Raw genomic sequence first — 60948 nt, 5'->3', positions numbered from 1 at the left:
TTCTTTGAGGACTTGCTTTTTTGCTCAGCACTGGGAGATTCGTCCATCTTGGCTCACATGCATGTGGCCCATTCATTTTCATGGGTACACAGTAAGCATTCCATTGTAAGAATATAATGCAGTTGATCTATTTTACTGTTGTGGACATTGGGCTGTGTCCGGTTTTTTTATTTTACAAACAATGCTTCTAAAACCAATTTGGTCTATGTCTCTTGATGCACAGATAGGAGTTTTTCTTGGGTGCACACTGAGGAGTAGAATTGCTGGGTCAGAAGACATGCATTTGTTCCATTTTCCTGGGTAATACCAAATTGTTTTCCAAAGTGGTCGCACCAATTTACACTCCGTGAACAGGGAATTTAAGTTCCTTTTGATGTGTTTCCTTGCCAACACTCTGTATTATCAGGCTTTTAAATTTCTGCCAGTCTGATCTGCACTGTTATCATGGCCAGATAGTATCTGTTTGCACATAGGCCCGTGTTCAGGCTCTATTTTATTCAATCGATCTTTCTGTCATCTGTTCCATTCTATATGTCATGATCACAAACCCTTTGCACTCTAAGTATCATTTCCTAATGGACAAACACTCTCTGAGAGAAAGTCACAGGATGTAAACTTTTGAGAATTTCCAGACATTCACCTGATCGATAGTTTTGCTGGGTACAGAATTCTAGGTGGGAATGATTTTTTCCTTCTGGGATGCTGAAGGCATTTTGTAGCCCCTTGCGACAGATAATATTTCCCCAAAATAGCCAGAGCAATATGTCTAGTCCCACATGCACTTCTAGAACCTGGCAACTGTCTATCAGGATACAGACACCATTTCTTACCCCCTGAGCCTGGGAGACTGCGTAGCTGCCTTGACAAATCTGGCCGGAGTAAGCCTGTATGATTTTCCAGGTTCCATCATAAAAGATGATAGGGTTTCTTCCTGGCTCTCTTTTCAGGATGCTCAGCCCTGGAAACCAACGCCCATGTGCTGAGGAAGTCCTGGCCACATGGAGAAGGCATGTGTGGGTGTCCAGGCTGGTAGCCAGCTAAGACTTCAGCTAAGACTTCAGCCAAGAATTTGCATCAATTCCCAGCAATATGACGAGTAATCTTTCAGATCATTTCAGCCCCCAGACTTTGAATCACCCCAGCTGATGCCAAGTGGAGCAGAAGTATACTATCCCCACCAAGGCCTACTCAAATTGAAGATTTCTGAGCAAAATAAATGTGGTCATTGTTTTAAGCCACTAAGTTTTGGGGTATTTGTTATGTATCCAATGCAACCAGAATTCCTTTCTGTATGCCAGCTCCTGGCTAAGCAGGCCCTGGGGATGTGAAGGTGAGCAGGCTATTCCCTGCACCTAAGGAGATCATAATACAGTCAATTCAATTTAAAAAGTTTTAAAGTTCATGGAAGAGAGAGTGAGTAACCCACACAACCCCCAGTGCTTTGACATTTGTTCCTGTTTACAGCAGTGTACTCAGACTCGGCAGCACATTGCCCTACCAAAGAGTAGAAGGCCCAGGGGTAAGTCTGCTTCTCTGAGGAAGTTGGACCAGATTTTGCTAGTGACGAGGAGGTGACAAGAAGTTGGAGAGCAATGTGCTGCAACACTGTTGCCCGTGCTGGCCCCCCTGCAGTGCGGCGGCCCAGTACGTGCCTCCCTCCGTCCACTCCAAGTCTGGCACCCCGGGGGGGCCATAAGCAAGCAGAGCTCTTCCCTCCTAAGCGTGGACTGGAGCAGGAATTTAGGAAAGGTCTGTTGAACTGGGCTAGAGAGCCACGCTCCTAAGACTTCAGGAGGCAGGGTTCCGACATGGGCAGCAGGCAGAGATTCTGGGCTCTGGAACCAGGGCAGCTTAGCAACAGCCAGAAAGGCCATCATTCCCCACAGTCACTCCTGCCACAGATGAAGCAGAAGGGGGAGGTCCCCTTAGGGAAGAGTGTGGCTGCTGTGAAAGGAGCCCTGGTGAAGCCAGAACGGGGCATACGGGCACAGGAAACCCCCCGCCGTCCGGGAGCACGCAGGCATGAGCTGCTGACAGCCGGGGCCTTCTCTGCCCTGGTTGTAGGCGGTGGGTTGGAGCCAGGCAGGTGCTGGTGCTTGGGCTGAGGGTTGAGATGAGGCCTTGGAATGACCCCTGGGGGTGGCCCCAGACTGAGTAGTGCGACATTATTCCTTCAATCATTCAAGAAAAACTTACTGAGCATTCATCACCGCCAGGCACGATGGGAACACAGCAAAGAACAAAAGAAGCGAAAATCCCTCCCCTCAAAGAGCTAACCTTCTCATGGAGAAAGAGAGACAATGCATAAGCAGCCCAACAGGCAGCCGGCCACAAGGAGAAGAGACAATGGCGAGGAAAAACCCTGGTGAGGGGACTGGGGAGGGCTGGTGGAGGTGGGGATTTGTTACTTTGTACCGAGTGGTCCTCGGGGGGCCTTCCAGGAAAGGGGACTTTGGCACAGCGACCTGGAGACGGTGCTGGCATGAGTCAACCTGTTCCTGGGAGACCTGAGTCCAGGAGAGGGCCAGTGTGGGCAAACCCTGAGGGGGAGCAGGATGGAGGAGTGGATGGAGGACGGGCAGTGCTTAGGGTGCAGAGCAAGCAAGGGGGATGGTGGCGGCAGGGCCTTGCAGCTCATTGCCTGGGCTTTCACCTCCCTAGGTGAAGTGGGAAGCCGTTGGTGGGCTCTGGACAGAGGAAGATGTGTGCTGACTCATGCTTTAGGAGAGTCCTTGTGGCTGCTGCATTGGGAAGAGATAGAGGGGTAGGGTCCTGGATACACTGTGAGCACGTTGCTGGATGCTGGTCATGAGACAGAGAAGCCAGGGAGGACCTGATTTTGGCCTGAGCACCTGGTGAGTGACCTCTGGGTGATGGAGGAGTTCTCACTCCCCACCTGGGCTGGCCCGGCACTCAGCCGCACTGCAGCTCGTCCCTGCATTCCCCCCCTGAGCTCATATTTACTGCTTTCAGCAGTGCGGGAGAGAAAGCTGACTCAGATGGGAATCATTTGTTCAGTCATTTATTCTCTCAGCAAACATTTATTGAGCTCTTGCTATGTGCCGGACACATGGTAGGAGCTGGAAGTCTGTAGTGGTCTCTGTCACCATGGAGCGCACGGCCCCTCAGAGCAGAGAGATGTGGATCAGGTGAAGATGGGTGCAGGGAGTAAGCAAAGGGCTTCGTGGGACAGGAGAAGCACCAGAGGGAGGCCCCTCCACTCCACCGGGAGGCAGGCCAGTGCGAGCTGGAGAGGATGAGGCTGGGAGGAGGAGGGCAGAGACGTGACAGGGATGACACACCGGGAGGATCAGAGGAGCAGGGACGGGGACACCCGGGAGCTTACACGGAGGGCAGGACAGTCCAAGCACCCTTCTTACAGAACAGTTGTTTAAGACCAAGTTGAAAGGCCGAGAAGGAGCCCAGGTGGCAGGTCAGGGTGAAGCAAGACCCAGAGGGGCAGTGGCCCATGTGAGAGACTAGAGAGACCAGGGTGAAGCAAGACCCAAGCCTGACCAAGTGGCCCGTGTGAGAGGTCAGGAAGGCCCTGGGGAGCTCCAGGAACTACCCTGAAGTGTCAGTCAGCTTTTGCTCTGTAACAAACCACCCTAAAATGTAGTACTTAAAACCACAGCCTCTGATTTTGCTGGTGATTCTGTGGATCAGCAGCTTGGGCTGGGCTCTGCTGAGTGGTCCTCCACCTGCACTTGGCTGGGCTCACTCCTGTGTCTGAGGTCAGTGGGCAGGTTGTTGGAGCCGGGGGCCTCGGGGGCCCTGGGTGAGAGAGGGCTCTCCACTGCTCCCCTGTGGGCTAGCTTGGGCCTGTCCCATGGCAGCTGGGCAGGGGTGTGAGTGCAAACTGCAAGGCCTAGGACGCCCAGGCTCAGAGCAGCACAACCTCACTGCTGCCACTTTCTGTGGAACAGGGTGAGTAGCAGCCCAGCCCAGACTCGAAGGATAAAGAAGCACTCCATGTCCGACAGGAGGACCTGGAGGGATGTCGTTGTACCTGCTGTGGTCGGTGGGCTGGACTCGAGAGCGAGGAAGGGTGTGGGGTGGCTGCAGGGGGCAGAGTCTGTGTTGTGCAAGGGGAAACCGCTTAACTAGGGACTTACTCTCATGCACATCTTTCCAAAGTGGGGATGGATTGGAGCAGACAAGAGTAGATGTGGGAAGAGGCCTTGTGGATGAGAGGCAGGTGGTATGGACAAAGCCCCAGGGGCTGGGGATGGAGAGGCAGAAAGAGAATCTACAGGACTAAGTAATGGTCAGCCGTGGGGCCAGGAAGAGGGTGTTGGGGGTGACCTTTCAGGATCTGGACCCCAGAGTTCCCTGCCCAGATGACTTGGAGCCTGCTCCCAGGCCCGACCCTCCCAAAGGGACACTGCATCACAGGCCCGGTAGGCCTAGGAGGGGAAGGGTGCTGTTTGTGGAGGCGGGCGTGGGTGTGGACAGAGCTTGGGCCCCGGTGTCCATGCATGCATGAGCGCGCTAGACCCTGAGACTCGGGATGGAGCCAGGAAGGGAGGAGAAGCAGGTGGATGGTGCCTCCATTTCCCTCTCACCCCGAGTTCCACAAATACTGGGGGTGAGCCTGCTGGGGTCAGGGAGAGGAATAACCGAGGGCTGGTGGTGTCTCAGAGACACTCACGTGGAGATGCAGACAGGTGACTGGATTCAAAGACTGGAATTCAGGGGAGAGATCCCAGCAGGAGATAGAAATTTGAAAGTCACTGGCAAAAAGATGGAATACAAGCCACACACACAGATGGAGTCACCGGGAAAAGGCCGATCCCAGGGCATAGTATGATTCTGAAGGTTTGTTGAATTTTGATGAGAGGGAAAGAAAAAAGTTCCTCCCCTCAGAATAAATAGGCTGCTTGACACAGGAGTATAAGAAAATGGCTGACTTCATTGCTGATGAGATCAAGAAGGCCTCAAATCCATGGCCCGTGGGCAAGGAGGATGAAAAGAAAAGAAAAATCTACACAACCAAGCCGTAATACTGGAACAGCGATGGGATCTGTGGACATGGGAGAGTACTTGACAAGCCTCCAGAAGGCAGGAGTCAGAAGCTTGGCGACCCGTGCACGAACAGCAGAGCTCCTCTTCAGGGCAAGACACATAGCTGTGATGCACAAGGCAACGGCCTGGAGCAGAGGAAGAAGCAAGGCAGGACGGAAGCCCATGCGGATTAGAGTCTACCCACTAATAAACTAAACTAGACGAACCTGAAAACTCAGCGGCCACATACAGCCGGGACATGTGTATGTAATTGCAGAACCATGCCAAGCCCCCAGGAGCTTCCCGGCTGAAAATAGAAATTACTTAAAAGACTTATGAGCTTCAAAATGTACTCCTGAGAAACAGTCCCGAGTGACAGAAACCCTCCAGGGGGAAGAATTAGACAAAAGGGTTTTATGACCAGCTTGAGCCGCCTCCCAACAGGGAGCTTCTGTGGCCTGCAGCTGTGGTTCTGTCTCAGCCCGCTGCCCCTGGGCCAAGAGGGCTTCTCTTGGCGATGGCGTTTTCCTTCTCTATTTCACAGGTGAGGAAACTGAGGCCCAGACAGGGCCAGACATGTGAAGGCCACACAACTGGCAGGTCTGTGTGTCTGGGGCCTCGCCCCCTACATCGTTCTGCCTTCCGCAGTTGTCAGTATCCCCTAGACGCCCTTAATGCAGGCCCCACTGTGTGACCCAGCATCCTTCTGGTGACCACTGCTCTTGGCTCCTGTCTGTCAACGGCTCCTCCCAGGCCCTGGGAGCCAGGCTCCCCGTACCTCTGGTCCCCTGTCCAGCCCTGCCTGCCTGCTCTGGTGGGCAGCCGGTGCCACCCCCAGTGGATGACAACGCTTCCACCCCCTCATCGAGCCATGCTCTGTGCCAGGTAACTATCGTCACGGCTCCCATTCCTCACAAGGTGGGACGGCGATTCGGGGAAGTCGAGGGCCTTGCTTGTGTTTCCACCTCCAGTGAGGGTGCAGGTGGGACTGCCTGGGGTCAGACCCAAGCCTGACCTCTTGCCCATCTGCTGGCTCACCTCTCTGACAAGGGCTCAGTGTTCTATTTTCTTTACAAACATCTTCCTTCAGGGTGAGGGTTGTGACTTTTTTGTCCAAAACATGTGGCTCTTCGAGAGCCTGGGCTCTGGCTTCAGGTGACTTGAATTCAAATCTGGCCTCTGCCATCTTTGAGCTGTGTGACCTGGGGTGAGTTCCTCTACTTCTCTGTGCCTCGGTGTCCTTATCTATCCAACAGGACCGTGAGTGCTGCTGCTCTATAAGGCCATGTGAGCATTAAATGGATTAATACTGGCAAAGCACTTGGAACAGAGCCTGGCCCGGGCTAAGCTCTTGGTCCCACTGAGAGTCCTGCTGGCTTCACACCGTGGCTGGTGCTCGGCCTCAGACATCCTTATCCAGTTTACAGAAAGAGTCTCCAGGTGGTCTCCTGGCTTCTACCTCACCGAACCTCACCCCTCTCCTTTGACTCTCCCCGTGTTGCTGTGGCCACACTGGCCTCCTTGATTTCTCAACTACACCAGGCCAGCTGCCTCAGGACCTTGGCACTGTTTCCTCTTCCCTTCACCTTCGAGACTGCTGTCACTTTCTCAACAAGCCCTGGTCCTACTGGCCTGTTCCACATTGCAGCCTGCATCTCCGGCCTGAACACATCACTTGGCTCCACTTCTTATTTCTCCACAGTATATCTCTCTTCTGACCTTCTCTATCATTTTCTGTCTGAGTCTTTCTGCTGTCTGTTTTCTATCTTCCTCCAATAGACTACAAGCTCCTCGAGGACAGAAATCTTTGCCTATGTGTTTGCTGACACGGCTCAAATGCCCAGAGAGTAGCTGACACCCAGCAGGGATGAGTAATGCTGACGGAACTGGGGATGTTCTTGAGTGTCCTTGCATGGAAGGGGGAGGCCTGCACCTCAGACCCCACACTGCCTGACTGCCATGTGCCCAGACCACAATCTGAATCACACTTCTGTGGCCCTAGCTCTTCTCGCCCCTGAATTTTCCTGGCTACACGCACAGTGCTGTATGGGAAACATTTGCTTTTGCAAGAAGTGGCCAGAGGCATGGAAAAAAGCCCCAGCAAGGACCAGGACCAGCTAAAGACCCATTTTCAGGCAGCTGAAGAGGCCTTGATCCTGAGGATGGAGGATGGCCTGAGGTTGGGTGGGGGTAGGTGGGAGAAGAAGATGCCAGAAGATTCGGAGACTGGATGCCTTGGCAGAGGCCTCCAGTTACCCTAAATATAGAGGCCGGGCCCTGTAGGGGTGAGACAGTGATCCCCCCTCCCTGGCCCACAAGAGGAATGGGAGCTGGCAGGGCTGATGGTAGGCAAAAGGGTTAGGAGTCCGTTAACCCAATTCTGCCTTTCCCCCCCGCTTTTTTAAATTTAAGTAGGCTCCGTGGCCAGCACGGAGCCCAGCGTGGGGCTTGAACTCACGACCCTGAGATCAAGACCTGAGCCGAGATCAAGAGTCGGAGGTTTAACAGACCGAGCCATCCAGGAGCCCCTGCCTTTTTGATTCTCTTGTCAAAAGTCAATGAGATACCTTGCAGATATTAATCCAACTTTTAAAATGCAAATACCCTTGGGGCACCTGGGTGGCTCGGTTGGTTGAGTGTCCAACTGTTGATTTTGGCTCTGGTGGTGATCTCAGGGTCCTGGGATTGAGCCCTGTGTCGGGGTCCACACTCAGCAGGGAGTCTTGCTTGAGGATTCTCTCCCTCTGGCCCTCCCGCCTCATGCTCTTTCTCTCTCTAGAATAAATTAAAAAATCTTTTAAAAAAATACAAATACCCTTGACCTGACCCCCCTACTCCCCTTACCCTGCCCAGCCCATTATGCTACAGGAGGGGCTGACCGTGAATGGTGAGTCATATGCACAGTGGAACTGTCTGAGATGTCAGGGAATGTCCCCTGTGTCCATATGGAGCAGCCTCAGGGAGATTATTAAGGAGCATGTGTATGCGTGCACATGTGTGTGTGTGTGTTAGAATCCACGTTGTATATTAAAGATGGCCATCCTTTTCTGCTGAACGTACCCATAGAAATGGCCACAGGGTGGCCTCTGGGAAGGGTGCTGTGGGAGGGGGTGGCAGTAGGAGGGACTCTGGATCTTCACTGAACACCATTTTCTACCTTTGGCTTATTTGCTGTGAGCGTAAATTACATAGAAGAATCCGCTACACTGAAAACAAACATAGGTGGCTATGGTCCCAGCAGTGGGCACGCTGGGCACGCTCTCATCCACGGTACCAGACTTCCATTCCCTAGCGCTCTACTTGGGCCTCCGCTCAGGATGGGCACATGGTGCGTTCTGTTTTGAACCAGGGAGAGCCCACTCCTAAGTCACTGGGAAGCAGACTGAGAGAATGCAGCAGTCCTGGGCCAGGTGAGCCCAGGACCTTGGATCCAGGGCTGATGGCAGGATAGGAAGGGCCCTGCACAACTTCCCACTGCCCTCGGCTGGAAGCAAGTCTTTCCGGCTGGCCTGCTTACCTCCGCTTCACTACCTGTGCTCATCATGCTATGTACACACTGGCCTTCTCTCAGTCTGTCTCACCTCAGTGCCTTAGCACGTGCCGAGCTCTTGGCTAGCAATGCTCATGTGTGACTCTGAGCCTGGCTGGGTGCTTCCATGTAAATGCCCCAAAGGAAGCCTGTCTTGATATGGCAGTATCACTATACCTCCTGCTCCCCTTTTCTCCTGCCTCCGTCTACGGCTGATTTTCTTCATCCACATTACAAGGAGGCTCCCTTCCTGACAGGTATTTATGTAAGTGCCTGGAGCGTGAGCTACGTGGGTCTTGTCTGCTACCTTCTCCTCAGCACCCAGCACACAGCCTGCACTTGGTAGCTACCACGCACACCTTTTCTTTCCTTTCCCTTTTGATAGTATCCTTTTCTTTGGCTTTTGTTCTTAACAATGCTGATTACACCTTACTGAAAGGATCCCATGACCCGTGACTGGGTTCTAACTTGTAGCTGGACAGAGGGATAAAGATGCCTGCAAACGACTGTGGAGGGAAGATGTGCCATGCAGGCCTGCCTCTGTCCCTGCCCCTTCCCTCCCCTTCCCTGAGCACATGCCCCTTCCCTGAGCATATAATCGGAGATAATGGAATGTCACACATCTCCCTTCATCCCGCTGGGTTGAGTTGGACCCCCACCCCAAATGCCATCCCAGGCTGAGCTCTGCCGCCGTTGTTGTTTGCCTTCACCTTCAGAATATTCCAGCATGATCCCCCTTAACCGAAATGACACACCTAGGTGGTGACACACCCAGGGTGCCCTGGAATGGGTGGACCAGCAAGGAAAATATTTAACAGGGGGTGAGCTGCCCTGTCCCGACCCTCAGGGGTCCCCTGCTCCCAGCCATGCCTCTGCCCTGGGCTGCCAGTAACAGAGGGAAGCACCTCACACTGCCAGCTCTGCCTTGGCATTCTGACCAGTGGCGGCCTGCACCCTCCAGCGGGCAGATACTCTGAGTGTCCTCCCTGCCCTCAACGCCTGTGTTGAGCAGGGCTCAGCTCCAGGCCTTGTGCCTTGACATCTTCTCTCTCCACTCCACCCCACCCTGTTCCCTCCACCACAGTTTTTCATTTGTGTTTTTCCATGAGCCTTCAAAGAGGAAACAAAACCTTTTCCTTACCGGAGCCCAATCCAATCCCTGGCTAGTCCTGAGGTTCCACCACCCTTATTCCTAAAGCCATTTGCATTTCCTCTGCCACTACTTGGTCAGAGCCAGCACCATCTCCCGCCGGGCTCCTCCACTCCCATCTGTCTCTTCCTCAGTGGCCACTCTCCACTCGCCACCCCCTTCTCTGCCCTCTGCGGAGTCCTGGAGGCTGACCTTGCACCTCACCGGGGCGCCTGTGCGGTTCGGCCAATAGGAGGCGCTGCAGGCAATGGGAGGCGGGAGCAGAGAGGGGTAAGGAGCTTTCCCCGGCGCCAGGGTTCTGACCTGCTGCTGGCCCCTGTCTTCCCACTCCAGTCCTCCGGCTCCTTCTGGCCTCGGTGGGAGTCACTGTTTGCTGCACTGCCCCTCACCTGCCCCACCTCTGTCAAGAGCCCTATCATTGATTCAAGTATCACCCGTTTGAGTGCATTGTCTTGTCCCTCGGGGACACTGGTGGACTGATACGCCCCATACACTCCCTTTTGCATACAACAGCAGAACAGTCTTTTTAAAACCTAAATCTGGTCCAGTCTCTCTCTCCCCTGAGCACTTCAGTGGACTCCCATTGCTCTGAGAATACAAACACAAATCTTTATTACCATCGACAATAGTGTCTGTTAAATTGCCAGTTGTGGGCCCTTAGTGGGTCAGGAGGTTAATTGCATGGGTTGCATTTCTTTCCTTTCTTTTTTCTCCTCGGTTTAATGACATGAGGGCAGAGTAGACCGAGTACAAAACACCAGCGCTCACTGCAGGGAGCCCGGGTTAGGTGATGGTGTGAGACTTTTGTTTTGGTAACATGCAAGCTGGTTGAGCCAGAAGGTGATGTCTCTCTGTGGGTTGTGGTGCCAAATGTTGGAATCACCGGCCTTCCTTCACCTCCTCTCCACACCTTGGCCTCATCCCCACATCTCCCTGGCTCCCAGCCTCCGCTTCATGTCAGTGCCTCAAACCCACAGGCTCTTTCCCGCCAGGGGCCTTGGCATTTGCTGTTCCTTTGGCCAGGATTGCCCTTCCCTTAGTTCTTCCCAAGAATTCCTTCTCACACCAATGTCACCTCCTCAGAGAGGCCCTCTCAGGTTGGCCCACCTGAAGCAGCTTCCATCTGTCTGTCGCCATCCTGGGACATGGGTGCATTAGAATCTCCATGAGGACATAAAAAGCTGTTGGGTGAGGTTTATTAACTGTTCCCAGCACTTATTCTCATGAGTAGGTATGAGGTCCATTCCTTGTCTCCTTGCTTATCCCCACTAGAAGAGAAGCTCCCAGAAGGTAGGCCCTTGCCTCTTGCTAACTGCTGTATCCCCAGCCCAGTGCAAGGCACTCAGTAAGTGCTCAATAAATGCCTGCCAAGTGAATGAGTGGATGAACTGCTTCTGTAGCTGAGAACAGGGAGGTTTCAGGGAAGCGTATCCCAGGATGCCTTGCATGTTTGACCACACTGGGTGGTGGCTGGGCCTCAGAGGAGTGGGTGCAGGTGAGGATGGCTGCGGGCCCTTGAGCCTTGGACCTCCGGCCCCTTGCCTGCCCTGGGCCATGCGCATGTCAGTGCTGACAGCCTGGAGGGTCTAACACCGCCCTGATCTAACAGCTGGAGTGCCCTACAGGTCCCTGCTCCAGGGGACAGGTCCCTTCATGTGGCAGAAAGCTCGAGGACATGCACCAGGAGAGCCTCCGTCCTGCCTCTGCCATTTGCAGGCACCAGACCTCTTTGCAGCCCAGCCCCTCAGCTGAGAAATCAAGATGGGAAGTACTACTTATTGTGAGGACTGAGTGAGGCAATGTGCTCTGCAGCCGGCCCACTGAAAGACTGGTGTGCAGTTTGACCCTGATAATAAATCACTCCAAATTGTGGGCAGAGTGGGTGCCCGCCAGTCTGGCCAGCTGAAGAAGGATCTCCTTGTCCCATGATGGCTACCCATTACATGTCGGTGGTGGTTCCTGAAAGGCCACGGTCTGGGCCCCCTCACCTGGTAGCTTCTTCTGAATCCTCTTCTGTGTAAGCAGATGCCTCTGGGAAAGCTGAGCAATGGCGCTTGGCCTCACAGAGAGAGTTTTTCTCTTCTTGAAGGTGGGGTTGTGTAAAAGGCCAGCACAGGACAGGAGAAAGTGCTGAAGCAGGGAGAGCATGCCGGGAAGGACAGGCCTCCAGGGATGGCCGGCCTTGATTTTTAGTCTCAGCACACACCCATCCGAGAAAGTTCCAACTGACCTCAAGAAGCTAATGAGAACATGGAACTGTGGCAGTGCTAGAAGGTGATGTGTCAATGTGCAGCAGGATGAAATGTACCTACGCCATATGGAACCCTGGGAGAGAGGAATTTGCTAAACATGACACCAAAGACTTCTAGAATCTGTAACTGCATTTGGTTACATCAATCTAAACAAATCTTGTAACTCCAAGAACGTGGTTGGCCGATGGTGCACAAAATTCAAGGAAAAGAAAGATCAGTATCACCATACGAAGTGGAGGATAGAAATAGGCACTTCACAAAGACACACAAACCACCAGTAAGATATAAACATAGGAAAAAATTCAACTTCACCAATAATCCAAGAGATACAAATGCAAACAATGGCACTTTTTAAAAACCTGCCACACTGGCAAAAACTGCCCAACATTTTGTCACTTTTTATAAAGTGCTAATACTCAGTACTGACGAGAATATGGAAAACGGGGATTGGGATTCACTGATGGCGGGGATCTAGATTAATATAATTTTTGGAAGACAAGTCGGTCAAAAGGTATCAAAACTAAAAATACCCTTTCATTCAGAAATCTCACTTTTCAAATTTATCTTTAAGAAATTGTAGGATAGGGGTCCCTGTGTGGCTCAGTCGGTTAAGCATCTGCCTTCAGTTCAGGTCATGATCTCAGGACTCTGGCTGGGATCGAGCCCCACGTCGGCTCTCTGCTCAGCAGAGACCCTACTTCTCTCTCTCCCCTGCTTCTCCTCTCTCTCGCTAGCTCTCTCTCAAATAAATACATAAAATCTTAAAAAAAAAGAAATAGTAGGATAAGTACACAAAGATGTATTGCAGTTTTGTATATGATAATGAAAAATTGGAGGATCGCTGTCTTGCACACCTGAAACTCATATAACACGTGTCAACTATACTTCAATAAAAAATAAAGATGCATTATTTGTAAAAAATTTTTTTTGCTAAATAAATATAGAGTACTAGGCAACTTGTAAAAGTAACCGCTATTAATCTATCCTTATTGGTACAAAAAGAAGTACACAATCTATTGTTCTGTTTGAAAAAGTCTCCAGAGGCAACCCAATGTCCATCGATGGATGAATGGATAAGCAAAATGTGATGGAGTATGGTTCAGCCTTTAGAAGGAAGGAAAATCTGTCACAGGCTACAACATGGATCAACCTTGAGGAAGTTATGGTTCCTGAAAGAAGCCAGTCACAAGAGAACAAATCCTGCATGATTCCACTCACATGAGGTCCCTAGAGTCACCAGACTCACAGAGACAGAAAGTAGGGTGGTGGCTGCCAGGGGCTGGGGGAGGGGACTGAGGAGTTTGTGTTTAATGGGGATGGAGTTTCAGTTTGGGGAGATGAGAAATTTTGGAAAGAGACAGGGGGATGGCTGCACAACAGTGTGAATTTACTTAATGCCGCAGAACTAAACACTTAAAGGGTTAGGAGAATCGATTTTATGTTATGGTTTTGTAGCCACAATTTTTAAAAAGTCTGTAAGATAGTATATATGATGTGTTCCTATTTTTGTAATAAGCAAGAAAATGTTAACAATGATGGGATTATGAATGACATTTTTTTTATACCTGTCTGTATTTTCTGATTTTGGGGCAGTGAGAACATTTACTATTATACGAATACAAAAACTATGAAAAAATAACATATGAAGAAGCTGCACAATCAGATCCTATTTTTTTCTGGTTATAAAAGTAGTATACGTTCATTGTAGAAAATCTGGAAAAGTAAAAAATAGAATGCTAAAAAAAGATCACTGAGCCTAGAGCCCAATGTGGGGCTCTATCTCAGGACAGAGATCATGGTACTGAGGTCATGACCTGAGCCAAAAGCTTAACCATCTGAGTCACCCAGGTGCCCCTAAAAAGAGATCTCTTGTAATCCCATTACTCAATGTAAATACTTTTAAAAATCATGGATGTGAATACTTCTCTATGTATTTTTAATGTTTTCTATAAGCCTGTTTTTCTTTACATAATCATATATAGAATAATTCCCATGTAAATTTTGCATCCGCTTTTCTTTAACTTTTATCAATAGTCTTGTGAAAGCCCGATTTAAATTGATAAATAATATTCCACTGCACAGATGGGCTGTAGTTCATTATCACTCTCCTGTGGTTGGACATTCAGTGGTTTCTAAGTTTTCTCAGTTGTAAGCGATGCTGGAAAGAGCAAGCCTGTATATAAATCTGCCTACAGATCTGATCATTTCTTTGTGATCAGTTTCTACAAGTAGATTTACAGACCGAAAAGGGATGTGTATATTGCAAGGTTGCCTTGCTTTCTGCAAATGTACCTCTTTACACCAGTGTTAAAACTTAAAATGTCCTTGTCAGTTGGATGAAAAGGGTATCTTGTTTTAATTTGTGTTTCTTTGATCAGTTGTGAGGTTAGAAATTTCCCTGTGTGTGCACTGGCCACTTGCATGTTCTGTTTATGTCTTTTTCCCACTTGGGTCACCAGTTTCCTTATTGTGTTTTGAAATGAGGAATTTCCCCATGAATCTGGCAAGTGGCTAGTGTCCGGCTGGTGTGGTGCCAGCCCGCTGCACCCGTGTCCTCATGTTAAGTCCAGGATCCTTGCACAGACTGCCCCCCACCCGTGGAGCCTGCCCAGTGGGTGCCGATCAGCGGTCACTTCCCAGCCCCACTGCTGTTTCCTTGCTGGTGATAGCTAGTGATGCCCTGGACTAATAGGACAGGCACCCTGGAGAAAGGGGATGGGAACCTCAGGCTCAAGGTTGGCCTGAAAAACACATTAAACCTTGAGGACTTTAACCAGGCGGGAATGACTCAGTAACTCCCTGTTAGCCATCAACACCAACATCTGCCAGCCAGAGTGAGGGGGGGCCAGATTTCACTGGAAGGTGATCTTGATTGGTCTTCATTTCTAAATGTGAATTCAATTCCTTCCATTGAAACCTTGGCTATGGAATTCTTCTCTTAGAATTTCCATCTGTTGTTTTGGTTTGGTTCTCAGGATGTTCTGCTACTCGGTCTTGGTTGGGTTTTCATGAACACTATTAAGTATTACATTTTCAAACATTCTTTCTTGTTCTCTGAGTGCTCCTTTTTCATAGTGGTTGGTTCTTGTTTCTTGTTCACTATTCCCATGGTGATAACAACAGGGCTTATATCACAGAGACGTTGCATGGCGTAAGTGAAGTAGAAGTTGTAAGGCACTTAAATAGTGCCTGGCATATAGAAAATACTCATAAATGCTAGTCCTTAGCTCCATGCCTGGTATACAACAGGCACTTAATAAAAGTTACCTGATGTACTAGCACTAGTCCGTAGAAGCTTTTCCAAGAAAGCTTGGAAGCTTGGGGGCTGTGTCAATGGCCTGGGGTGCATTGCTTGCCACCCACCTCACAGCACAGTTGAGGGAACTACCCACTGCCCGATTTCACCTTTCCTTCCCCAAGGCTGTGCTCAACTGCCTCAGAAGACTATGGGTTCAGAGTCCTCCTCTCAGGACCCCTCCCAGGTTATTTTGGCTAAACTTTTGGTACAGAGGGAAAAACGGACCCACAGATTGTGGTGACTTGCTCTGATCTCTGCAGCTGGTTAGAGACAGGACGGGACTCCAGGTGTCTGGGTTCCCAGCCCCACTGGCAGAGAGACCCAAACTTGGCCACGCAGCTCACGCCCCAACCTTGGTTTCTCCAGTGACCGTAGTCCCCTCTGCGTGGTCGCCTTAAAGGGCAGGGGCAAGCCCCCCGCTTCTTCTTTCCCCTTCCCATGATCTGGAGCCTGTATGTGCTGTGAGTCGTCACGTGGGAGAGGGTGGTGCCCGGCAGCGGAGGAGCCCGGGCCCCTGGTCCTGAGATGCCTGCTGCAGCAGCCCTGGCAGTCAGCAGCTCAGGACGGTGTGTGGGCACAAGACGGACTCCTCTCTTATTTACAACACTGCCATTTTGAGTCTCTGAGCCAGCGTCACATCTTTGTCCTGACCACCCTCCCCCCACAGTGGGCTGGCATGCTTGGCTCAACCCCAGGCCTGTGCCCACTTGGCTGTTGGTCACAACTTGGACCGCCAGAGCCATGACCTTTGTTCCTTGCTCCCCTAGGCCTGCATGCAGTGGGATCTTCCAGAGGTGTAGGTGTAAGGACAGTAAGGACCGAGTGACAGAAGACACTGAAGCGGTCAATGCCAGGGGTCACACCAGAGGTGTGCTTCAGCTGTTTCCTGCCCCAGGAATTGCTGGGCGCCTCCATGCCCCAACCTAACCCCTACAAGCTCCCACCTCACACCTTGTTAGGGGGCCCTCTCTCCAGACCCTTCTCCCCATCCCAGGGTCTCAAAGCCTTCTCCGGGAAGCTGAGGATACCTCCCAAATTCCTATTACCTTGTTCTCTTCTGGGTTGGAAGCTGGGCACCACCCCCTGCTGGCTGTGCGATCTCTAGTGAGGGACCTCTCCATGCCTCTGTCTCCCCATCTGTAAAATGGACCTGGAAGGAGGGGAGTGATGGGGATTAAATAAAGTCATTTGTTTAAAGAGATTAGCACAGTGCCGCGCACACTTCCCTGCCCTCCCCTTGCCCACTTGACTTTTGCCCAGGGGGCTCCTGCTCTTTCCAACCAAAGGGCCCATTAAGTTGTACCCTGTGCAGAGTTGCAGGGTGTCCCCAAGAGGAAGTCTTCCTTTTCTCCTGACTTGCTGGGCCAGCAGCCAGCTTGGACAATGATACTTCCCCATTCTGGTATACAGGCAGCACCAAGAGGTTCGGTGGTCTGGTTAGTACTGCTGATCGCAGGGGCCTGCAGGATGGTGTGAGGTCTGAGATGGGGCCCCATCTCTGCGGCATCCAGCTGTTCTGGCTCCATCCTGTTTCCTTACGGAGAGATCATCTCTGAGTGGTGGGGCTGGCCGAGAGGAGCGGCAGGATGAAGCAGAAATGCATACGGTATCCTGGAGCCAGGCTTAGCAGTCTGGGAGAGAGAAAAAGGGTGAGGTAGGTCTCAATTCTGTTTTGTCTTTGCCACTGCGTTTGCTGTGGACCTTGGGTGAATTGCTCCACCTCTCTGGCCTCAACTTTCTTTTCTGCAAAATGGGAAGAGTCAAGATGTGCAGGCTGTCGTCTGTGTCACAGCACTGTGCAGGGCATGCAGCAGACCCTCCCCTCTTCCATCTGTCTCAGAGCACGTAGCTGTGAAGTATCCAGCAAGGGCCTGGCACATGGTCACTCCAAGCTCTGTCTCTGCTCGCCTCATTAGCAGCCCGGGACTGGTCAGGCTGCTTGCGACCTCTTACTATGAGGCAGATACGGTCTTCATCCCCTCATCTGTAGTGGTGGGCGTCAGCAGGAATTGGATGACAGGGGAGGGCTGGCCACTGTGATCGGCCCTGCTTCCACCGTGACATGACTCCTCAATGTGACCCTCACTGAGGGGGCCAAGAGCAGGGGTTCGAAGGCCTCCTCCACCTGCTGGCCTGGCTCGTGTGTCAGGGCTGCGACAAATGTCTACCTGATTTCAGCAGACTGCCAGCCAGTCCATGGCGGGGGGGTGGGGGGGTGGGGTGGGGGGCATTGCACTACATCCTCTCTACACTCCCTTACAGCTCTGGTGTGCACTGCCCAGGGTGGTGGCCACCAGTCACATGTCTTTATTGGGCAACAGGGATACATGGAGCATTTCCTCCATTACGGAAAGTTCTAGTGGATAGTGCTGCTCTAGATTTCTATCCAACTTCACTCCACAAGGTGGGTGCTGCAGAGGGTCACTGAGGAGCCTAAGAAAGGGTCCAGCCCCCAACTCAATCACTTGCTCATCATACATTAATCAAGGACCTTCTAGGTGCCAGGAGGATGTTGTGATAACCACGACGGACCTGTTCCCTGCCTTCACAGAGCTTCCTGTTCCACAGGTAGAGAAATGTCTGCCTAACAGAGACCCAAAGTAGTATTAGCTTAAACAAGCTGGACTAACTTTGGTTTTCTGTCCTTGAAAGCCCACGCTGGTGAGGCCGTTTGGGTCTGTATTCCTTCACCTTGTCCTTGTCCATTGCCTTTGTCTGCCTACCAGCATTCCAGCCAACAGGGAGAAGGGAAGGGAACATGGAAGGAGGCACGCCCCTTCCCTTCACAGGGGAGCTCAGAATGGACAGTCATCACTTCTGCACACATCCCATTGGCCAGCTGCAAGGGAGGCTGCAGAATGCAAGCTTTCTTTGGGGCAATTCTGTGCTCTGCTGAAAACTGGGAGTTCTGGGAAGGGATGGATGAATATTTGAGGACTGGCTATCTTTGCTCCAGAGAGACAAGCATGAAATAAACGAACACACACATAAGTGGATAAACCTTGAAAAATGCTTTGAAAGAGAGGTACACGGTGTAGGGAAAACATATAAAGGAGGTCAGGAAGGTTTCTCTGGGGAAGTAACATCTGAGCTAACAGGAAAGAGGGGTAAGAGTGTTCCCAACAAAGGCAGCAGTGGGTGCAAAGGCCCTGTGGTCAGAGGAAGTAGAAAACACTCAAGAAACTTAAGAAGGCTTGGTCTACAAAAGAACACACAGGAATCTTCTATGGATAAGGTGGATGAAGTCCCTGAGAATGGCCCTCATAAGGGAACTACATGGAGGTTGGGAGTTAGAGATATTTACTCTGTTCCAGGCACTTTTCTAAGGTCTTTGTGTGTATTAATCCATTTAACCCTTGAAGAACCTATGAGATAGCTACCTGTACCAGTTCTCAACTTCTGAGAGCAGATGCCAAGAAGGGGTTAGACGTGTAAGAGGCTTGTGGGGAAGTGCCTGTGGAGGATGAGGGGAAGGAGGGAGGAGCAGGATCCAGTGAGGAGAGCCTTAGATCTAGGTCTGGGGCTGGCACCCGGGAAACGAGAGGGGGAAGGAGGGAGGACTGGAGAGGGAGAGCCCCAGACTGCAGGGCAGCTTGGAGACAACTTGGCCACCTCAGTAGAGAGCCCCAGAGCTCAGACTGCCTGTGGGGAGGCTGGGGGTCATGTAGGAGTGACTGGTTCCAGCACTAACATCCTTGCTTCTGCATGAAGCTGCACCAGATCCAGAGGTGGGGTTGCTGGAGGCTGTCAGTCAGCAAGGCTCCCCATGGCAGCCCTTTAAGAGGGATGGAGTAGGACACCTTCATGGCTGAGGCACTCCTGCTGTTGTCCCCATATTATAGGTATGGTGGCAAAGGAGAAACAACTCTCATAAAGTTACACAGCTCAGGGGTGGCAGAAGCAAGATTTGATCCCAGACCGGTCAGTCCAGAGTCCTTGCTCTGACCGAGGTGGGGCTGTCCAAGAGGAAGTGTTGCCTCCGGGTGGGACAAGTGGGAGCAAGTAGACACTTGGCAAGAGTTGTGTCACTCAGAGTCTTGAATGCCAGGGTAAGTGAGGGCATGGGTCTTTTACTGTAGTCATGGGGAGCTCTGGCTGGCCATCTGTATCCCGCCACGGGAGAGTGAAGGGGGTGGAGTGGGGACAGTGGCAGCAGATGACTAGGTGGGAGGTGCTGGACATTGCCCTGGGTGAGGCAAGTTTGGGGATGGGGGGCACGCCGGGGGGTTAGGATGTTATTATACCCCCCCAGTTCATATGTTGAAATCCTAACCCCCCAGTACCTCAGAATATGTACTGTATTTGGAGATAGGGTCTTTAAGAGATAATTAGGGTAAAATGAGGTCATTGGGGGGTGCATGCTAATTCAATCTGACAGGTGTTCTTATTAAGAAGAGGAGACTAGGCCCCAGACATGCACAGAGGGACGACCATGTGAAGACTCAGGGAGAAGACCACCATCCTTAGAAGGAACCAACCCTGCCAACACCTTGATCTCCGATTTTTGGCCTCCAGAACTGTGAGGAAATCACGTCTGTTGTTTAAGCCTGGCCTGTGTTGTTACAGCAGCCTGGGCAGAGGGGCAGGCTTGATGGGTTTTCCTTGGGATGCTTTTGCTTTGTGATATCTGTGAGGTGCTTAATGGGAGATGTCTGGGGAAGATTTGGAGCTGAGGGGAGGTGGGGGAGGCCAGTGCTGCAGATGCTGTGGTTCAGGGATGTGACTTCTGTGACAACACATAGGGCCCGTGGGGCAGAATGGCAGAATTGGTGAGGCCCGCAAGCATGCTCAGGACAGGCCCTGCCATCCGGCTGTGGGTGTCCTGGGCCCTGCCGTGGGCTCAGCCATGTGCCCAAGGTCCCTCAGCCAGACCTCAGGAGCCCACCAGGGGCCGGACAGACTGAGTGGGTGGAGTGTGTGTGGGTCCCACTGTAATCGTGTCATTGGACACTGCATATGGTTCCCTGGGTGACACGCTCCCCCTCTGAGCAGCATTTCCTCATCTGTAGTGCTGACCTCTGGGATGTTGTGAAGACAAAATAAAGTGAGCATCTGTGAGGTGCTATGCAAGTGCTGCCATATTATTAACCTAAAACCTGGAGATATCCTGCAAGGAGGGTTGCCCCCAAACAGGCCTGAGGAGGAGTGATTTTGGGCGAGGATGGGGGCAGTAGGGGGCAGAGGTGTCCTGGGCAAAGGTTAGGAGAGGAGGGGCTTCGGGAAGCTCTGCCGGGCTGCCTGAGAGGAGCTGCACCCATTGGAAGGACACAGCTACCTGCCAGTGACCCGCAGGGGACAAATCCAACTGCATGTCCCCATAACCTCATCTGTTACCAGTGCCTTCCACCTGCCAAACCCTCTTGGAAACCAAAAGGCCCCTGTTGGTGGCCTGTGCAGATGAGCCTCTGGGGGCCCAGAGCAGGGGCAGAAGGGCAGAGAGGGATCTGGAGGGGCAAACACAGAATGTCTAGCACACAGGCATCATTTGCTTCCATTATAAACACAAAAGAGACAAGCATATTATTTACAATTAGGTCATATGAAAACCAAAACAGAAATGATGAGTGAGACTGAGGCCAAGTGGAATTTTACTTTTTATTTCATGCCTTTCTGTGGTGCTTGAACACTGTAACAATGCACAGGTGTTATTTTTTAAAAAGAATTATTCAAATGAATGGCCTGGATGTCAGTCCAAGAGGCTTGGGCTTGAATCTGTAAGGGGACAGAGAATCCACATCCTTGGTTCCATCGACAATGTGGCCACTGTTTCGTAGGCTTTCTTGCATCTTCTGGCTGAGCACGCCCTGGAATGCCTCCTCTCCAAGGGGGCCTGGACACATGCTTCTCAGCAACGCTGCTCCCTCCTCCCCAGGTGGAGCTCCTTGCTGCCCTGGTAGAGCTTATTGATCTTCAGCACTGCCATCATCCTGCTGCCCTGGGGGCTGTGTGCCAGGGTTCCCATTTCGCAGCATTGCCCAGGGCTGATAACTGCCTCTTCCCAGTCTCTCTACTTCTCCAACGCCTTTTTCCATCTAGTACTGTATTTGCTCCTCCAATAAACCTGTGAGGCAATTAGGGTGGCACCCATTTTGTAGATGAGCAAACTGAGGTTCTGACAGGCAAACTAACTTGCCCAAAGCTTGCCCTTCTTCTGTTGCTGGGGCCTTTGCAACAAGTCAGAGCTGGACAGGCGCCAGGGACTCAGGCCCTTTTCTACGCAAGATGATGTAGAAATAAGGAAGGAATTAATTTAGAGGGAAAGTATGTTAGAGGTTTTCATTGGTGTGAAGAGAAACGTCTCTTTTTCTTTATCATCTCTGTTTGGAAGAGCACTACCTGGCTTCCTTTTCTTCTTGGCAGGGAATTCCAGTAACAGATTCTCCCCACTACACTGGGAGAGGTATGGCCTGGGGTGAATTCAGTTACTTAGTCAGCCAGTGTCCCCATTCACTCATTCGTTTGTTTATTTACTCAACACAAATTTACTGAGCCTCTACTACATTCTGAACACCATGCCAAGAAGGACAGACATGTGAGACCTGGTCTAGCCTGGAGGTGGGAAATAAGGTTTTTATGGGACTATGTCCTCTACAAAGTTAAGTCTGAGCTGATATTGAAGGATGAAAGGAGTTAACCAGGTGCTGGAGGGAGGAGGAGAATGAACCAGAGAGGCACTCTGTACAAAGGCAGTCCTTGGAAACTAGCTTGGGGATGTTCTGGGTCTCTTTGAGGGGAAAACTGGTCTAATTTCTCTAATGACCAACTTCTTAACTCATTTGGGGTAGGTTCCTCAGTCCTGTTTAATTCTTCTTAGGCTGACCCTGTTTGCTTTAAGTCTTTCAGAAATTCATTAATTCAACAACTGAACACTTACTGTGTGCTTGGTGCTAGAGATATGAAGGGAACAAATGGACAGAAATCACTGCTTTGGTAGAGCTTGCATTCTACTGGAGGAGACCAAAAACAAACAAAATAAAATGTAAAATGTATAACACATTAGCAGGGAATAAATGCCAATAAAAAAGTTAAACAAGATAGGGAAATAGGAAAGAGTAGGGAGCGTGTTATATTGGGTGGTTAAGGCAGGGCTCCCTGAGAAGATAACATTTGAATAAAACCCTGAAGGAGGGGACGGAACCAGGTAATTGGTGGGGAAACAGTCTGTATAGGCAGTGGGAACAGCACATTCAAGGGCCCTGGGGTAGGACTGTGCCTGGTATGTTTGAGGGACTGCAAGGAGGCCAGTGTGGCTGGAGTGATGTAAGCAAGGGGAAAGGAGTAGAGAGTATGGTCAGGGATGTAGTAGGGCATTGCAGGCTGTGATAGCTGGGCGCCACTGGAATGTTCTGAGTCAAGGAGAGACATGATCTGACTCAGGTTGTAACAGGAGCATCTTGGCTGTCCTTCAGTTTTTCTTCCCCCCCAGTTTTATTGAGACACAATTGACATGCAGCACTGTATGAGTTTAGCGTGTACAACATAATGGTTTGACTCACATGTATTGTGAAATAATTACCACAGTAAGTTTAGTTAGTAGTCATCACCTCATATAGATATAAGGAAAAGTAAAAAAAGAAAAAAAAAATTCCTTCTGGTGAGAACTCTTGGGATCTACTCTCTTAATAACTTTCCTGTATATCACACAGCAGTGCTGAATGTCCTGTTGTACCTGACGACCCCAGGGCTTATTTATCTTACACTTGGAAGTTTGTCCCTTTCTACCACTTTTCCAATTTCCTCTCCCCCGACCCTCTGTCTCTGGTGACCTGATCTCTTTTTCTGATCTCTTTTTCTATGAACGTTTTGATTTAGTTTTTAAGATTCCACACGGAAAAGAAGTCACACAGTATTTATCACTCTCTGCTCTTCAGTTTCTGATCACCTATGTGCCCAAGCTGCTAGGACGCATTTCATCTTCAACACCAGTGTCCTCCAAACCTGCCCGCCAAGCTGCGGTTTGGCTCCCGGTGGCAGCAGGCGCTGCATCCCTAGCCCTGACTGGGTGCACAGGGAGGACCACATGATCCAGGGGCGAGCCCTGGCATGGACAAAGGAGCCCAGACCCACAGCATTCCAGAGAGCCCAGACAGCTCCTGGCCACGCGTTCCTGCTCTGGCAGTGTACTGGGAGAGGAGCAGAGAAAATGCTCTCCACCTCCCAGGCCAGGAAGGGAAAGGATGTTAACTCCTTAGAAGGACCTCTGCCCACGTGTCCCTGGGTTGCCTGGAAGATGCCCGCCCTGGAGCAGACAGACAGGCTCTGCCTCACCTCCCCCCCTCCTTACCCGCTGAGTGACCAGGGGAGGACCGCGGCCCCCCAGAGTCCGTTTCTTCATCTGTAAATGCTTGGCTGAGGATCCCACAGGAGTGTGGGGGAAAGGGCGTCGTAGCAGGGTGCGTGGCACCCTCGGCTCACTCGTACTTCTTGGGCAAGTCACTCTGAGCCTCCCTCTTCCCACCTCTGAGTGGAATGCCAATGCGTCCCGGGACTGCTGCGGACTACAGCAGCCTGGGCACGGCCTTTGTAGCCTGTGGAGCACTGCTCTGTCTTCAGGAGGGTGGCCCAGACACGTGGTGTCAGTGATTTGAGGCAGGGGTCAAACGCCCTCAGCCCTTCTGGGAGGCCGGGGAGGCAGCGCCGAGAGCGCGCACTTTCCCCGTGGGGTCACCGTGATTGCTCAGCAGAAAGACCATACCGTATTTCTCCAACAATACGTTCCCTGAGGCAAGTCCCCGACTTTCTCCGGCTCTCAGTGGGATACACAGCGGCCGGTACCGGGCTCGAGGTGGGAGTGGGGGTGGAGGGCAGACCTGACCCGGGCGGCCCCAGGGCCCCCGCCTGGGCCCCGACTTCGGGACAATCTCAGGCCTTGGGGCAGGGCCCGAGGCCCGTCTCACGTTCTCACCTGGGGACCGCGCTTCAGAAGCGTCTCCCGCGGACGCCGCAAGCCCACGGCCGTGCTGGGGGGAGGGGAAGTGGCTGGGGACCGCGGGCCGCGCGGGGCTGGTGGCTCCCGGACCGGGAGCGCGCGGGCGGCCGCAGAGCGCCGCGCGGCCGGGGCGGGGCTGGGGGCGGGGCGGGGCGCGTGACGCGCGACGCGGGCCAATGGGGCGCGCGCCCGGGGCCGAGCCTCCTGCGAGCCTTCGCGGCGCCCGCGGCGTCACGTGAGCCGCGGGGAGTGAGCGCAGAGCTAGCGGCGGCGGGCGAGTGCTCCGCCGCAGCGACCCGCGGGCCAGCGGGTGAGCGAACCAAAGCAGGACCCGCGGCTGGGCCCGCGGCCGCCGCCGGACCGGGAGCCAGGCCGTCGCCCCCAGCCCAGCCCCCGGGGCCTCAGGACCGCCGGGGCCTGGCCGCTAGCCGGGCGTGCGCCAAGTTCAGGTGGGAGAGGCTTGGGGAGGCCGGACGGCCGCGTGGACGCGGCTCCAGGAGCCCAGGGGGCTGGTTGGGACACGAGTGGGGCAGCGGGGCGCTGACTGGTTGGTCGTGTGGCTGGGTGCCCCCGCCGCTGTCCCAAGCTCTGCGCGAGTGTCCGAGGAAATGTCGGAGGAGCGAGGTGAGCCCCCGAGCGGGGCCAGGGATCAGACAAGCCCGTGGGAGAGTGACCCCCAGTTGCTCACAGGCACTTTCCCCGGGCAGGTCCGGGCCGCCGCCTCGGCGCCTGGCCCCGCGAGTCCTGCGCGCCTTGCGGGCTGGCCCTCCCATATGGCGGGCACCCGGCCGGGCCTGGCGAGAGGAGCGGACAGGCGGACACGCCGGCCGGTCGGGGGCCGGGGATGGGGGGACGGAGTGGCCTGTGGCGGTGGGGTTACTGTCGGTCACCGCAGCCTTGGCCCCTGGGGGAGGGGGGCGCAGGCCGAGGGCATGGTGCCCAGCGGGCAGCGCTCCAGGGCTCTACCGAGGGGTCTGAGCGGGTCCCCCATGTCTTCCTTTCCCACGCACCTTCCCACACCCGCGCAGGCACCCACACCAGCTCCACGCGCCAGTATGTCGGGGACACCCTCCGGCACAGCCACACTGCTGCCGCGCACCACGCCCCGCAAACGCACAATCACACGACATGAACTCACACCCCTTCGCGCACACCCGCACTGTTCACATGTCTAGTACTCTCTACTACCCACGCAGAGTCCCCTGGTTCTTTCCACTGAACAAGAGCAGAACGGTGGCTAGGGGGTGGCGGGGAATAGAGAGGCCACTCCCACCCACCATGGCCGTCTGTCGGGTTCCCTCTTTTCTCCCCACTGTGCTATTTCCAAAAGACCCCCCCCTCCCACCCAGGACACAGAGAGGATGTTTTCTCGCCCAGTCCCTGGGGAGCTGACAAAAATCCCCAAATGCATTAGTCCCTCAAATCACCTTTCCCCCAAGGACTAGGTGGCTCCTGGGAGCCCCCGCCGTCCTACAGGTGGGAGGACGCCTGGCCTCTGCGACTTTGGGGCCTGCGGATGGCGCAGGGAGCGGAGACTTTTATTTTGAAGGGCGGCCCCCACCCGCCACCCCCGTGATTTGCACGCTGACCCAATGGCAAGCCCTTGGCCGGCGCTGGGCTTGTTATCAATTACATGTTGTTCCTGCAGCCGCTGTGTCCCCGGGAGGATAAACAGCAGGCCTGGCCCGGCCGGGGGGGGGGGGGGGGGGGGGGGGGAGGGGGCGGAGTCCGGCTGTAGGCCGGGGACGTTGCCCGGAACAGTGTGTCCCCTCCCCCTGCACGCAGGCTGTGCTTCTGGCTATGCCTTGTACTGCTGTGTTTTAGGGCCCCAGCCGGCTCCCTCCAGCCCTGGCAGGGCCCTTTTTCTATCGTCAGCGCCTGGGGTAGCCCCAGAGCCCCTCCTCTGCTCTCAGTGCCTGAGTGTCCAGCCCAGGCTGCTCAGCCCTGCATTAAAACTCTTCTGCCTGACCCTGGCCATTCTATTCCTGGTGGAATCCCCACACCCCTACTGCCTGCCTGACTTCCCCAAGAACCTCTCACTCACTCAACCAGCAAATTCTGCCAGGTCCTATTTTAGACTCTGGGATAGTAGTGGACTGGATAGTCAGAACAGCTTGTATTTTGGTAGGGAGGTAGACAGAAAATAAAGTACACAAACACATAACCAAGATAGTTTTCCCCTGGTAGCAACTGCTGGAAGAATACAATGTGGGATGATTTGACAGAGGGTGGCCCGGAGAGGCCCCCCCCCCCACCCTCCGGCAGTGACCTCAGAGCTGAGATCTAAATAAGGCACTCCCACTGGGAGCACTGGGGGAAGTGGGACCCACAGAGAGGGCACAGCCAGTGTGGAGTGGAGCAGGTGGAGGTGAGGTCTGGGAGAGATGGGCAAGGCCCAGATGCATGGCTTCTGGGAGAAGAGGGGGTCACATTTCTCCTACCCTACCCTACTATACTTTCTTATTTCCCCTGCTCTTTCTTTTTATACCATTTCATCTGTGAATATCTCAGTTATCAACTATAATACCATCATGACACTTAAAAATATTAACTAATTCTTTATTATCATGTAATATTTAGTTGGTGATCACATTTCAGGGGAGAGTTTTAAGTGGGCAAGAACATGGCCTGATCTGCCTCTTACCACCAGTGAAGGCCTGTTCCTAGGTTCCAGGAAGGTTGGAGCCCCCTGATTCCTTAGGATCACAGCGGAGGGACAGAAAGACCATGTGTTCACCTATTTGGAGGTTAATCCTAATGGCTGGTACTGACCAACGCCTGCGTGTGCCAGCCCCTGTAGTAAGTGTTCAACTTGTGTTAGCTCATTGAACTCTTTCAGCAACCTGGCAACTAGGTACCACTGGCAGCAACCCCACCCAACAGACCAAGACACAGACACAGAGAGGTTGCCACCTGCCTGAGGCTGCCCATCTAAGTTGCAGAGCTTCCTGCTCAGAGGGTGGGTGAAAGGAGTGGTGGTGGGGCCTAGGGCAGTGTGGGCTCGTTGCCCTTCCCATTATCTGGCACTTTCATTCCTTCTCAGCACCTGATTTGGTGACTAGTGTATATTTTGAAACTCCCAGTTTTAAATCCTCAGATGAGTATTTATAATCAAAGAGCCAAATGTCCTCCTGGTAAAACTGCCCTGGGGCGCAGACTTGCCAAGGGCATCTACCTTGCCTTAATTTCCTGGAGCTCCGTGAAGCTTCCTGGATAAGGGGGGAACTGAGGTCATTGGGGCCTGGAACAGGTGGGGAAACTGAGATTTGGGGAGTGCACAGCTGATGATGATCCTAGCTGGCCCTGAGAGGTCTCTGTCCCTGGCCAGGCTTGTTGGCTTGTTGACTGTTGGATAGTGCTGTGTGCCAGTTCCAGGAGTAGTCCTCGAGACAGAGCATAGGGGTGGGTGCAGAGTGGTGACAGGAAGCAGAGAATCTCTGGTTTCAGATATAGAATGTTCCCTTTTCCCGAACCTCACTGGTCACTGGGTGGGGACAAAGGTCCACAGAGGTGGCCCCATTACAGCCGTACACTGTTGACTTTCCTTGAACACCAGACCTCGCATGGCCTTCAGAGGACGCAGATGTCCCCTCTCTTCTCTGTTGATATTCTCTGAGCCCCTCCTGGGCACCAGCTGCCACGCCAGAAGCTGGGAACACAGTGGAGACCCAGCAGCCTAGCCTGCCCTCATGGAGTTCATGGTCTAGTGGGGAGACGGGAGTTAGCTGGGCCTTCCTGAGGTGGTGAGTGCTCCATGGGGTATAGGCCAAGGGCATCTTATCTCCCATCCCACTAGGTGGCTATGAAGTCAGAAGGGGGTAGTGGCCGTGCAGGTGCTCTGGGACCTGGGTCCACTTTTGCGCTCGTGAGTTATCACCGTGCAGCAGGGTCCTGTCCACCCAGTGGTAAAGCCTCAGTAAAGTGTCTGGGTACAGTTGAGAGCATTTTGTTCTGTCTCTGCCTTTCCCATTTCACAGAGGAGGCAGGTGAGGCTGGAGGGGTCTGAGAACGGGAGGGTGGATGAGCTGCCCCACTTCAGATGGGGAAACAGCCTGTGAGGACAGGGGCATATGCGGTCTCTAATCTATTTCTTTTTTTTTTTGCCACAAATTAGACTTGCCTGATTAAACTATTGACTGCCAAGTTAAGGTTCAATATCTGATAAAATAATTTTTTAATATGAGCATGGCACATTTAATATTTGGGATATACTTATGTTACAAGTTGCTTGTTTTTTAAAACCTGAAAATCAAATTTAATTGGGTGGCCTATAGTTTTATTTGCTCAGTCTGGCAACCCTACCCAGGCTCTAACAACCACAGGGGTCAGAGGGCAAATGGCCATTCTCCTACCCCCTTCCAGTGACTCAACAAGAATGAAGCTGAGGTCAGGTGTCCTCAGCAATGCAGCCACTCCAGTTAGCTGGACGGGGTTCCCCAACCTTGGCCGTTTCAGGGTACAGAGAGCCTCCTTACGTCCTTTCTTGCTCACATGCACCCACGCTCAATCATTCACAGATACATGGGTGTTCTTTCCCGAATTGTTCTGGAAAACCTGTTTGAAACCAAAAGTACCCTGGATTGTGCAATGGGCTTGGAGAGCGCTCTTTTGCAAATAGGTGGTGCAATTTTGGAAAACACTCTTGCAGACAGAGTTCTCCCACGGGATGGGATGGAGACAGGATCCAGGCATTTGGCAGTGGGAGACTGTGGGTGGGCAGCGGGGTGGAGGCACAGGTCTACGAGGTGGCAGGTGAGCATGCCATCCTCCTGATCAGGCCTCCTTTGTTCCTCTCTGCAGCCGCCAACGGCACGGCCAGGCCAGCATGGTGGACCACTTGATGCCAGTGGACGAGACCTTCTCGTCGCTGAAATGCCCAGTTGGCTATCTGGGCGGCAGGCTGGCCGGTGGGCGGGCATACCACAGGCTGCCCTCGCCCCTCTCGGAGGATGACAGCGACGCCTCCAGTCTCTGCTCCTGTGCCAGCCCAGACTCACAGGCCGTCTGCTCCTGCTATGGTGGTGGCCCGGGTGCTGAAGGCCAGGACAGCATCTTGGACTTCCTGCTGTCCCAGGCCACGCTGGGCAGTGGTGGTGGCGGTGGCATCGGGGCCAGCAGTGGTCCCATGGCCTGGGGGGCCTGGCGGAGGGCACCGGCACCTGGGAAGGGAGAGCATTTCTGCTTCTCCGAATTTCCTGTGGGCGACCCCGATGATGTCCCAAGGCCCTTCCAGCCCACCCTGGAGGAGATTGAAGAGTTTCTAGAGGAGAACATGGAGCTGGGGGTCAAGGAAGCCCCAGAGAGCAACAGCAAGGACTCGGAGGCCTGTGGCCAGTTCTCAGCAGGGCCCCACAGGAGCCACCTCCATCCTGGGTCCGGTGGGAGAGAGCGCTGCACCCCCCCTCTGAGCAGTGCCAGTGTGGGTGGCAGCCAGAGCCCAGGTGGGGGGCCCACATCTGATGGCCCCATCCCCGTGCTGCTGCAGATCCAGCCTGTGCAGGTGAAGCAGGAATCAGGCACGGAGCCTGCCTCCCCTGGGCAGGCCCCAGAAAGTGTCAAGGTGGCCCAGCTTCTGGTCAATATCCAGGGTCAGACCTTTGCACTTGTGCCCCAGGTGGTGCCCTCCTCCAATGTGAACCTGTCCTCCAAGTTCGTGCGTATCGCTCCTGTGCCCATCGCTGCCAAGCCCGTTGGGTCGGGACCCCTGGGGCCTGGCCCCACCGGCCTACTCATGGGCCAGAAGTTCCCCAAGAATCCTGCAGCAGAACTCATCAAAATGCACAAATGTACTTTCCCCGGCTGCAGCAAGATGTACACCAAAAGCAGCCACCTCAAGGCCCACTTGCGCCGGCACACAGGCGAGAAGCCCTTTGCCTGCACCTGGCCGGGCTGCGGCTGGAGGTCAGTATGACAGGTGACGGGCCGGGTGCTGAGCATGACTGGCTCGTCTCTGTTCCCCTGGGTGTGCGGTCAAGGCCTGGCTCACCATGAGATAAGGCTGATTAGGAAGGGGGGAGTGGGGTCTGAGCTGGCATGGCTGCCCAGAGCTTTCCTTGTCCCTAGTGATCACTAAAGCCTGAAACCAACTGGTCTCCGGTTTCATAATGACCAGGTAAGGCTTGCTGCGGCTCATGCTGACGGTGAGGAGCTGGGCCATGGCAGAAGGGCTCTCTTAGTAACAAGGGCGGCTATTTTAGAAAGGTGGAGTGAGGGCTGTGTATCAGAGGGGCTGTGGCCATGTGCACACGGCCCCCTCTGTGCCTCACAGCACCCCTAAGGGTGAGTACTACCCTGACTACCACCTTTCAGCTGCGGGAACAGGCTCAGATCGGCTAGGTAACTTGCCCAAGGCCACACCACGTTGTAAATGGGATTCGAGCCCAGAGGGTCCTGTGTCAGAGAAGTCACATTCTGGAAACGCCGCTGTTTCCGCCAGAGGGACCAGCTTCGCTTGTAGATGTTCACGGACTCGTGGACTGGGCCTGGTCCTTGCGCCCCTGGGGGTACTTGAAGGTGTATTTGGGGAACTTCAAAGGACAACCAAGAGGGGAGGACCAGGCGGGGCGTGCTGAAGTAAAGGTGGAGGAGTCCTTCCAGACTCCACTCCGTGGGGTTCAGCAGGGGAAACCAGCTCTCAAAGGACAGGGGTCTTGCTCAGGGCCACGCAGCCAGCGGGTGGCAGAGCTGGATGGGCCCCCAGGTGGGCTTGTGCACCTTTTCCTGAAATGCAGGCAGCCAGGAGCTCCCGTGCTCGGGGGTACCACGGCTGGGCTCTCCCCAGTCTTTAGGATGCCGACCCTGGAGGAACGCGGCCCCCCTGGGAGGGTGGCCTGTGCTCCCCACGTTCCCAGGCTGTGCTGCGCGGCCGCTGCTTTGTGAGTGTGAGAGCCACGTGGCGTGCTCATCTGTGTGCAGACCTCACAGTGGGCGTGCAGCTGTGCGTGTGCACGTGGGTACATGTCTTGCTTTCTTAGTGTGCGTCTTGGCGGTTGGCATAACCCCACGTGTTTGGGTACCTCGTCCGCGTGTGTGCATCTGTGTGGGCGTGACCGATGGGGAGCAGTCGGCAGCTTCTGTTTTCTGGAGCAGACTCCTCTGAGAGCGCGCCGATACCCGATGCGATGCTGCAGCCTCTTTCCATGGAGGGCTGGGCTGGCCAAGGAAGGCACTTTTCCCAAACAGCTCTGGGGTTATGGAGGCCCTTCCCGAGGAAGGGTCTCACCCAGCTGCTGCCCCCCAAAGGCACCTGTCAGACAGGCCCACGTGGCTTCTGCAAGAGTGGGCACAGTGTTAACGTCACATCCCTCTCTGGGCCTCCCGCCACAGTCTGCTGAGTGGGCCTTGGGGTGACCGGTGCACCTGTGGGGACACTTGTGAGGCCCAGCGCGGTGGTGGGTATGCGGTGTGGGTGGTCAGAGCTTGGGTGTGGGAAGAGAAGCTGAGACCCTGGGGCCATAGAGGCAGGCGCTCAACTGTAGAAGGGAGGGGCATTGTGACACCCTGGCTGGGTGATAGCTGGCAACAATGGCGGGGAGCCTCAGCCTAGGTCAGCCTCCAACTTGCTGTGTGCCCTCGGGGAGGTCCCCCCTGGCCAAGCCTCAGTTTCCTCATCTGTGAAGTGGAGGGCCTGCTCCGTACCAGGGTCAGGAGCGGAGGGGCACTCAGCACCACCCCCTTCTCATTGGTGGTACTGTTACTCATACAAGGGCAGAGTCTGAGAAGGGTGCCATTTTGGAGGTACCCCAGACTCACAGGGACTCTTCTTGGATGCATTTTCCTCTTGGTGGGGGACAGGGCTGTGGAGGGGTTGAGCATCTGGCTGGACAGAGCACTAGCTCAACTCATGATGGGCTCACCTTCCTGGGCACTGTCCCCTGGCCACTGCTGACTCTTGGCGAGTGGCCCCTCCGGTCAGGATGAGTCTGGGTAGGGCCACGGGGAGGAAGGGTGTGGTCCTTGGTAAGGCTGCCCACTTGTCCCATTCCCCCCAGGAGGAGGGGACCTGCCTTCTGGGCTGTCCCAGAGAGCAGATGGAACGCTCAGCCCAGAATGCATCTTAGGGAGGCAGATCTCAGCCCCAACACAGTAGCCTCTGGAGGTGGTGAGTTCCCCATGGTAGGAGGTATGCAAGCAAGTGGGGGTGGGATTTGTGGAGGGGATTCAGCTTTGCCACTGTGTGGGCCTTGGAACTGGTCTTCTTGCCCAGGACCCTCTTGCAGGGGCAGGCTGGTGTGTGCCTGGCATGGCGAGGTCCCTGTGGAGCTGATCGTGGAGCCATCCCTGCCTCCAGCCACTCCTAGGCCTTCAGAGGGCCTCCCCAGCTTCTCCCAGTGTTCTCCTGGAATAGGGTCTGGCCTTTGGGGGGTTACAGGTGATGGAGGCACAGGGAGCTGAAGGTGCCTGCCTTTTGGGAGAGCTATTTCTCTGAGAATGCAAGAGTCCCTGGTTGGCCTTCAGAAATCCTGAGCCCCTGGAGTTGTGTACAGATGTGCATGTCCCTTGTATGTGGAGGGAGCCCTTGCAGTAGTTGGGCGGGAAGACAGACCGGCTTTGGGGCAGCTTGGTCTGGACAGGACAGCAGTAGTAGTGATGATGACAGGCGCCATATTTTCTAACCACTTACTCTGTGCTGGGCACTGCTCTAACCTTCCACAAATCCCTACCCTTGCTTGTGTACTTCCTGCCATGAGGAACTCACTACCTTATGAGGCTATTCTGACCTTTTCATGTGCTTTGGCACACTTAGATTCCTATCCAAACTTCTCATTCTGGTACGATCTGCTTGCCAACCTCCCTTCCACAATGTAGGCTCCCACTCAGGCCCCCACCCTCTCTGTGCCCTCTCTGCACCCTCTGTCTCCACCACTTTCCTCCTGATGGCAATGGTAGTTGGTCTTGCGATGGCCCCTGCTTTGTTCTACACATGTCACATAGATAAGCTCGTTGAGTCCTTACAACAACTCTGTGACACAGAGGCACCAGTGTGCATTTCCCAGAGAGCCCACAGGGATGGAGCTAGTGGGCATGGCTCTGGGTGTGCCCTCGGGCAGGTGCCTCAGCGCCACACTGACCCACCAGCAGTCTGGTGGGCATACCTTTCCCCCCTGGAAACTCGACACCTGTAGCTACTCGGCTGGCCTTTCCCTCATCTTCTCTCCCTGTGTGCCTGGGTACCATAATGGCTGGGTGTCCTCTCTCCCCCATGAGGCCAGCAGCTCTTTCAGGTGTCATGCTTCTGGGCTAGGGGAAAAGAGCCAACCACAACCACGGCAATAACAGTAGGTCCTGATGCGTGCTCTGAATGTTCCAAAGCAGCTCATTTAATGCCCCAAACAAGTCTACAAGGTAGGCATCAGTATGCTGTCCCCATTTACAGAGGAGGAATTTGAGGCACAGAACAGTTAAGTAAGTTCTTCTTGGTCACACAGCTAGTGAGTAGCAGGTCAGGAGTTCAGCCCAGGCTGTTTGCCCCCGCCCCGACCTCCTCCACCCAGACTCAGGACCTCTCTCTAGCCCCCAGGGCAAACCTCCCGTGGCAGGTGGCCTGTGCAAGTGGTGGGAAATAGGATCTCCACCTGCAGCTGCTCTTCAGGCAGCACCCCGGCATACTTGCCTGCCTTCTCATATGGGGAGCTTCCCATGCCCAAGGCTGCCTCTCTTCCTGGTGGCCCCAGTGAACAGTTTGCTCTTTATCCTGCTGGGTTGGTTCCGGCCCTGGCACTGTGTCCTGTGCCCCTCTGTGAAATGAATGGTGTCCTCCCCCCCCCCCCACCCCGGGCATCATTTGCCAGGTAACCAGCCCCCACTTCCTTCTGCTTTTGGTCCTGAACCCAATATTCCTTGTCCCCTCCTCTCTTGGGACGTGGTTCTGGCATCCTTGATGGGGCTCAAACCAGACTTTTCCTATCCTGATCTAACTGTCTGGGAAGTGGCTGTTTGCCTGCCTTCCTAGAAGTTTCCTTGCTACACTCTCGGACACAGGCCCCCTTTGTTCACGGCAGCAGAACGTCCTGTTCCGGAATGGCCAAGCTGTTCCATCCAGAAAGAATACCCTCCTTCCACAGCTAATAGGAATACTAGTAACTTTTAGCAGCCCTGTGTGGCAGGTACTGTGGTCATTCCCAGTGGATCTGGAGGCCCAGAGAAGGGTGGTTGCAGGCCTGAGGCCCCAGGGCCAGGATGGGGCAGGGACAGGATTCAGACCCAGTGGTCCGCTCCTGGCCTGCTCTCTTGGCCCCTGTGTCACTGCTGGTCCTGTTCAAGGAGGCATTCTCTAACTTCTTCCCTGCACTTGGCAGAGCTCCCAAGTGGTGTTGGGCGGGTTATGCACTGTACCACTACTCTAGGGAGCACGATTCCCATTGCAGTCCTTGAGACCTGACTATTTACAGTAATGGCTTTCTGGCTGATGGAAGGGACGCTTTGCACAAAGGTGCGGTGTGTGCCAGTTGTGGGGCTGTCGTGTTGGCTGCCTTCCTCTCCTGCACCTCAGCAGCAGGAGTCATGGTGCTGTCCCATGTGCCCCTGGACATTGCTGCACTGAGCTCCTTGCAGGTAATCAGAGCTCACAGTCATTGAATGATTGCCATGTGCTGAGCACTGTTATAAACACTCAGTGCCTTTTACAATCCTCACAGTCCTGTGAGGCAGAGCTGTCAGTTCCCTGTCTCCAGGTGGGGAAACTGAGCCTCAGAGAGCTTGGTGACTTGCCCAGGTCACCAAGTGGCAGAGCTCACTGCCTGCAAGGCCTGAATCTTAGCCACGTGGCCTCATTCCCACTGTGTGGCCTTTAGGCTCCTCCAGTGGCTGCTGTCTGGGACAATGTGTGTGAGGGTGTGAGATAGGGATCTTCTGAGGGCTCAATTCCCAGGGATGGACCCCTCAGGTCACAGGATCCTGAGGCAGCAGGGAAGAGGCTTGCAGGTTGGGACAACTTGTTCTCAGGCCTGGCTCTCCCTCAGTGTCCCCATGGTGAGAGGGCCACTGTGGTCTTTGTGTCAACTCCTTTGGCCTCTGAGACAAGTCCCAGAAGGTGGACGAAAATCCCAAGGTCTTCACTGCATGAGTGAGGATACAGGCCCGAGAGGGTTCCCAAGCTTGCTCAGGATCACGCAGGGCTCCTGGTGGGGTGGGGACCTGAAAGGATCCAACCATTCTGCTGGCTGTGTGACCTGGAAAGCCCCTTGTCCTTGTTGAGCCCTTGCTGTGGTATTGTCAGTTCTCTGGGACTGATCCTGGTGCCCAGAAAGGGCTCACCGAAGGCTATTGCTGGTGGCGTTGTTTCTGTGGCTTCCTGCTTGCCCCTGTCCTGGGCAGGCCCACCTGTTCAGAAGCTGTATGTTCAACTCCTGCTGGGGGCAGGTGGCTCTGGCCTGGGAGCGGGGTTGGAGCTCTGACCTCCAGGGTGCATTGATGCCACTTCCTCACTGGCTCAGGGCTCCAGTGACACACACCACCTAACCCGGCAATGTGGAGGAGACCAGGCGCTCTGCAGTCACCGGGGTGGGCGGGGGGGAGGCAGGGTACGGCAGGGCGCTGCGCCAGGACCTTTGCTCTGCCGTGTGGGGATGCTGGATCAGGCCCTCATCACTCGGAGCCTCAATTTCCTCATCTGGCAAGTGGGCCAGTCCGGCTTCCATTATTTCAGACATATGCTGAGAGCGTTGCTCTGTGCCAGCCTCGATTGGTGCTCTGGGGGATGATGTGGGGTGCCAGCCTCCGAGTGCAGAAACCTGGCTGTGCTATCAGGACAAGGCCCTGGGCCCCGGAGTAGCTGAGCCAGGCTGAGCTGCCTGTCCTCTGTGCTTCTGGGCAGGCTCCCTATCTGGTGCTCAGGCCTTCCTACTCCCCAGCTGCGCCTTCCCCAGGGCATGTTCCTTCTAGTCCTTGGCAGGCTGTGGGATTAAGGAAGGCCTCCACCCACAGGGTCAGGTGAGAGGTAGGCTACCCATTGGCTGGTTTGGGGACAGCTGTTCCAGCTAACCTACCTCTTGCTGTGTGGCCACAGGTTCAGGGAGGGGCTGCTGGACCTGTGTGTGTGTGTGTGCACACATGTGTTCATGTATGTGCATGTGCACCCTCATGTGCTGTGACCGTGTACATGCATGTGTGCGCACACATGTAGAGTGGACACGTGTGCAGTGCACCCATGTTTGTGACGTGCACATGTGTGGCATGTATATAGGGGTGTGTACGTGTGCGTTGTGTGGTGTGCACACGTGTTTGTGTGTGCAGGTGATGAGACTTGAGAAGAATTCCCTGTGACAGCCCTACATCCTCCCGTGGGTGCTTGCTGTATCCATGCTTTCATGTAAATGCACTTATTGGCCACCTGCCATACGCCAGGCCCTGGGCTGCTTGTGGGATGGATCACAGGGAATGAGACACATGTCTTTCCTCATGGTGCTGATGGTCTAATGGCACAGACTGACATTCATCAGAAGTTGAAAACGAATTTAAAATTACAGCAGTGGTGGGGCCAAGAAAGTGAGGTGCATTTTGTGTCGCAGGAGCCTAGAATGGGATGCAGTCCTGGAAGGCTTTCTTGAGGAAGTGACATTTGAGCTGAGCTCTAAGGGATGGGGGGAGGGAGCAAGAAGAGGGGAGGGAAGAGCATTTCAGATGGAGGGAACGGTATGTGCAAATGTCCTATGGCAAGACGGACCAAGGATGGGTCAATGGACCAAGGTAGAGCACGGTGGAGGACAGTATGTATGTGTGGGGAGTGGGATCTCATTGTCAGGATGAGGGTCATGGGGTAGGGGGAACTTCAAATCCCTGAAGTCAGTGGCAGCGGTCTGAGCCCTGTGGCCCAGCTGGGACCCTTACCTCTCCCCTTAGCAGCTGCTCACTCTCAGTGGCCTCTGGGCTGTGGGAGCGCTTGCTTCCAGGCAGGCTGAGGCCAAAGGAGGGAGGTGGCAGGTGAACCATTTAAAGTTTCAGAAGTACCTTGCAGTGGTGTGGTTTTGTCTGGTGACAGCGTAGGGGACCCAGCCTTCAGGAAAGTAGTGACCAGGAGTGGGGGGGGGGGGGCTCAATTCTGAAGACCCTGCCTCAGCTGAAATGAAGACAAGGGAGAGGAGCCAGGGGCTCCCTGCAGTGCTGGGGAAGAGATAGCTCTCCCAGGCTTCGCTTTCCCCTCAGGAGGGGCTTCCTCCTTTGGACCTTCCTAGAACCCCAAGTTCTGCCTAGGGGGCAGCATGGGGTGCAGCTAGCGGCAGTCGGGGCCAGGGTGATCCTGCAACTCACCACTGGAAGGGGAGAGGGAGGATGCTGTGGAGAGTAAATCCTGGGCTCTGGTGGGCTTGACAGCCTATCAGAATATTTACCACTGCTCACAGGCCCAGATGCCCAAGAACGGACCGCTGTGCCACCACTGAGGCTTTTACTGACAGTTCTTGCCACCCTGGGGGGCGGGGGGCGGGGGACAGTGACTTTTCACCGGTGGATTTAGAAGTAACTCGGGACCCGGAGAAGTGTTGGGGCCGCGCCTGCCGTGCCTGCCGCGCCTGCCCGGCTGGGTAGAGCCCTGCACCTGCCGGCTGCGTTCTGGGTGGGCGCCTGGCGGGGCGGGCCTCGCTGACCGCGGCCGGTGCGTGTCCCGCAGGTTCTCCCGCTCGGACGAGCTGTCGCGGCACCGGCGCTCGCACTCGGGCGTGAAGCCCTACCAGTGTCCTGTGTGCGAGAAGAAGTTCGCGCGGAGCGACCACCTCTCCAAGCACATCAAGGTGCACCGCTTTCCCCGGAGCAGCCGCTCGGTGCGCGCAGTGAACTGAGCGCCCGCCAGCCCCCGCCCCTCCCCCGCCCCGTTATTTTGTAGCAATAATTTATTTGCCTCTTCAGAGGGACGTGACAATGTTGCCAACCCACTTTCTGAAGCCCGGGAAGTGCAGGAAGACGGGGGCTTGCCTGGGAGGCGGGAACCCAGAGCCCCCAGCCCGCTGCCTTTCCTAGGAAGACCTAGAGCCACACCCGCGCCCCTGGGGGCTGGGCCCCTAGCACCCGGGCTGCAGGCTGCAGGCCGGCCTTCCCGCCTTCGTGCCATCGTGCCTTCCCGTGGGCCGGCCTGTGCTGCAGCGGCCTGGGAGCCTGGACCTTCTCCCACTGGGCTCCCTGCCTGGGCCAAGGCTGGCACTTTTTTGCTCAGAAGAAGTAATGTGCAGTTTTGAAATGTCAGTTCCCAGAGGGAGCCATGCTGGGAAGAAGGAAGTAGGCCAGAAGTCCAGGGCTGCACTGTGGTGTGAGGGTGGCTTTGTCCAAGATCTCCCGCTCAGCCTGACTACCAGAGGGTAAGAGCAGGGCAGTCAGGGGTGCAGAGCCTGGCCCCTGGGCAGATGTGGAATTAGGCTGAGAAGCCCCCTCTTTGGGGGCCTGGCAATGCATGTGCTTGAGTTAAAGTGCAGGGCAGACAGACAGATGCAGGCTAGCCCCAGAGCATTTGTACCCAACATGGCTCATCCCCTCATCCCGTTTCCAGACAAATCCAGACACCAGCCTCCAGGGTCACCTTGGGGAAGAGAGGGGAGCAGGCTGCATTGCGTGTAGGAGAACTAGATAGAGCCTCCGAATCCTGATTTAGAAATGCATTCCTTATTTTGTCTAGAAATTAATATCAAATGAACTAGCTTGTTTTGACAGGTTTATTTCACATCCTATGAATGTATGTAAATAAGCTGTACATAGGTACATCTACATAAAATATCTTTTAATAACATATCAACATTTGTGTAAATTTGAAATTAAAAAATCTATAAAGCTGGTGTACATATGTTACAATTATGTATATTTTCTTTGGTCCTTCATAAAAATATATTTACTTTGCCAATAAAAAGAAAAAAGAACTCAATAACTTTATGGCATTCATGTTTTCCTCTGCTTTGCCAGGAAATGGAGGTGATTCTGAGGTCTGAGGGCTGAGTCTCTGTGTCTGTGTTTGCAGCATTTGGGGGACCTTGGTTTGTACCCAGAGGGACATGAAGACCCCTTTGGGATTCAGCCCCAGGCGCAGCAGTGCAGGCTTCTCAAAGCAACCCCACCTCCGTGCTGGCTGCTGGGTTTTTGCTCACTGCGGTTTCCTGGAGGGCTCCCTCCCCTCTCTCCACAAACCCAAATCCAGCCCCCATCCCGGCGTCACCTATGGGAGGCTAGCACAGGCTAGGCCAGGCCCACAGTGATCAGTGCTACTCTGATGTATTGTTGGAGACCCTCACTCAGTGCTCCCTGTGCAGGCCTTCAAGCATCTACTGAGCACCCACTGTATGCATGGTGTGCCGAGGAGACTCCCTTTAGGAAATGGCATGTTATTCCCACCTACCCAGGACATTGTAAGTGGACTGAGAGCTGACTGGCAGAGAGGAGCCTTGGAGAGGCCAGTACGTGCAATGAGGCTGCCTCCTCTACCCATCCGAGCTACTCTGAGTTCTAGGGAGACAAGTCCTCCTGAACTCCCCCAGATTTTTGGGATCTCCACCATATGCTTGCACAGTGGAAGTCTGAATGCTTCCACCTGTCCTGGGTGGGTTGGAAGCTGGGGACAGTGGGAGCCAGAGAACAAGGAGAGGCCGTGAGCTAGCAAGGGAGCTCAACTGGGTGGCTGAAGTTGGGCAGGGCAGGCTAGGCCCGGTGGCTGGTGTGACGAGGCTGCCCCAAGTCTCCTGTCCACGTGAGGTGAGAGGCGAGAACCTTCCAGAGGTGACCCTTTCCCCAGGAGCCCAGTGCAAGCACGGCAAGTCTTTCTTAGTGACACCCTTGGAGATGGTGGCAGGTGGTGATGCACCCATGGATTTCCAGCAGAGAGATGTCTAATCAAGGGAGATGTGTGCACGTGTGCACGCATGTGCATGAAGTCGTGTACTTCTGAAGGTGGAAGTCCTTGTTCCTGCTGATGGGAGCCACCTGCCACCGTCATCTTCCCTGTCTAGTGGGAGCTGGCAGACATGAAGCTTTCATGTGCACCCAGCACTACAGCATGGGTGATTGGAGATTGGGTATTCCCTCCTGGCCAGCTCTGGTCCTGCGGAAAGGACTCGGCCTTGTGACCTCTGCCCTTTGCCCCGACCAGACCTACCCTCTGTGGTCAAACACACTCTGGGGAAACGAGGCATTGATTTCCAGGTGCATTAATGTAGCCTTTCTTTATCCATAAATAAGCAGTGGAGCCCAGATAAGAGGAACAGTGAGTGGAGGTTGAGATGGTCTTACTGGAGGAGGAATAAGTCAGTGAACACATGCCGCTGTGATGCCAGGCACTGACCTAGGACGCTGCTCACTTCATCGCAGTGTGTGTCCCCCGAAGCCCACTGCACCTAGCCTGCAGTCCTCTGGCTAACCTGTCCTGGCCATGGTGAGGCTGGCCACATGTGCAGGGGGGGTCTAAGCCATCACCCTCAATCCGGGCTCTGGACTCCCCACCCGATGTGTGTGTTGGCACCTGCCCTGAATGGGCAGCACAGCCCAGGTCTCTGCTTTCCGGAGGGGTCAGCTGAGAGGGCTGGCAGGGACAGCAAAGCAGAGGGAGTGTAGCATGAAGACCATTGTCTTTGGAGCCTCACTTCACTTTGGGCAAGTTTGTTAAACCTTTCTGAGTTCAGCTTCTTCACCCTGTAGGATCAACATGACCGTCCCCAGGTCACAGCATGGTTGGTGAACAGTAGGTAGGAGAGTGTGACTTTGAATAACAGCAAAGACCCTTTCTAGGGTGTGGGCCTCCTCTCAGCCAGATGGAAAAGCTGGCGGATGCAGGGCCTCTGTTCTCTGCTGTGGCCTGCGCCTGCCCAAGCGCCACCGTGGTGGGGCCCGTGGGAACGCTGAGAGCTCTGTGGAGGCACCTGGCTTGTCTCTTGCCTCTGAGAGACCCCCATGCCGCCACCTTGGTCACCCTTTGTGACTTCTGTGACTGGAAGAGTAGTGTTTGTCTTGGCCCATGAGCCAAGAAAGCAGATGGAGCCGGCCAGTGTGCCCCCAATTGTTTGCAATAGAGAGGAATCTGGATGGTTGCAGAGCAGAAATCTAGCCTGGGACCCTGCCCTGCACAGTACCCCTTCCCCAAGGCACACAGAGGGGAAGAAAGCACCAGTTATTGAGCACTGTACCAGGCAGAGTATGGGTTAGGTCGCTATAACAAAGAGACCCCCAAATACCGTGCCTTACACAGGTAGAAATTTATTTTTCTCTGTTGGAACAATCTGGAAGTAAGCAGCCTCAGCTGATAGGTGGCTCTGGCATGGGACAGCCAGGCTCCTTTTCTCCTGTTGCCCTCCACACCCTAGAGTCTGGTCCAAGATGGCTTGCAGGGTATCAGATGAGCCCACAGAAAGCAGGCAAGGGGCTGCATGTTCCCTCTCCCTGTGGAGGCACGGGCTGGGATTTACACAGTTCAGTCCCCTAGTGTCTCCTTGGCCAGAACCTAGTCACATGGCCTCATCCAGCAGAAGGAAAGCTGGAAAATGTGGTCTTGATCTGAGAGGTTGTGCGCACAGCTAAAACACGGGGGTTCCACTACGGGAGAATACAGGGGAGCATGGGCTTCGGGGGACACACACTGCGAAGATGGAGTAAGTTCAGGGAGCACATCCAGCACACCTGGCACCGTGCGTACAGCGGGCCCTGCTGCTCTCCTGGCAGAGCAGCCCTTGGGCAGCATGGCAAAGGCGTGGGGGGCCTGGTGGGTCTGCTCACCCATGGCCTCGTCCACGTTCTCGGAGGGAGTCTCACTGACGGGTGTGGGACCAACAGTCAGGCTTCCAGGGACAGCAGGGAGTCACGAAGGGGAACCGTGGGAAAGAGGAGCTAAGACACTTTGGTTGACAAGCCACGGCAGCAAATGGCAGAATCCTGACTCATATGGACAAAAGTAAACAAAACAAAACCTCATAATGTCATCATTGTCTACTCCTGGATAGAGCCCTGAATCTATACAAGTGCTATGGGGGTTGGGGAACAGAAACAGAAAGACCCCGGGTCCAGGCTTCTAGGTAATCGTAGTTTTTCTTGTGCTCTGCGCGTTCGGAGTACCCAAGGCCCCAGGCAGTGGGTTGAGGGGAGACGCTGCTGGGAACGGGTTTGTTAGCCCGTTGGGGTTGGGACAGCAGTTGATGTGACTTGGGGCTTTGAATGTCACATAAGGGGACCAAGAGTGAGGGCAGAGTCTGTCCTCTGTGTGACCAACACCAAGTCTAAATGGAAAAAGACCTCAGATGGAAGGGAGCAGCATTCAGAAGACTCAAAGAAAGGGCACACCTCAGCCATCTGCTGCAGGACCCAGAAAGGCATCTCTGGAAGTTTCCTGTTACCATCCATCTCCGGCAAAGGCACAGAGAGAGCTCAGGGTGGAACAGAAAAACAACAGGACAGGGTGCAGAGAGGGATGGAAAGCATGAAGGAAAATCACAAGGAAACAAAGATGGTACTGTCAGAGTTAAAGCCTGCCTCGTACAGCAAGTGGGGCAGGCAAACTCCATAGATTTTTCAGAACTAGTGGGGAAGGAAGGATGGAAATGAGATATGTAGGTATGGAGGGCAGGAAACACACCACCAATAGCTGGATGCAGGGGAGTCTGGATGAGACTCCAGAAAAATAACCTATATACTAATACATAGCACATATAATATACCACATATATAATATACTATTAAAGAATGTAATACACTAATATGTAACATATATAACAAACTAACACATAATACACTGATACATGTGTATATAATACACCAATAACCTATAACAGAAATATATATGCATATATAATATATAATATACTAATATATGACATATATACTAATATAATATAGTACGTAATTCTGACCATATACACATATTAGTGGTGGACCGGGAAAATATCTCACCCTTGGAGGACAGGAGAGCATAGTGGGTGGGTCGTAGAGGCATTTAGTTGGAATGAGGCCGTGTAAGCTTGGTTGGCCTCTCTGAACTTCAGAGTCCTTATCTGTGAAATGAGTGTGATAATGCTGACCTCCAGGCTGTGTGAAGATGGAGTAAGTTACGTTTAAAACAACAGACCCATTGCACAGTGGACAAGAGGCAACAACCACTGATAAGGTGGAAAGGAGAAAAATGCACCAACCAAAGAAGGGCCTCCCACTGGAGGAGAGCACCTGAGATATGGACGCAGAAGCTCAGAGCAACCCCATCTCATAAGGTCCTGCTGCGTGCCATAGCCCTGTCAGTCCTAGGTGGGAAGGGACACCTGGTCTTGAAGAATGAGCCTGTAGTGGAAGGAGGTCTGGACCCTGAGACCAAGAAATTTTCCAACCACCATCAGGCCTTCCCCGTCTCAGCTCATCTGCGCTGACTCTCAGCCAGCATTTGCCTCTGATAGAAACCCAAGGATCCTCCCCAGGGCTGTTTATGGCCCACCTGTACCCGACGTCGGTTCTGGGAACTGGGCTCAACTCTGAGCTGAGCTAATCTTGTAAAACCCAAGAGCAGTGTCCGTGTGGAGTGGCAGCTAGCACAGAAGAGGAGTGGGGTCACCATAGCTCTTGGCAAAAGATGACATTAGAGACATGACCAGCTGGGAGATGAGCAGAAGGAAGAGCTAGCGCAAAAACAGGGAGGTCATGGCTGGACATAGCTAAGAATAGATTTACGTAGAGATGAGTCTAAATACTTGCAAGTGGGTTTTAAAATCTAAACACAGATGTCAAATACTGTAGCTGAAAGAGCAGGAAAGTTTGCAATGAAGAAGTAATAATGTAATACCAGTTATCTGGAGCTAAAGCCCCAGACTGTATGAACAGACTGGAAGTTGTGTGAATGTTTGAAGCACGTCTGTCATGAGCCACCTCTTTCCCAAAGAAGTCTTGGCCTTTTAGAAGAGCTATTTAAATCAGTCACATTTCTTGATATCTTATTTTATATTTCCCTCTTCCCTGAGAAGTCTTTGTCTTGTGCGCACGATGAAGAAATGAAGCCAGGTGCCATTTCTACTGGGTAAATTGGTAACTGGTTGAACAACTGTCTCCAGAGGGCTAAGCTCGAAAGAGGGATGAGGGCCACTTGCCTGGTCCCACAGCAAAGTGGGTGGTGGGTCCCACTGAAGCCCCCGGATGAAAAGTGGACATTCATGCTGGCTTGGGGCTGCTCCGGAACAAGTGGATGACTGTCCCCTCAGTGCAGAGAAGTTCTGGTTCCCACCCTGGGGGCTGAAGTTGCGGCCCCTCTGTGTGTGTCAGCTTGAGGGAGGCCTTTGGGGGTGGTAACACGGTGAGCAGGTGGAAGTCCTTTCTCTCCTCTACTCCCAGCCATCAGAATTGGTGGACCTTGCTAGCAATTTGGGTACACAGCTAGAATTTCATGGGACCTTCTGGGCTGAGGGCCACCAGACATCCTATACAAAATTTCCATGGTGGAGTGGGTTATGCCTTCTGGGACACCTGTGCTTTCCTCTCACATTAGTTGACATGTTTTCGTGTTTTTCAAGTAGTGATGATGCCCCTCAGTGGCTCAGCAGATTGCTTTCTACCACAGCACCAGTTTGTTGTACTGGTTCTAAGAGTCCAACCTTGGAAAATACTTATTTGATGTTTCTGTTGAAATACTGTAATAAAATAAATTATATACTAAGTAGTATTATAATTTATAATATAAGTAATATAATTATAACATATTTTAATATGTAACATATAATATATATAACATATATACTAATATAAGTATAATACAATACTATAACATAACAAAATAACATATAATAACTACATGCACACATACAGAGTTTAAGGAACACAACTGTATTATATACTGTTATTTATAATTTAAATAATAGAACTATATGATATAGGGTGCCTGGGTGGCTCAGTTGGCTCAGGTCATGGTCCCAGGGTCCTGGGATCCCAGGTCCCCTGCTCTGTGGGGAGTCCGCTTCTCCCTTGGCCTCTGTGCCTCTCTCTCTCATGAATAAATAAATAAAATCTTTAAAAAAAGAACTCCATGATATATAATATACACGCTACCTTCTCTGTGAGGCACCCAGGGACTTGCTTCTTGAATCTATCCCTTTGCCACTTTTAAGCGTCTTCCTCTTCCTCCTAGAACATCAAATTCCCTACCTCCCTACAGAAGAATTTAGAATCTGAATCTGGGTTCCTGTAAACCCTCTTTGCCTCCATCCTCTCATTGGTGTGGGATGACAGAGTGCCTGTGTCATAGGTCATTGTGCAGACAAAATGAGTGAAAACGTGAAATGCACTTAGAGGAGCACCTGGCAGGGAGCAGAGCTGTTATTGTTGGTGGTACATTTATTGCTACTCATCATTACTTGAGTATTCCCTCAGTGTCCCCATCCGCTTCACCCTGAGAGGCATAAGACATCTCTGCTAGATGAACACAGTAATGTGCCAACAGACATTTGTCAGATCAGACATTCTCCAGCACCAATGCCTTGGCATCTAGTGTGCAGATGGTTCTAGCAGAGGGCAAGCTCATTCCCTCTGCAAAAGGACTGTGAGGCTCTGTTTAATCCATGTCTTCTCCGTGTTCATTCACAGACCATTGAATACTTAACACTAGGTAGAACTATAAGCCAATGTGTTCAAGCCACTGCTGATTAAGAATCAAGCAATAAACAAGACAAACCCAATCAGAAATTGTAGTGGCTTTAAAAGGTCATGTACGTTTCATGGGTTTTATCTGCATTTTCCTCAACAGGAAGCTAGTCATTGGATTGTTCCATTCAGTGCCACCTGGGAATACTACCTGGGCCCGAATTCTATGCATCACTCTTTCCACCCCCACAGAGGGGCAGGCCTTGTAGCCCATGAGAAGGACCCCCAAATATATGCCCCGGTCTTGTGAGGCCTGAGACCCAAGGGCAGCAGCGTCTCTGGGAGGGGGTGGTTATACTCTTGGATAACTGGGCAGTTGAGCCTCACTTAAAAATGACAGGTGGATATTCTGGGCACCCTGTGGTGGGGGCTGGTGACTCTCAAGTTTGCGTCCATGGAGCTGAGGGTAAGGGGAGATCTTAAGTGCTTCTTTTTCTCTCCCTCCACCTCCAGCCGCCATGTTGACCCTGGCATTGCCCTGGGGCCATGTTGACAGGGGCATGCTGTCTCCTGAAATCCATTCATGTCAATTCACATCCAGCTTCCACCTAGCCTGCTCTTCCTACAGGACAGATGATAGACAAATTTACTGTGTCTAGAGAAATGTTCTCAGGCTGCTGGAGACACTGGGTCCCATAACACCTGTAGTCACAAAGAGCAGCACACTCCCAGCACGCACACACACAGACATAAATACGTCCTTGGTATTGTTTGTGAAGACCTTACCAATGACAACAACAACAAAGAGGGATGATAGGAAAGGAAGGAACAGGGTGATCTTTACTGTATATGATGTAATTATCCAGACTGTCAGAAAATAATCAACAGAAGGTCTACCAGAATTTGTGACTGCTCACTTAGTGACCAGATGCAAGATAAACATGTGGAATTAGATGGCTTACATTGTCATTGTGTCAAGTAGCAATAGCTGCATAAAGATCCACCTCAAAACTCAGTGCTCTAAAACAGCAGTGATTTCACATTATGGCTGATGCATCTGTGGGCTGGCTAGGGGTCTGCTGATCTAAGTTGGCCTCACTCGTGTCTATGGTTTGGTGGGGATTCTGCTCTAACTTGGGGCAGTTTAGCTGGAGCTCTGCTCTCCATGCCACTCATGATCCCAGTGGGCCAGCTGGGGCATGTTTGCATGGTAAGGGCAGAGCTGGGATCCCACATGGTAACCCCTAACCATGGTGGCCCCTAAACATGGTGAAGGCAAGAGAGCAAGCTCCAAAGTAAAAGCCCATTCCAACCTCTGCTTGTGTCCTGTCCACTACAACCCATTGACTAATGTAGGTCATGTGGCCAAGTGTCAGGGGGTGGCATAGGTTACACCACCCCAAGTGAGAGCAGTGTGAAGTCACATGGCAGAGGACATGGATAAATAGAGTGATCATCACTGGTGCCAACCATGTGGTCAAAAACCAACTAAAGCTATAACAAGAAATAGCATTCATGACTTTCACAACAGCAAGAAAAATCACAAACAACATGGCAGTAAACTGATCAAAAATGGGTAAGAATATATGATAAAACTTTAATGGAAAACATAAAAGGACTAAATAAGTAGACTGAATGGAGTTGCCTACCACTTTTCCTTTATCAGAGACTCCAAATTGTAAAAATCCCATTTTTTGTCCTATTAATTCACACTTCAAAGCAATTCCAGTACAAATCCTAAGGGGAATGTTTTTAATGAAATTTTACTTGGTTTTATGTTTATCTAGAAGTGTAAATGTACAAGAGCGCAATACAATTTTGCATCACGGTGGTGGTGGTGGTGGTGGTGGCAGGTGAGTAGCCCACCTTAGGAAGTATGGAAACATCCTATAGAAGTAAGAGAGTTTTATCTATTTATTTATTTGTTTTTAAAGATTTTATTTATTTATTTACTTGAGAGAGAGTGTGCAAGACAGAGCAGGAACAGGAGGAGGAGCAGAGGGAGAGGGAGAAGCAGGCTCCCTGCTGAGCTGGGAGCCCGATGTGGGCCGATACCAGGACCCTGGGATCATGACCCGAGCCGAAGGCAGACGCTTAACCAACTGAGCTACCCAGGTGCCCCAGTAAGAGAGTTTTAAAATGTGGTATTAGAATAGACAAAGGCAAATAAATCACAAAACAGAATAAAGATCCTTGAAAAGGTTATAAGTATATATGGAATTCAATGTAAGATACATTTAACACTGGCAGTGGGACAACTGGTTATTATACGGCATGAGGAAAGATAAAGCCTTACCTCACACCATACCCACAAAATTCACTCCAGATTAAAGAGCCAACCATAAACACTCAATTATTATTATTATTATTTTCAAAGATTTTATTTATTTGTCAGAGAGACAGAGAGAGAGCTCCTGTGCATGAGCAGGGGGAGCGGCAGAGGCAGAGGGAGAAACAGACTCCCTGCTGAGCAAGAAGCCTGATGCGGGACCATAAACACTCAATTATTAAAGTACAAGAAATAACAAAACAGAAGCCACAATGGAAGTGATAGATGTATTTGACACCAACATTTAAGATCTTGATTTAAGAGTAGACAACCATGGACAAAGTTAGAAGGACAAGTATTAGATGTGGAGAGAAATGTGTGAGCTAATGATCCAAATATATCTGGAATGCACAGAACTGTTCTATATATTAGTGAGTAAAAGGTAAGAATGCCAACAGAAAAGTGCAATGGATATAAGCTAGTAACTTGTGGGAAAAGAAATACCAAGTGGCAAATAAGTATAGGAGATGTTTGACCTTGGAAATACACACTGGAAGATAAAAACAACAATATATCCTATTTATGCTGACTAGATTGAAAAAATGTAAAAGACTGACAATATATCCAGGGTGGGGAAATGGCTACTCTCCTCACTGCTGACTGCAGCACAATGGTTTTTGGAAGATAATTTGGAAGAATTTATCAAAATTTAAAATATGCCTATTCTTTGACCCAGCAAACTCACCATTAAAAATCTGCATATGGAGGGCATTATGCTAAGTGAACTAAGTCAGACAGAGAAAGACAAACCTTATGATCTTACTTATATGTGGAATCTAAACAAGAAAAAATGAAACTCAGAAGAGATCAGATTCATGGTCACCACAGGTGGGGGGTGGAGGTGGGGGGGGAATTAGAGAAGGGGGTCAAAAGGTACAAACTTGCAGTTATAAGAAATAAACACTAGGGATGTGTACTTACAGCCTCGTGGCGATAGTGAACACTGCTGTATGGTATACTGGAAAGTTGTGAAGAGAGCCAAGGAATAAAACACTTTTTTCTTTCCTTTTTTTTTTTTTGTATCTATATAAGATGATAGATGTTAACTAAACTTATATTCTGGTAAGCGTGTCATGATACATGGAAGTCCAACCATCATGCTGTACCCCTTAAACTTCAGTGTTGGGCATCAATTACATCTCAAAACTGGAGGGAAAAGAACACTTATGGAAGATACTTTAAAAATCCATGTACAAAGATAAGCATACAAGTTTGTTCTTTTTAACAGTATTTAGGACTGCAAACAGTGGGGAACAATCTAAAAATTTACTAATGGAGAATTGGGTAAAGTATGGTGCCCAGAAACTAGCTCTTTTACTTGGTTGGCAGTGAAGTGGTCATAATTAGATACAATTTATATATATAAAAATTATGCATAGGGTTTTAATTTTGGCATCACCCTGTGCACACTGGATGGAAGGCTTGGTTAAGGCAGCGGGACCTAATTAAGGTGTAAATACCCACGACACGAGTGCAGCTGACAGAGGTGCAACAAGAACACGGAGAGGCCCGCTTGGGGGAGAACGCAGGCCCCAAGAGCCATGGTGTGAGTCCAATCCATGAAGGAACTTCTCCTTCATCAGCAAAATGTACCTGGAATACGACCACTCCTCCCACCCGCTGGGGCCCAAGCCACCCTTGACCTCCCGCACAGACTGTCGCAGTAACTCCTGCCGATCTCCCTGCTCCAGCCTCACACCCAGAGTACAGCAGCCAGAGGATCCAGATAAAATCTGTCTGATCATGTCTCTCCTCTGCTCAGAACCTTCCAGGGGTTCCTCTGTTTCACTCAGAGGAGAAGGAAGACCTGGTAAAGCCTACAAGGGCGGTTTGCCCTGCACCGCATGGACCTCACCACCTACCACTCTGCTTCATCCATTCCAGCCTAGTCTGCTGTTCTGGGCAAATAGACAGCTCTTGCCTTGTGGGCTTTGCGTTGACTGTTCCCTCTGCCTGAAGCGCTCTTCCTCAGCTACCCCACAGCTACCCTTCCTCCCCTCCTTCAAGTCTGTGCTTAGATGTTACTGCATGGTAAAGGACTCCAGTTGATAGTTGGTGTCTACCTTCATGTCTTAGTCTTGATAAACATATCCTGGTTATGCAACGTGTTCATAGGGCAAGCTGGGAGAGGGGCATTCAGGAACCCTCTGTACTAGCTTTGCAACTCTTGTAAATTTAAAATATTTCAGAATAAAAACAAACAAAAGTTACACCCATCAGAACTCCACACTCCTTATCCCTCTGTGCTCTTGATCTTTCTCCACAGCACTCCCCACCTTCCACACCGTGATTTACTCCTGTGTTCATTCCCTGCTAAACTGCTCCGTCAGGACAGAGTTTGCCATAAACCCACATCCTGGAACACATACTTCATTATTCTATAAATTCTAGTTTCTGGGCACCACATATTTAATGGTAAGTTATTTACCATTAATACATGTTTGATTATTTCCCAAATGTTTGCTGTCATAAGTGCTGCTATAAAATAGAACATCTTGCACGCATAGTTTCATACACAGATTTTTAATGGTTGGGTTTGCTGGGTCAAAGGGTAGGCACATTTAAAATTTTGGTAACTTCTGCCAAATCATCATCCAAAAAACAATGATGCTGGAAACATGATTTACCTATTTATTCAGTTTCTTATCTCTTCTCCACTAGAACATAAACTCCTTGGGAATTGGGGTTCTGCCTGTTTTGTTCAGTGCTACAAACCCAGCTCCCAGAACAAGTATTTGTTAAGCAAACAAAGTGGGTAGTAGCAAGAGCTATTGCTAAAATTGATGGGATAAGATTTAAATATATTATTTAAAGTTATAAAGGTAGTGTGGTAGACAGAATAATGGTCCCCCAAGATGTCCATGTCCTAATCTCCTGAACCTGGGAATATAGTCCCTCACACAGCAAAAAGGACTCAGAGGTATGATTACCTTAAGGGTCTCCACCTGAGGAGATGACCCTGGATTATCTGGTGCACCCAATGTATCACAAGGGTCCATATAAGAGGGTCAGAAGGAGGTGTGGCGGTGGAGGCAGAAGTCAGGGGGAGAGGTTGGAAGATGCTGCTGGCTTTGAAGATGGAGGGAAGAACGTGGGTGCCTCTGGAAGCTAGAAAGGCAAGGAAGCCGAATCTCCCCTGAAGCCTCCAGAAGAAACACTGTCCTACCAACATATTCATTCTAGGATTTCTGACCTCTGGAATGGTGCAAGAATGACTTGGTGTTGTTCTCAGCCACCAAGTTCATTTGTTACAGCAGCAGTAGGAAATTAACCCAGGTGTCAATAGAAGTAATATAAAAATATAAGTCCCATGGAGGAGCAAGATGGCGGAGGGATAGGAGACTAAATTTCGTCTGGTCCCAGGAATTCATCTGGATAGGGATCAAACCATTCTGAACACCTACAAACTCAACAGGAGATCGAAGAAAAGAATAGCAACAATTCTATGAACAGAAAAGCGACCACTTTCTGGAAGGTAGGACGTGTGGAAAAGTGAATCCGAGGCGATATTTGGGAGGATAGACGGCGGGGGAGGGGCCTCCGAAGGCAGCTTCTGGCAAGTGATAGAGCCGCGGAGCACAAAATCGGAACTTTTAGAAGTGGGCTCCACCTAGGGACGTCACTCCAGTGTCTAAGCGGGGTTGGAACCCTTGTGGGACGGTGTGGTCTCAGGACCCTCGGGGTCACAGAAAGACCGGGGGTGCCTGAGTGTGGCAGAGCTCCCAGGTATCGGAGCGGGGAAGCTGGCTGCAGAGACGGAGCCGAGGCGCGGGCTCTCAGCTCGGGGTTGTCATAAACCGTGATCCGCGGCACAGTCGGGCCACTGCTCCTCCAGCAGGGACCCAACAAGCAGCAGATTCGGGGAGACTCCCCTTCCTCCCCCGGGAGGAGCGGCGCGGGAGCACACCGCAGGGATCTGCTGTGTTTGGAAACTCCACATGGGGTCGGGTGCCAGAGATAGAAACGCTCGGTCACAGGCCGGGTGAGCATGGAGTGCGGCTGGAGACCGGAGAGACGGGAGTAATTGACTGCTTTTCTCTGGGGGCGCACTGAGGAGCGGGGCCCGAGTTCTCGGCTCCTCCGGGGTGGAGATTGGGAGGCCACCATCTCACTCTGGTCCTCCAAAGCTGCACGGAAAGCTTGCAGGGAACAAAAGCTCCTGAGAGCAAACCCGAGCATGTTACTTAGCCCGGACCCGGCAAGGGCGGGGCAATTCTGCCTCCAGCAAAGATATTTGGGAACCACGGCAACAGGCACCTCCCCCAGAAGATCAGCGAGAACAGCCAGCCAAGACCAAGTTTACCAATCAATGAGAACAGCAGAACTCCAGCACTAGGGGAATACTGCACACAGAATTCATGGCTTTTTCCCCATGATTCTTTAGTCTTTCAAGGTTAATTTTTAAAATTTTTCTTTTTCCTTTTTTTTTGAATTTTTCTTTTTCCCTTTTTCAACCAACATCTTATCAGTCCCTTTTTAAAAAATCTTTTTTTTTTTTAAAGATTTTATTTATTTATTTTGACAGAGAGAGAGAGACACAGCGAGAGAGGGACCACAAGCAGGGGGAGTGGGAGAGGGAGAAGCAGGCTTCCCGCCGAGCTGGGAGCCCGATGCGGGGCTCGATCCCAGGACCCTGGGATCATGACCCGAGCCGAAGGCAGACACTTAACAACTGAGCCACCCAGGCGCCCTAAAAAATCTTTTTTATTTTTCATTTTTAGAGTCATATTCTATCCCTTCATTGTACTTAACCTTATTTTTGGTATATATATAAGTTGTTCTCTCTTTAAAATTTTGGGATACAGTTTCTTCTAACAGACCAAAATATACCCTAAATGTCTAGTGTATGGCTTTGTTCTAGTCTCCTGCCTGATCACATTCTCTCCCTTTTTTTTTTTTAAATCCTCTTCTTTCTTTTTTCAACCAAATTCTTATCAATTCCTTTTATAAAATCTTTTATAATTTTCATCTTTATGGTCATATTCCATCCTGTCATCGTATTTACCCTTATTTTTGTACATATATAAGTTTTTCTTTCTTTAAAATTTTGGGAGGCACTTTCTTCTAACAGACCAAAATATGCCCAAAATCTAGTGTGTGGCACTGATCTATTCACCAGCCTGATCATATTTGATCATATTCTGTTTTTGTTTGTTTGTTTGTTTGTTTTTATCTTTTTCTTTTTTTTGCCCTCATTTTTCTTTCTTTCCCTTTCTTTTCCCCTGGTTTCAGGTCTCTTCTGATTTGTTTAGTGTATATTTTTCTGGGGTCGTTGTTACCCTGTTAGCGTTTTGTTCTCTCATTCATCTATTCTCCTCTGGACAAAATGACAAGATGGAAAAAGTCACCTCAAAAAAAACAACAAGAGGCAGTACCAACTGCCAGGGACCTAATCAATATGGACATTAGTGAGATGTCAGAACTAGAGTTCAGAATGATGATTTTAAAGATACTAGCTGGGCTTGAAAAAAGCATGGAAGATATTAGAGAAACCCTTTCTGGAGAAATAAAAGAACTAAAATCTAACCAGGTCAAAATCAAAAAGGCTATTAATGAGGTGCAATCAAAAATGGAGGCTCTAACTCCTAGGATGAATGAGGCAGAAGAGAGACCAAATGATGGAAAATAAAGAAGCTGAGAAAAAGAGAGATAAACAACTACTGGATCACGAGGGCAGATTTTGAGAGATAAGTGATACCATAAGATGAAACAATATTAGAATAATTGGGATCCCAGAAGAAGAAGAAAGAGAGAGGGGGGCAGAAGGTATATTGGAGTAAATTATAGCAGAGAATGTCCCTAATTTGGGGAAGGAAACAGGCATCAAAATCTAGGAGGCACAGAGAACCCCCCCCCCTTAAAATCAATAAAAATAGGTCAACACCCCGACATCTAATAGTAAAACTCACGAGTCTCAGAGACAAAGAGAAAATCCTGAAAGCAGCTCAGGACAAGAGATCTGTAGCCTACAATGATAGAAACATTAGATTGGCAACAGACCTATCCACAGAGACCTGGCAGGCCAGAAAGGACTGGCAGGATCTATTCAGAGCACTAAATGAGAAAAATATGCAGCCAAGAATACTATGTCCAGCTAGGCTGTCATTGAAAATAGGAGAGATAAAAAGCTTCCAGGACAAACAAAAACTAAAGGAATTTGCAAACACAAAACCAGCCCTACGAGAAATATTGAAAGGGGTCCTCTAAGCAAAGAGAGAGCCTAAAAGTAACATAGACCAGAAAGGAACACAGACAATATACAGTAACAGTCACCTTACAGGCAATACAATGGAACTAAATTCATATCTTTCAATAGTTACCCTGAATGTAAATGGGCTAAATGCCCCAGTCAAAAGACACAGGGTATCAGAGTGGATAAAAAAACAAGACCCATCGATATGCTGTCTGCAAGAGACTCATTTTAGACCCACAGACACCCCCAGACTGTAAGTGAGGGGGTGGAAAACCATTTACCATGCTAATGGATACCAAGAAAGCTGGGGTGGCAATCCTTATATCAGACAAATTAGATTTTAAACCAAAGACTGTAATAAGAGATGAGGAAGGACACTATATCCTACTTAAAGGGTCTATCCAACAAGAAGATCTAACAATTGTAAATATCTATGCCCCTAACATGGGAGCAGCCACTTATATAAGCCAATTAATAACAAAAGCAAAGAAACACATCAACAACAATACAATAATAGGGGACTTTAACACCGCCCTCACTGAAATGGACAGATCATCTAAGCAAAAGATCAATAAGGAAATAAAGACTTGAAATGACACACTGGACCAAATGATCTTCACAGATATATTCAGAACATTCCATCCCAAAGCAACAGAATACACATTCTTCTTTAGTGCCCATGGAACATTCTCCAGAATAGATCACATCCTAGGTCACAAATCAGGTCTCAACCAGTACCAAAAGATTGGGATCATTCCCTGCATATTTTCAGACCACAATGCTTTCAAACTAGAACTCAGTCACAAGAGGAAAGTCAGAAAGAACTCAAATACATGGAGGCTAAAGAGCATCCTACTAAAGAATGAATGGGTCAACCAGGAAATTAAAGAAGAATTAAAAAAATCCGTGGAAACCAATGAAAATGAAAACACAACTATTCAAAATCTTTGGGATGCAGCAAAGGCAGTCCTAAGAGGAAAGTATATAGCAATACAAACCTTTCTCAAGAAACAAGAAAGGTCTCAAATACACAACCTAACCCTACACCTAAAGGAGCTGGAGAAAGAACGGCAAATAAAGCCTAAACCCAGCAGGAGAAGAGAAGTAATAAAGATCAGAGCAGAAAGCAATGAAATAGAAACCAAAAGAACAGTAGAACAGGTCAACAAAACTAGGAGCTGGTTCTTTGAAAGAATTAACAAGATTGATAAACCCCTGGCCAGACTTATCAAAAAGAAAAGAGAAATGACCCAAATAAATAAAATCATGAATGAAAGAGGAGAGATCACAACCAACACCAAAGAAATACAAACAATTATAAGAACATATTATGAGCAATTCTATGCCAGCAAATTAGATAACCTGGAAGAAATGGATGCAGTCCTAGAAATGTGTTAACTACCAAAACTGAACCATGAAGAAATAGAAAACCTGAACAGACCTATAACCACTAAGGGAATTGAAGCAGTCATCAAAAATCTCCCAAGAAACAAAAGCCCAGGGCCAGATGGCTCCCCAGGGGAATTCTACCATACATTTAAAGAAGAATTAATACCTATTCTTCTGAAACTGTTCCAAAAAATAGAAATGGAAGGAAAGCTTCCAAACTCGTTTTATGAGGCCGCCATTACCTTGATCCCCAAACCAAAGACCCCATCAAAAAGGAGAATTACAGACCAATATCTTGATGAACATGGATGCAAAAATTTTCAACAAAATACTAGCCAATAGGATCCAACAGTACATTAAAAGGATTATTCACCACGAGCAAGTGGGATTTATCCCTGGGCTGCAAGGTTGGTTCAACATCCGCAAATCAATCAATGTGATACAACACATTAATAAAAGAAAGAACGAGAACCATGTGATCCTCTCAATAGATGCAGAAAAAGCATTTGACAAAGTACAGCATCCTTTCTTGATCAAAACTCTTCAGAGTGTAGGGATAGAGGGTACATACCTCAATATCATAAAAGCCATCTATGAAAAACCTACAGCGAGTATCATTCTCAATGGGGAAAAACTGAGAGCTTTTCCCCTAAGGTCAGGAACGCAGCAGGGATGTCCACTATCACCATTGCTATTCAACATAGTATTAGAAGTCCTAGCCACAGCAATCAGACAACAAAAAGAAATCAAAGGCATCCAAATTGGCAAAGAAGAAGTCAAACTCTCACTCTTTGCAGATGATATGATACTTTATGTGGAAAACCCAAAAGACTCCACCCCAAAACTGCTAGAACTCATACAGGAATTCAGTAAAGGGGCAGGATATAAAATCAATGCACAGAAGTCAGTGGCATTCCTATACACCAACAAGACAGAAGAAAGAGAAATTAAGGAGTCCATCCCATTTACAGTTGCACCCAATACCATAAGATACCTAGGAATAAATCTAACCAAAGAAGCAAAGAATCTGTACTCAGAAAACTAAAATACTCATGAATGAAATTGAGGAAGACACAAAGAAATGGAAGACCATTCCATGCTCATGGACTGGAAGAACAAAGAGCAATCTACACATTCAATGCAAATCAAATATCATCCACTTTTTTCAAAGAAATGGAACAAGTAATCCTAAAATTTGTATGGAACCAGAAAAGACCCCGAATAGCCAGAGGAATGTTGAAAAAGAAAAGCAAAGTTGGTGGCATCACAATTCTGACTTCCAGCTCTATTACAAAGCTGTCATCATCAAGACAGTATGGTACTGGCACAAAAACAGACACATAGATCAGTGGAACAGAAGAGAGAGCCCAGAAATGGACCCTCAACTCTATGGTCAACTAATCTTTGACAAAGCAGGAAAGAATGTCCAATGGAAAAAAGACCATCTCTTCAACAAATGGTGTTGGGAAAATTGGACAGCCACATGCAGAAGAATGAAACTGGACCATTTCCTTACACCACACACAAAAATAGACTCCAAATGGTTGAAAGACCTCAATGTGAGACAGGAGTCCATCAAAATCCTAAAGGAGAACACAGGCAGCAACCTCTTTGACCTCAGCCGCAGCCATTTCTTCCTAGAAACATTGCCAAAGGCAAGGGAAGCAAGGGCAAAAATGAACTATTGGGACTTCATCAAGATAAGAACTTTTGCACAGCAAAATAAACAGTCAACAAAACCAAAAGACAACCGACAGAATGGGAGAAGATATTTGCAAATGACATATCAGATAAAGGGCTAGTATCCAAAATCTATAAAGAACTTATCAAACTCAACACCCAAAGAACAAATGATCCAATCAAGAAATGGGCAGAAGACATGAACAGACATTTTTCCAAAGAAGACATCCAAATGGCCAACAGACACATGAAAAAGTGCTCAACATCGCTCAGCATCAGGGAAATCCAAATCAAAACCTCAATGAGATACCACCTCACACCAGTCAGAATGGCTAAAATTAACAAGTCAGGAAATGACAGACGTTGGCGAGGATGTGGAGAAAGGGGACCCCTCCTACACTGTTGGTGGGAATGCAAGCTGGTGCAGCCATTCTGGAAAACAGTATGGAGGTTCCTCAAAAAGTTGAAATAGAGCTACCATACGACCTAGCAATTGCACTACTGGGTATTTACCCCAAAGATACAAATGTAGGGATCCAAAGGGGTATGTGCACCCCGATGTTTATAGCAGCAATGTCCACAATAGCCAAACTGTGGAAAGAACCAAGATGTCCATCGACAGATGAATGGATAAAGAAGATGGGGTATATATACACAATGGAATATTATGCAGCCATCAAAAGGAATGAGATCTTGCCATTTGCAATGACGTGGATGGAACTGGAGGGTATTATGCTGAGCGAAATAAGTCAATCAGAGAAAGATATGTATCATATGATCTCACTGATATGAGGAATTCTTAAATCAGGAAACAAACAGGGTTGCTGGGGTGGTGGGTGGTGGGAGGGATGGGGTGGCTGGGTGATAGACATTGCGGAGGGTATGTGCTATGGTGAGTGCTGTGAATTGTGTAAGACTGTTGAATCACAGACCTGTACCTCTGAAACAAATAATACATTATATGTTAAAAAAAAAAAAGAAGATAGCAGGAAGGGAAAAATGAAGGGGCGGAAATCGGAGCGGGAGACGAACCATGAGAGACTATGGACTCTGAGAAACAAACTGAGGGTTCTAGAGGGGAGGGGGGTGGGAGGATGGGTTAGCCTGGTGATGGGTATTAAAGAAGGCACGCTCTGCATGGAGCACTGGGTGTTACATGCAAACAATGAATCATGGAAACTACATCAAAAACTAATGACGTAATGTATGATGATTAACATAACATAATAAAAAAAAATGATAATAAGAAAAAAATGTAAGTCCCAAACATTAGCTGTGGAGGAGGTGGGAAGGAGAGAGGGGGAAAGGAAGATGGCTGATACCACGTCTTTCCTAAGGGAATTGGCAGCGTCCAGAGTCAGCAACTCCAGACACAGGTTATTTCACATGTCAGCTATGCTTGGATGCAGTCCCTAGTAGGATGAAAACCAGACAGTTAAAAGAGGCTGCCCTGCACACGCACCCCAATGTTTATAACAGCAATGTCCACAATAGCCAAACTGTGGAAAGAGTCCAGGTGTCCATAGACAGAGGAATGGATAAAGAAGATGTGGCATATATATATATGGAATATTATGCAGCCATCAAAGAAAATGAAAACTTGGCATTTGCAATGATGTGGATGGAACTAGAGGGTATTATGCTAAGCAAAATAAGTCAGTCAGAGAAAGACAAATATATGATTTCACTCATCTGTGGAATTTAAGAAACAAAACAGATGAACATAGTGGAAGGGAAGGAAAAATAAATAAGACAGAAACAGAGAGGGAGACAAACCATAAGAGACTCTTTAGTCTAGGAAACAAACTGAGGGTTGCTGGAGGGGAGGTTGGTGGGGGATGGGGTAACTGGGTGATGGGCATTAAGGAGGGCATGTGGTGGTAGGAGCACTGGGTATCATATGCAACTGATGAATCTCTAAATTCTACCCCTGAAACTAATAAAAAAAGAGGCTGCCCCTGGAAGAGGGTTGGGAGGAGGTGGCCAGGTTATCACCTGCCCTCTTTGTTCTTTAGTGTTCATGGATTGGTTATCATGGGTGCATCTGACACCATAAAAATGCACTTTTAAAACCTGCTCTTGCACTGGTGCTCTGGAGGAATGCACAGTATGCTCCCAGCAGCGGTCCCTTGGCTGCAGAAAGGTGCAGGCAGACTGGGGCTGCCTCTACCTACAGGGAAGACATGGCACCTGGGCCTCTGACAGCTCACAGAAGCATTGGCCAGTGGGGAGGGAATCCAAGCAGGAAGGCAGAAAGACCAGGGCTGGGTGCAGGTACCATGTATGATGAGGCAGAGACTTGGCCCATGACACCCCTTCCCTTCATCCACAGAGAATGTGGACTGACTACCATCTTCATCCAGGCCCAAGGGGGCACGTCTGTTCTCTAGGCCTCTGCTGGAGAGTTCCAGGACAAGGTTGCATGCCTGTGTGTGCATGTGTGCACGTGAGCAATACTTGTGTACATGGGTGTGCATGTGTGTGTGCAGGCACGTGCAGCCAGGTAGTTCAGGCACGTGTGTGCAGGCATACATGCTCATCTGTGTGTGTGCGCTCAGGGCTGCACTGAATGTGCGTATGTGCAGGTACACGGGAGTGCTCGCTTCGGCAGCACATACACAAAAACTCAAAGCTAGCATTTAAAAAATAAGATCTCACATAAAAATCTACATGTTCAGCAATTTTTGAAAAGTGATAAGGCAGTACTGGGCCATGTTCATGAAGGGCATCTACCAACTATAGCCCATAGGCTCTGCCCTGCCCCTCTAGAGGGGTCATGTGACCTCCAGTTTGTCAGAGATCTCACCGCTCCCTACTGTCTCACACATTTCCTGCCTCACCCATCTATGTTACCGCTTTGGCTCCTCTAGGAGTTTGAGATCCTTTGATAAAGTCCCAACAATTTAGTAGCAAGTTCCAGCCTGGTCAGTGTGCACCCCTACACCAACCTGGGCAGTGTCCCCATTCCTGCTTTCATTCACTTTCAGGCACATTGTCCACATGGTCACTCTGTCCCTCCCCAGGCTTCTCCTGATGCTGTCTCCCTAGTCGGCTATGCCCTCCTCACCCTATGTCTCGACTGGAGTCTTACTCTTTCTTCAGCAGCACTCCAGATGTGCCCCCTCCTCCCAGAGGTCTTCCCAGATCTCCCCCAGCCATCAGTCACCCCTTCGCTTCTCCCTGGCTTGCCAGGCTTCACTGCCGATCTTACTGCTGGCAGGTGTACATGAGCTGGGGCTAGAAATCCTCCAAGGGAGAGGAATATCTTTGTTTGGGAAAACCCTTGATAAGCCCATGATATAAGAGGGGAGGCATAATTGTGATTAGGAGCTAAATCATTAAAATCAAAGAAAGAACTCCTAAATTCAACTGTAAGAAAATGAACAGCCTGACTAAAAAAAAAAAAAAAAAAGGGTCAAAGACCTGAAGAGACACCTCCTCAAAGCAGATACACAGATGCACAGATGACAGGTAAGCATATGAAAAGAGGCTCCATATCATCTGTCATCAGGGAAATGCAAATTAAAACCACAGCGAGACACGACTACACATCCGTGTAAATGGCCAAAATCCAGAACACTGACAAACCAAGTGCTAGTGAGGATGCGGAACAACAGGAACTCTGATTCATGGCTGGTGGGGATGCAACATGGTGCAGAGACTTTGAAAGACAGTTTGGCAGTTTCTTATA

The 60948-nt window shown here is 50.8% G+C and overlaps 1 protein-coding gene and 1 long non-coding RNA gene across 6 annotated transcripts; one reads left to right on the top strand and one right to left on the bottom strand.

Annotated features, from left to right (window-relative positions):
• Window positions 1-20809: 20809 nt before the first annotated feature.
• Window positions 20810-24279, bottom strand: LOC118526542 (uncharacterized). Of its 4 annotated transcripts, none has more exons than XR_013448641.1 (3): window positions 24139-24279; window positions 22108-22180; window positions 20810-21446 (listed from the first exon to the last, which is right to left on the bottom strand). It is a non-coding gene; the product is annotated as an uncharacterized LOC118526542 (long non-coding RNA). The 4 variants fall into 4 exon arrangements; XR_013448650.1 differs by having other exon boundaries at window positions 22108-22177; XR_013448648.1 differs by lacking the exon at window positions 24139-24279 and adding an exon at window positions 23518-24132.
• Window positions 24280-24383: 104 nt separating this feature from the next.
• Window positions 24384-39010, top strand: KLF15 (KLF transcription factor 15). Of its 2 annotated transcripts, none has more exons than XM_036077833.2 (3): window positions 24384-24611; window positions 28963-30063; window positions 37769-39010. In XM_036077833.2, the coding sequence occupies exons 2-3, from the start codon at window positions 28988-28990 to the stop codon at window positions 37935-37937; spliced, it is 1245 nt and encodes a 414-aa protein (XP_035933726.1). In that variant the 5' UTR covers window positions 24384-24611; window positions 28963-28987; the 3' UTR covers window positions 37938-39010. The 2 variants fall into 2 exon arrangements, with proteins under 2 accessions (XP_035933726.1, XP_035933727.1); XM_036077834.2 differs by lacking the exon at window positions 24384-24611 and adding an exon at window positions 27746-27905.
• The last annotated feature ends 21938 nt before the right edge of the window (window positions 39011-60948 follow it).

This window comes from Halichoerus grypus, chromosome 1 (assembly GCF_964656455.1).
Source record: "Halichoerus grypus chromosome 1, mHalGry1.hap1.1, whole genome shotgun sequence".
Taxonomy (NCBI): domain Eukaryota; kingdom Metazoa; phylum Chordata; class Mammalia; order Carnivora; family Phocidae; genus Halichoerus; species Halichoerus grypus.
This window is presented reverse-complemented; position numbering and strand designations above follow the sequence as displayed.

Coding starts and splice junctions, on each gene's coding strand:
- KLF15 (XM_036077833.2), top strand. CDS start 28,988: ATGGTGGACCACTTGATGCCAGTGGACGAGACCTTCTCGTCGCTGAAA. Junction 30,064..37,768: donor TGGCCGGGCTGCGGCTGGAG/GTCAGTATGACA, acceptor CGTGTCCCGCAG/GTTCTCCCGCTCGGACGAGC.